This window comes from Neoarius graeffei, chromosome 2 (assembly GCF_027579695.1).
Source record: "Neoarius graeffei isolate fNeoGra1 chromosome 2, fNeoGra1.pri, whole genome shotgun sequence".
NCBI classification, from domain to species: Eukaryota; Metazoa; Chordata; class Actinopteri; order Siluriformes; family Ariidae; genus Neoarius; species Neoarius graeffei.
In genome coordinates, this window is record NC_083570.1 from 2,399,187 (window position 1) to 2,471,275 (window position 72,089).

The window sequence follows — 72,089 nt, forward strand, 5'->3', positions numbered from 1 at the left end:
ACACACCTGCGCTTCAAGACAGATTGGAGAGACGCACTAAACAGAAAAAACAATTACTCCAAAGCTCACGGCCATCACATCATGAACAGTTTTGTACTCAAGTTTCCATCAATGAAGAGTTTATAACATCAACAAAACTGACTTCTTGTTAAAACTGTTAATATTATAGTCATGCTGTCTGTTGTTGCCCAAATGAGCATGGGTTCCCTTTTGAGTCTGGTTCCTCTCAAGGTTTCTTCCCATTGTCATCTGAGGGAGTTTTTCCTTGCCACTGGTGCCACAGGCTTGCTCATTGGGGATAGATTAGGGATAAAATTAGCTTATGTTTTAAGTCGTTCAAATTGTGTAAAGCTGCTTTGCAACAATGTTTATTGTTAAAACCGCTATACAAATAAACTTGACTTGACCCGACTTGAGTGGGGTGGTGGAGTTTTGTGGCAGCGGGGGTGTAGCCGAGTGTCAGTTTGTGAATGGAGGGCAGGGCCAGGGAAGGTGAGTGGCAAAGTCACTTACACCTGTTGTCAATTAACATTGTGTCTGTGTTTTGCAGTAATGACAGATGGTAGAAAAAGCAGGAGAGAGCGAAGAGAGAGGACCCCTCCCGACCAGAACAGTGTTGTGTGTGTGTGTGTGTGTACCGTATGTGAATGTGAAACAAAAGCTGAAAAGCAAAAGTGAAAAACTCAAAATAAAGTTGGTGCTTCACCTAATTTCCCACCTGCCATGCTTCAGTATTCCACCCATATCAGGGTCTTACTACAGGAACTAATTCATATGTCTTTGGACTGTGGGAGGAAATCCACACAGGCACTTTTTGCTGTGAGGCGAAAGTCCAACCTCTGCACCACCTTGCCACCTTTACTGAATGACTGTTCTAATTAGCATTTCATTTAGCCTATTGCTAGCAACTTTTTGAGTATGTTTTAGGTCCATTTCTATGAAAGAACTCAGTTGGCAATGCTGGTCATGAGATGGCTGCTACAGTCATGTTCAGATTCCGCATGTGAGTGCACTGGAGATTCATGCACCTCATTTTGAGAGCGTCCTATCTACAACCTGCAGGGCAGGGCAGGGTGGGGCGGGGCAGGGGATGTGGGCAGAGTGAGATGTTATGCTCTTACCATATGAGGACAATTACAGGATATATCCTAACCCAAACCCTATCCATATCCCTTGTATGGCATAGCCCCCATATATGGTAAATGTGTGAGCTCTTGCTCCACCCACCTCCCCACCTCACATGTACCATCTAAATCCATTTCTTGTCTAAGTTACTCAAGAAATATACACCCAGCTACAATGCATATCACAAGAAACAGCACAACTTGAGATTTCTTTCCCACAATGCTTGTCAACATGACCAACTGTTGGCGCATTTTTAAATAATTTTAAATATACATCAAATTTAATCATAGTTATAATCTGCATGCAGCTTTGTATCCATATCCTCACCCTTTACTCGCATTTGAATTACTCATGAAAGCATCACTATATATTTATGAAACACACATCACAAGGAAGAGTAGAACCGGAGCTTTGTAATGATGCTCATCACATTGTACAACATTTGTACATATCAACATAGTCATGTTATAAATAGAGATCAAATTTCTTCACCCATTTTCAGTCTCCTGCTTCTCAGTTGAATAAGTTATGAAGTCCCTTTCACTTCACAACATGCCACAGATCAGAACTGACTCTTTCCAGGGATACTAGTTGGTTTTCTGTGCAACAAAGCATTGTTGAGTAATCTGCTTTGGAAAGACAGTTATAAAAAAAATGCAGAGAGATTCATTTTGGTTACACATTTTTGTCATATTAAATGGAAAAACAAGAAACAAATAGAAAGCTAGAATCTTCATTTTCAAAATTCCATAACATCCTTATTACTCAATGTAAACCATGCATGAATTAGATGCCAGTTTAAAGCATTTAACTTGCTCTTTCCATCCATCCATCCATTATCTGTATAGCCGCTTATACTGTTCTACAGGTTCACAGGCAAGCTGGAGCTTATCCCAGCTGACTATGGGCGAGAGGCGGGGTACTAAAATCAACAGATGCATTGTACAAAATCTCATCTCATCTCATCTCATTATCTCTAGCCGCTTTATCCTTCTACAGGTTCACAGGCAAGCTGGAGCTTATCCCAGCTGACTATGGGCGAGAGGTGGGGTACTAAAATCAACAGATGCATTGTACAAAATGATTCACAAAAAAAACCCTTGAGATAATGTGCAAAAACAAACAAACCAAAAAACAGTATGGAGCCTTGTTTTTACCTTTTCTCTGCAAAATAACCTACCAGTTATGCTGCGTTCATGTGCTATGGGAATTAAGGTAAATACCAAATGCCGACATGGAAAGCACACATGAACGGCCCCTCTTGTGGTATTTTCCACTGGGCAACTCGTAGAAAATTTTGATACACGAGTTGCCGAGATGAGATGAACTTTAACCTTTTCAACATGGCAGCGAGCGGTACAAGACACTTGAATGGTAAGCATTGTACGCTACTAAAGTTTTTTTTTTACTAGTACTAGTGGGTAGTTTTTGGTGTCTATGCAATGTTGCGTCATTACCAAGTGTAATATAATATGTTAGAAATCCGTTTCCTTTAAAAATGTGTTGTTATGGTTTGTTTTTACTGTACCTATCCAGAGCAGACGCTATTGCTAATGATAGCTAACTAACTATTGCTAACTAGCAGTCCGCGTCCTTGTATGAACTGTTATGGAATTTACTCAAGCGAAAGTTTTTTGTCTGTAGTTTACGCCAGCGATGACATGGTGTTCTGGGACGAGGGGATGACCCAACCAGTTTTGCAAACCCTCTACCAACAGGAAGGGGAACACACATTGTATGTGGATGCTGACTTCACCACTGCTCTGCAGATTGTACCCTGCAGGTCTACAACAGGTGATTGCCCGTTCTCACAACTGTACAAGGATACAAGGAGTTTTATTTGTCACATGCATAGAATTACAAAGTAAAACATGCAGTGAAATTATAACATGCAGAGAAATAAGAGTTGCAGCAGCCACACGACATTAATTAAAGTATCCTCTATCAAGCCATCTCAGTTCCATCACCATCTACGTGTATCTAACAACCAATATTATAATGCAGCCATATATTTCAAAGCCCACATCATGCACTCATAATTCCTTGGAATTACATTTTCTTGTTTGGGTCATTGACGTTTTTGTAGTAGCAGAAGTCAGGATGGTGCAACCACAGCTAATGCCACTAATGTATAGATTACATGATTATTTTGTTTTTACTGCAATGGCTAAGAAGCACATTCATTGCTTGTACATTAATTACCAATTATTAATGAACTTATGGGCATTAGCTGTGGTTGTACTGCCTGACGTCTGCTACTAAAAAATGTCATTGACCTGTTTATGATCTCTGTCTGTCTGTCTATCTGCCTGTCTGTCCTATTCTAGAGAACATTGCTGCAGAGCTGCCCGTGAACCAGGTGTTCTCCAGAGAGCACACCCTGTACCTCATAGATGTAATGAGGGAACATCTCCTAAAGGATGAAGCTGAACTGCCTGGCAATCTAACTGAGCTGAACAAAAGAATCAAGATGGCAAGGGGGAAGAAGCGGTCCTTCTGGCAGGAAATTTCGGAGAAGCTCAAAAACCAGTTCCAAATGCAGTTCGATGTTGACAGGGTAGCTAGGAAGTGGACCACCCTTGAAGATGGCTACAAGAAGGCTGTAGATAACACATCCACAGGGAAAGGCCCAACTAAATTCCAGTTTTACAAAGAAATGGGGGAACTCCTGGGGGGACAACATGACATTGATTTCCCTGTTGTTGGCACACCGAAGGGCGTCACTGTTAGGCGGCCTGAAGCCATCAAGCCAATGAAGCAACCCTTGATGCAGCATGACTCATCTAATGAGGAAGGCGAGTTGTCTTCTCCCACAGCCCAGTCCTCTGATTCTGAGGGGACTTCAACCTCACGCCCACCTTTTGCACGGAAAAGGAAGCGTGGGGAGGAGACTGTCACACGGGTCATCACCTGCTTTAAGGAATGTGAGGAGGCAGCACAGCGTCGTCATGAAGAAATGATGGAGCAAATCAAACCCACCAATGCTTTATTCAAGCAGATGCTGCAGAATGCACGTGAGCAACAATAACTTTTTGGGGGAGTGTGCTTTTTTTGTAATGTTTTTTTAAATGAGTTTACTTCAGAGTTTATTTCAAGTTTTTTTTTACAGAATGTAAAAGTCTTTTACAAATGATTTAATAGATTCATAAGAAGGAAAAATGAGAAAAAAAGAAAGGTGTGGTGTGTGTATATATACAAATATATATATATATATATATTCACAAATAGTATGTGACAAGTGTTGCATTGTTGTGGAAAAGAGTTTTAATAAACAATAAGGAACCACACCACTGTCCAATTTCTTTTCCATCTTTATCATTTAAACGTAATGTCTTTAACTTAAGCCTATTAACTTTGTCACTTTAGGAATTGCTTTAACTTTGATTTAAGTAAACATTGCTTTAAGTAAACATGTCAGGGGATGAAATGGAAGGCCTCTGATTATAAATGAGTATGGCTTGTAAAATATTCACATTCAACTACTGTAGCAGACTTATTCATTGTCATCCCCTTCTCGAGGGCACCCGTGGGGATGCTCATCACATGTAATTTCAGACTCTCCAATGCAGAAATTGTGAAGTGCACAAGCTGCTACAATGATTTTCACGATCACATCCATGCGACAATTTTGTGTGTCATGGAGGCGTCTCCACTTGCACTTCAAGCGGCCAAATGCCTGTTCCACTACTACCCTCCCTCTGCAAATCATTCCATTTCGGCACAGGTCACCCTCTCTCAATGCCCCATTATCTCTTTTTGGAGTGACAATGAAGGGGAAGGCATTGCAAAGGTATGCACCATCCCCCAGTAATTTGTAGTCTCCTAACTTCTGTACATGAGCTGCGAAGATATAGATATTTAAAAACTGATGGCGATTCTAGGGCACCTTGTCTTGCAGTGAATGTTTGTTTTCATGCCGCCGAGCTATTTTTATGTATTTTATTTTTTAAAAGGACTTGTCTGTAGGTGTGTGTGTTTTATGTTTACAACACATAGGTCTACATTAGCGCACGCGCACTTGTGTGGTTATCTCTGGCCATGCCCCTGCGTGAAAGTTATGCAGTATCACTGTCCTGTCCGTGGTAATAATCAGAACTGGCTCTGTAATGATAATGCGCGTGTTCTTCTCTCCCTCTGTGATTGGATGTGTTGATCGATGTGAGCATGGGCCTTGCACAGCTACGCTGAGCCAAACGTAACCTATCGTAGGCTTCTAGGCTAATTACGCGCTTACACTGTAAATGCTTGACACGTATTGCAAATAAAATAAGAGTGTTTTCCTGGCCAACGGTAAGGGTAGGGTTGACAGGTAGCCTATGAGGGGCCTAGCCCCTGGGCCACGGGTGTTGATAAAGCACCCCTGCGGACATGGAGGAGACCGAGGAACCTGTGGTGGACGACCCTGCAGAAAACGCAATTTCTTCCAGTAATGAAGTGCACCCCTGGCCCTACATACGTGATCACTTCAGCTTCATAGAGAAAAGGGGTGACAGTTTCATTATGCAATGCAGATTGTGTGCCCAAGAAGACAACCATTGCGGCATACAAAAATTCGACGTCTAATCTGCGCAAGCATGTTGAGGTAAGTATTGTCATTGGCATCATAATCACAGGCGCAGGTAGAGGGTGGGACAGGTGGGATTCGTCCCACCCAGATTTAAATTCACCTCGTTCGGTCCCCCCCACTTATAGGGAGGAAAAAACGTCTATGCTGTCTTTCTTTGCATAAGGCAAACCTCACGGAAAAATCAAAAGACTAATTACCATTCGGTTTATTGAGGTGCACAGCAGTGTATACATAGTTGCAACAACTCACATAAAACAAAACAAAGACTGATATTCGGTTGGTTGAGCTGCGCAGACTGCACAGGTTTCGAGCTCGAGCTTGGTTGCTATGGTTACCCACAACAAGTTTGACAGGCATATCAGGGTTGGGGTTGGTTTGCTGGCAGCTTTGTCCCCCCCAGTTTTTTGTCCCCCCCAGTTTTTTGTCCCCCCCAGTTCAAAAAACGTATCTGTGCCCCTGATCATAATGTTTCCTTTCCATAGTAAAACAGACAATAGGCTGGTTATATTCCAAAAATAGTGGATGGCATTGCTAATGTTGAAGTAGCAACCTGTTGGTACTGTAACATAATGGTAACTAGTCTGTTATTCGGTTGGCTAATCATGCAAGCAAGTTAGCTCGCCAACCTGACGTGATCAGTCCTCCTACCATTCTACATCCAACAGGCCAGAAAGGAATACTAAGCAAAACAAATAATGTTTGAATTGAATTGTTCAATAACACACAGTGCACACAGGCAAGCTACAAGATTTCGGTGCAACATTTCACTTTCATATTTCGTGTACAATGCTTTGTGTGTGGTCAGGGCGATGTAAACGACATGACTGTGTGTATTGACCTTTTTTGTTTGTCTCAGTTTTAATGCAGCATTATCCTAAGCATTCAATTTGATACACTTCCTTTAAATAAAACATCTGGGTTGAGATGTACATATATCCTTGTTTCCTCTTCTTTTTCATTTTTGCACAACACAATGGAGGCAGAAAACACCCATTGTTAAAAGTAACGTTTTACTTTTACTCAAAGTACATTTTAAATGATCTACTTTTTACTTTAACTTGAGTAGATTTTTTGTCTGGTAACTTTACTTGTACTTAAGTAAAATTTCATCAGAGTAACAGTACTTGTACTTGAGTATAATATTTTAGTACTCTTTCCACCTCTGCAAGGAGAGTACTCCAGGCAGTTCTGGTTTTTAAAACTCCAGGATTGTCTAGGTCTTCCAGGCAGTGAAGGATGGCGAGTCTTTAGATTAGAAAGTAAATTCACATTGAATATCATCTTTCTACCTCTTTGGACTATTTTTTAAAATTATATTCACTTCTAATATTACATTGTACACTTAGATGTGTATGTCATCTGGACGTTTTATCACAACACAGTATGTGATTGTTACAGTATATACAAAGTATCAAATCATGCACTTCCTGATCATGTCATGTCAAGTTTTGTGGGTTTATCAAAACATATGCAGTCTCGCCAATGCCAGAGCCGGAGATATACGATACTCGACAGAAGGCTTTGGCCAATGCTTTGCTAGTCATGGGACATACGGAAGGACTTGGGAACTTTACTGCCATCAAATTTCCAAAGTTGGAGTACAAATGCATGTCAGGTGAGACTACATATTCAGAATGGGTGTAAAAATTAGCATTGACTGACTGATCCGGGTGTTTTTCTCAAAAAAAAAAATCACTTGGAAGCAACTGGACTTCTTGTTGGGGCGTGAAAACACATTTTGTTCCTCAATTTGAACCGGGATGTAACAAAAGACGCTATTATCTCCATTTCTAGTAAAAAAAAAACCCGGTCATTTTGATCTAAATTTAACCCTCACTTAGCTTGACCTAGCTTATGAACCAAGAAAGAAGTGGTTTTCACCTACGGAAAGCTGACTCTCACCTTTTAAATGAGTCATGTTATGTATATTATATTATTATAATATGTATATATTTAGACATATTATAGCCTAATACAAAATATTCTGTGGCTGTCCAAAGAACGCCAACAATGATCTAGATACTGGCTACTCTCATTGTGGCTACAGCCAAATTTCCAAAAACTGCGTGGCATTCAATGTGTGAAGAAAATCTCTACTTGTCATGATCAGGAAATATTCAGCATTATTTACCTTTTGACTTTTGATAACTCGTATTCCTGCTGCAGCTGATGAACAAGGCAATCTATAATAGTTTTAGCCAAATAACAGGCCTTATTCTGAATCTGGTCCACCATCTTTAATTTGTCAACAACAACAAAAGCATGTGAACACAACACACTGGTAAATACCACTTCCCAACTGGAAAATATCATCATCCCATAGCACATGAATTCAGCATTAATTTAGAGTTAGATTTATTTTAAATTTCAGCCAGAATATCATTTCAAACCCTTTTCATTTACTAGGTTTCTGCACTAAACTAGATCTTAACAAAATAAGAGGCTGACAATGGGGGAAGCCATGGCCTAAAGGTTAGCGACACAGGTTTTGGACGGAAAAGTCATTATTTCGATTCCCTGGACCAGCAGGAATTGGCAAGGGTACCCTACTTGCTGTATGTTGCTCTGGATAACAGTGTCTGTTAAATGCCTGTAATGTAACATGATAATAGCAGCACTGCAAGGATTTAAGTCTTGAGTTGGGGAACCTGCTCAAATATTTTTTTTTCTTACAAACCTTCAGATTAGCAGTTAATTAAAGATTATGCTGAAATTCATTTTTTCCTTGATTTTCACCAAACTCCTATTTCCCTGGATATGAAGTTTATGGTGATGTTATTATCTGAATAGCACAACAACAATGACAATAAAAGAACATTAACTGTTGCTGACTTTCCATCACTGTATGCCACAATACCAGTATAGGTCACATGGTTCCCATTTGTATTTGTGTCCATGGCACATTCATACCATTTTTTTTTATTATGGATAGACAAAATAGCACACGACACACATTTACATAAGTTTTTAGCACCCTAATTTCTAAAGGATTTATTCTGACACTGCTATTTCTGCTTTTTTACTTTCCCTTCCTTTACTTGAATACTACTTACAGTTTTTCCTGTAAATGTTTCAAACCTGGCCTGAAAATATACACAAATTGCTGCATATAGCATGCCTCTGAAATTCAAAATGATATGAATGATGATTATAAAGACCAATACAGAAATATGAAATATGATCCATGTTATGGCTATGAACATCAAAATTGCATTTTATGCCAGTAACAATTCTGCCCAGAAGAATCACTGAAGCACTAAGTTGCTTGAGCTTTTCAGGTGAAAAAGGTATCTTACAATGATAATCTTAAATGCCTTCTGAAAACGTGGATAGAAAAATCCATAGATCAGAGGGTTAAACATGGAATTAAAGTAAGCAAACCACATCAGTGCATCAAAAACATCAAGAGGGGTTGAATAGTTGAGAAATGGATCAATAACAAGGGTGAGGAAAAAAGGCAGCCAACACAAAAGGAAAACACCCATAACAATACCCAGAGTTTTAGCTGCTTTTCTCTCCCTCTGGTCCGATAATTGTTTTTTTGTCTCACCAGGTGTGAGCACAGCAGTTCTATTAGAAATTAATCTCACCTGTTTTCTTGCAACATAAAAAATTTTAAGGTACAAACAGGTCATTATAGCTCCTGGAATATAAAAGTTAAGAATTGGAGTGATAACACCCCATTCCTTGTTAAAAATCAGAACACAGTTTCCAACACAGGGGTTTAACATTTGTTCATCCAGACCAACAATGTTAATTTTGGAAAACACAATCCCAAAGCTGAACATGCAAGAAAAAATACAACTGACAGCGATGCACACTGCCACATTTCCATTTGTCACCTTCATCTGATAACCCAGAGGATCGGTAATGGCCATGAACCTGTCAACAGAAACCAAACAGAGGTGCAGGATGGAGGCAATACTTAGTGTCATGTCTAAACTGGAATGGATTTGACACAACAGATCTCCCAAGAACCAGCAGCCTTCCACCAATCGTACCATACTGAAAGGCATGACCAGACATCCCATCATGAAGTCCACAAAGGCCAAAGATAGGATGATGAAGTGAGTTGGCGAATGCAGCTGTTTAAAATGGGAAATAGTGATGATGACCAACAGATTCCCAAAGACAGTCATAAGGATAGCAGTTAGTGTTACAAAGTACATGGCCACTCTCGTGACAAAGAAGCGTGCCGTTTGGAGGCAGGAGTCAGGCTGGTGTGGGAAGCAGAGCAGCAAAATCTCCACATCAGTGTTATTCATCAACAGTGTGTTGAGCCAAACAAATTCACAAGTGTCCTTTACAAGTATAATTCTGCTCAATTATATGAATATCAATCAACAATTAAAGCATAAATGCCAACTTGTGAAACAAAACATATTAAAGTTACTTCAGCAGACAGATCACGTCAACATCTAGCAGATGTCTTTTGCATGGTTTACAAAGTACACAGATGAAACCAAGACACTGCTCTATACTCACTTATATGTTTTAGTGTTTAAAAGGCAACCAGTAGAAATGCTTCATGGTGACATCATCATATTTGCATGAAGGTCCTTGGTGAAGGGTTTGTTTGTAATTAGCTAGAACACCATTGTTGTTGTTACCAGCTTTCTTGTTGATCCTAATATTGCCTGTTCTGTTTTTTCTGGTCAATCTCATTGTTATACAATACACCATTATAACTAAATAAGATTCAATACAGTAATCTCACCAACACAGAGATACAATAAATAATGATTTAAAGTTCACAGTTCAATAAGTCACAGTATTAGCTTGACAAAAAAAGAAGAGTCACTTAATTTTTAATTTCCCTGAGGGAATCCTCCCAAAGGGATCAATAAAGTTTTATCTCTATCTATCTATCTATCTATCTATCTATCTATCTATCTATCTATCTATCTATCTGTCAAGCTTTGTTAAACCATACAGAAACAGTTATGCTTTTTGCACAAGAGTGAAGTTTAGTGTCCAGTCTTGAATTTTCAATGATGATGAGGAATTTGAAAATTGTCCCATGTGCACCATGAGCTTGAGATTAGATTTGTTATGCCCTCTTTTCACTCATAAAATCAACCCCTTCGTTTGAGCTGATTTGTAATTCGGTTATTGTCCTGCGAGATTGTTAGACCTTCACCCTGTAAATTTCTGACAGTAGTGTACAATCATGGGGGAAAATAATAAATTACTTAACAAGCCCAGCTGGTAAGTGAAAGCTGGGGTGTACTTGCTGAGGCTCATGTCTTGGTTGCCCAGAACTTAACTAGTCTAAAAAGGTAGCTAACAAAACAAACAAACATAAAATCCAAAGATTGATTTACTAGTTAGCTAGTTAAGTGTATTCAAACATCTCATCTCATTATCTCTAGCCGCTTTATCCTGTTCTACAGGGTTGCAGGCAAGCTGGAGCCTATCCCAGCTGAGTATGGGTGAAAGGCGGGGTACACCCTGGACAAGTCGCCAGGTCATCACAGGGCTGACACATAGACACAGAAAACCATTCACACTCACATTCACACCTATGGTCAATTTAGAGTCGCCAGTTAACCTAACCTGCATGTCTTTGGGGGAAACCGGAGCACCCGGAGGAAACCCACGCAGACACGGGGAGAACATGCAAACTCTGCACAGAAAGGCCCTCGCTGGCCATGGGGCTCGAACCCAGACCTTCTTGCTGTGAGGCGACAGCGCTAACCACTACACCACCGTGCCACCCTATTCAAACATATTAATCTAAAATAATAGGGTATTTGCATCCTCCAGGATCATGATTTCATCTTCATTCTGGCCTGATTAATACTTTCATGTATCATATTTTGCTTTCCTTGGTTTTTGTGTTCGGTTTGAGACAACTGACAAAAGCATTTTGTATGTTTCCCTGAGCAGGTTATAGGCATTCAGTATGTCAAATTTTGTGAAAACAGTGGCCCTATAGAGGGGCTTGAATGCTGAAAGAATCAAGTACAGATGGTACTTGTTCTTGATGGTGATGTTTAATCCATGGTAATCAAAGCGCAGGCATCGGGAGCCATGTTTTTTCTCCAGTGCTGACAGGGGAAGAAGAGGGTCGTATGATGCCAGCAGCAAGGAAGTCATTAATGCACACCTCCATGGTGTCTCTCTCTCTCTCTCTCTCTCTCTCTCTCTCTCTCTCTCTCGAATGCCAGAATGAGTTCCAGCTGACTAATTTTCTGATAGACCAGTCAATGTGGGGATTATGTTGCTGTAGCTATGGGGGACCAGAGACTATATGGGTATGAGGAGAGAAGGTGAAAGATGAAAAGGACCTTCCATCCAGCACACTGGCAGCGGGGGTGGGGTGGTGGTGGTTCCAGAGGCTCATGGGAAATATCAGCTTGGAGAGCAAAGTTCTCATCTAATGGCCCTTTTCCACTACCCTTTTTTAGCTCACTTCAGCTCGCTTCAGCTCACTTCAGCCCGACACGGCTCGCGTTTCGACTACCAAAAACCAGCACAACTCAGCTCGCTTCAGCCCTGCTTAGCCCCTAAAACTCGCACGGTTTTGGAGTGGGGCTGAAGCAAGCCAAAGCGAGCCGAGTGAGGCTGGGGGCGTGAGCAGACACTCCCCTGTGCACTGATTGGTGAGGAGGAGTGTCCTCACATGCCCACACATGCCCCGCGAGCGCGCTGGGATCTGTAAACACCGCAAACCCGGAAGGAGAAGAATTACGAATTACGAGAATTTCTGAAGCCTTATGCGCCTCGCCTCATCTATACGCTCTTGCCAGTATCTGTCCGCGTTGTCGGTGACAACAAGCCACAGCACCAAGACCAGCAACACTAATGACTCTATGTCCTCCATGTTTATTGTTTACTATTCGGGTCGTGAGACTACCACTTAAAAGCTCACTGATGTCACTGTTTGCACTGCTTAAAGACATCACCTGACGTCCACCCACTTTCGCTAACTCCACCCAATGTGTCCACCCACTTCCAGCCAGCACAGTTCAGCACGGTTGTAGTCGAAATGCAACTCCAACAGCCCCGCTCAGCCCGACTCAGCCGCGTTTGTAGTGGAAAAGCGGCATATGAAATTCTACTCATTAACAGAATCCACTAACACTAACAGCAGCATGGACTGTTAGTTTATGACAAACTGATCAGGCGGGCCGGCTCTGTGACAACCTGATCAGGTGGGCTGGCTCTGTGGTTGGCATGAAACTGGACTCTCTGGTGATGGTGGCAGAGAAGAGGACTATGGACAAACTACTGAACATCACGGACAATGCCAATCACCCTCTGCACACCATCATCAGCAACCAGAAGAGCCTGTTCAGCGACAGAATGCTCCTTCCCAAGTGCAGGACTAACAGACTTAAAAACTCCTTTGTCCCTCATGCCATCAGACTGTACAACTCCTCTCTTGGGGGGAGGAGGGATAACAGGAGGACAGAGGACGGGAAGGAGCAGTAGCCTAGCCTGACAAAAAAGCAATGCTGGACAATGTGCGATATAAATGTGCAATACCTCTCCTGCTGGACTTTTTTCATATCTTTTTAATATATTTGTATTTGTAAATACTTAATTTATTTATCTAGAAGCTTTCTAAAGACTTAATTTATCTAGAAGTTCTCTCTTTTTTCTATTCTATTCTCTGTTTATCCTATAATGATGCTACTGGAATTTTAATTTCCCTGAGGGAACCCTCCCAAAGGGATCAATAAAGTTCTATCTAATCTAATCTAATCTAATCTAATCTAATCTAATCTAATCTAATCTAATCTAATCTAATCTAATCTAATCTAATCTCAGAAAGCTTGAAGCTGCATTCTTGGTGGATGGGCAAAAAGAAGGTGATTGGCTTCCTCAGAGTTGTGCTCTGGCTCAGGCCCATGAGACTCTCTGGGTGTGGGTGCTGGTGAAGTTTGATGGGTTCCTGGTGTAGATTGCCTGGGCTAACAATGCTGGTTAGGCTGGTTTCCAGGTGCAGGCTGAATGAGATCTGTAGAGACATGGTCCACCTGGTTACCAATCTGTATGACATGAGTTGATAGGGATCAGATGTTTTCCATAACTTCTTGGAGGAGTTGGTCATGCTGTCCAAGTAGCAACCCCTAACTGGTAAGGGATTGATGAATGGAGTTCATGTCCACCAGGTATATGATGGCCAGATCATTATGTTTTGCTAACCAGCTAAACCCAAATGCAGGACACTGACACAGGGATAGAGTAAACAGAAGAATGTTTATTGATGGTTTTCAGGGAAGGTAAGGCAGATGAAAGCAATGGAATGAGGGAAGCTAGCCCAGAGATTGAAAATGGGCCACTGAGCTGAGAGTGTGGCATTTTTACCACTGAGCCACCAGAGAGTGAAGGCAGGCCACAGAACTAGGCGGAGCAGGGATTCAGACAAAGGTGTGAGAGTGGCTGGGGGAGTTGTCAGGTAGGGAGATGAGCGAGCTTGCCCTGACTTCTCACTGTGTCCAGTCACAAAATTTTAAGATCATTATCAAAATGAAGACCATGACTTTGTCTGGAAGAACCTGTTGTGTTTTGGTCAGTGTATATATGTTTTGGAAATAGTTGATTCAAAAGAAATAATAGTCGCAATGAGGCTGTAGCTCATTCCGGCCACTGTTGTTATGTCTCATCTCATCTCATTATCTCTAGCCGCTTTATCCTTCTACAGGGTCGCAGGCAAGCTGGAGCCTATCCCAGCTGACTATGGGCAAAAGGCGGGGTACACCCTGGACAAGTCACCAGGTCATCACAGGGCTGACACATAGACACAGACAACCATTCACACTTACATTCACACCTACGGTCAATTTAGAGTCACCACTTAACCTAACCTGCATGTCTTTGGACTGTGGGGGAAACCGGAGCACCCGGAGGAAACCCACGTGGACACGGGGAGAACATGCAAACTCCACACAGGAAGGCCCTCGCCGGCCCCGGGGCTCGAACCCAGGACCTTCTTGCTGTGAGGCGACAGCGCTAACCACTACACCACCGTGCATCCCACTGTTGCTATGTATGAGTTTAAAATCTGATCAATCCTGCAAGAGTAGTAGTAATTTTTGTGAAATTGCATATGACCCCTGTGTAGCTATATCCATGGCAGGTGGCAGCACCTGGTGAACAATTCTTGTTGGAATATGTCTTTAGAATCTTCTGGGTGAGTTTCAGTGAAAATGTCCCAGCACTTTTAAAACAGTAGTGTTTGGTTTAAATTAATAAAGTTTTTTGTTGACATCCATCTGTCTCAGAAGACAGTGGAGTGTGCACCAAGGATTAGTCTGCAGTTGGGTTGTAGCACCTGCTGTGGCTGCACATCCCTATCCTGGAATGGTAGACTCTGTTGCGGTTGCTGCAGATATAGTCTGCACCTGGATCTGTGGGTGCTGATGCTGCCCTCTGCTGTCTGCACTCTCTCCTCTCTTCCCACTGCCCCTCTCTCCTCTGCTTGCTCATCTGAATGCCTGCCTTGATGGCAAGCCTCCAGTGGTTGCAGTCTGCAGCTATAGCTTCCCAACCTGCTGGGTTGAGATTGTCTGCCTTCAAATCACATTTACAAATGTCTTTATAGTGAAGAACAGGCCTTCCTGCAGGTCTAGAGCCAATGGCAAGCTCACCATACAGCATGTCCTTGGGCATTCATTAATCCTGCATGCGACTGACATGGCCAAGCCAGCACAAGAGGGTCTGGGTGAACAAGGCAAACATGCTTGGTATCCCCACCTGTACCAGGACACGCTTGTTTGCAACACAGTCTTGCCAGGTGATATCCAGTATCCTTCTAAGGCAGCACAGATGGAAAGCATTGAGTCTGCACTCTTGACAGGGGTACAGGGTCCATGCTTCACTGCCATAGAGCAGAGTGCTGAGCACGCAGGCTTGGTACACCTTGATCTTGGTGCTGATGGTCAGCATGGAGTTTTCCCAAACCCTTTTTGCAAGGCGAGCCATTGCTGTTGCTGCTTTGCCAATGCTCATGTTCAGTTCAACATTCAGGGAGAGGTTGCTGGAGATGGTAGAGCCAAGTTAGGTGATGCTCTCCACCACCTCATTGGTGTAGTTGCCAATGGAGATGCTTCAAATGTTGCTGACACCTTGGCCTAAGATGTTGGTCTTCTTAACTCTGATGGTGAGGCTGAACTCTCTACATGCATGTGTGAAGCAGCTAATAAGACACTGTAGAGCTTCCTCAGTGTGTGCAGTCAGGGCAGCAGCATCTGCAAACAGCATCTCCCTGAGCAGGACAGTCCGCACCTTGGTCTTTGCATGGAGGTGAGCAAGGTTAAAGCAGTTCCCATCACTTCTGGTGTGGAGATAAATGCCATCCTCTGACTGGCTGAAGGTAAAAGACAGCAGCAGGGAGAAGAATATGCCAAAGAGTGTCAGGGCAAATATGCAGTCCTGTTTCACTCCATTCCTGATTGGAAATGGGTCCAGGGGTGAGCCATTGTACTGGACAATACCTTGCATGCCTTCATGAAAAGACATGATCAACCTCAGGAGCTGGGGGGACATCCAATTCTTTGCAGCAGGGTTAACAGACCTTTCCTGCTGACAAAATCGAAGACTTTTGTCAAATCAGTAAAGGTGATGTACAAAGATTATCTCTGCTCTTGTCACTTCTCTTGCAGCTGTCTCAGCAAGAAAATCATATCGACTGTTGATATTCCTGCTTTGAATCCATATTGTGCCTCAGGGTATACACATTCTGCAAGTGCCTGCAACCTCTTCAGTACTACACGGGAGAAGGCCTTCACAGCAATGCTGAGGAGGAATATTCCACGGTAGTTGTTGCAGTCACTGCAGTCATGTTTGTTCTTATACAGCATGATGATGTTGGTGTCATGCATATCCTGGGGCACTGTACCTTCTTCCTAGCACTGTAGCAGGAGCTCATACAAATGGTGAAGGAGAATGGACTTCTTGCCAGCATTGATGACCTCAGGGGGAATGTTATCCTTTCCTGGAGCTTTGCCACAGGCAAGGGAGTCGATGGCCTTGCTGAGTTCCTTCATGGAAAGTGGAACATTGAGCTCTTCCATGACAGACAGAGGAGCAATATGCTCAAATGCTATGTCAGTGACAACATTCTCCCTGGAGTACAGCTCCTGATAATGCTCTGCCCATCTCTCCATCTGCTTTCTTCAGTCTGTTATGATGTTGCCAGAAGCAGACTTCAGGGGTGCGAGCTTGGTGGCAATTGGACCGAAGGCTTTCTTCATGCCATCATACATGCCATGGATGTTGTTGCAATCTGCAGGATGCTCTGGGAGAGGTTCAGCCAGTACTTGTTGGCATACTGTCTAGCGATCCATTGGGAATCCTTTCTGGCCTTCCTGAGTGCAGTGAGTGTCTTCTCTGAGGGCTCTCTCTTGTAGTTGAGCAGTGCTGCATGCTTGGCTGCAATTTCTGGCTCAAGTTCAGTAAGTCCTGCTTCGAACCAGTCTGGGTTCTGCCTCTCTCTCTTGCTGAAGGTGTCCAAGGGAGAGTTGTAAATGGCATCATGGATATGGTTCCATCTCTCTTCAGCGTTGCCTGTGGGACAGTCCTTCAATGCTTCTTCAATGGAGTCAACAAAGGGTTCACACAGATCTGGGATTATTATCGTGGCTGTGTTGGTACATGGACATCCTTTCTGCTTGTAGTGATGGATTTGTTTGGGCTGAAGACACATCTTGCTGCTGACCAAGGAGCGGTCGGTGTCACAGTCAGCACTGTGGTAGCTGTGAGTAACAAGGACACAGTTCAGCAAGGGTCTTTGAGTGATAATGAGATCCAGCTGGTGCCAGTGACAGGATCTGAGGTGCCACCAGGATACTTTGTGGTTTGGCTTGGTGGAGAAGAATGTGTTGGCTATACATAGGTTGTGGTAAGAGCATAGCACTAGAAGCCTCTGCCCATTCTCACTGAACTTGCCGACACCGAAGTGACTGATGCTGTGGGGCCAGGAGTCATGATCAGCTCCCACTCAGGCACTGAAGTCCCCAAGCAGGTACATGTGTTCTGTAGGAGGAATCCCTCTGATAGTGGAATCAAGATCCTCATAAAATGCATCCTTTACCTCGACTGATGAGCAGAGTGTAGGAGCATAGATGCTCAGGATGTTCACTGTGCCAGAAGAGGTTGAGGGACAGAGCAAGAGGATTCAGTCTGTGCCTTTGGATGGTGGTTCCACTGATGACAAGAGTGAGTTTCTCACAGCGAATCCAACACCTTGCAATCGTGGTTCCTCTGATTCCTGCCCTGCCAAAAGAATGTGTATTTCTGTTCTCTGAGGTGGCCATTTGAATGGAGTCTGGTCTCCTGCAGTGCACCAATGTGAATGTTGAGCCGTTTGAGCTCTCAGTTGATGATAGCTGTTTTCCTGGAGTCATTAAACTGACATAAGTCATCAGAGAGGCCAGGACGCATTGTCCTGACATTCCAGCTTGCTCATCGCGAGTGATGCTTTTCTCTTTCTTCTTCCTTTGCCTGGTGTAAGGTTTACTGTCTGCTTGTTGGTTGTTACCTGTAGTCCAAGCACCCAATGAAGCAGGCAGACTGTGGTGGTTCAGCACCTTACTGGCAGGAGACTGCCCAGCTTAAGGTGGGCAATAGCTGACCAGGACACTACAATGATCCCTCCCACCATCGGAGACAGCCCGTAGCACCCAAACCTACAGAAATTAGTCTGGGCTTATAACTCCTAACTGCTGCCTTCTGTGTTGCTTCTGCTGCTAAGAACAGTGGCACTGGAGTGATCACTTCAGGGCGCATGCCTGAGCAAAGTGTATGGCAATCCTGTGGTGCCCAGTCAACAGAATCCCCCTCTCAACCTCACTGATGTGGTCCAAAGGAGAGCAGAGCAATATGTTTGGCATCAGCTTGGCTGCAGGAGGTGCTGGAAGGAGGCCAGTGTTGATGATCCTACTGTCTTAGGGGCCCCACTCTGGCTTTTTCCTTGAGGTTTACTCCTGAAGCCTTTTCCATGACTGGATATGGCCACAAGGCAGTAGAGGTTTGAAATCAAAGTTTATCTTCTCCTAGATGGACTGCCTTCCCAGGCTGATGAGTTCCATCTACCTGAAGCAACTGGTTTTAAAGCACCAGAGACCCACCCTTGCCCCTTCTCCTGTCAGTAGAAGCAGTTCCACCAGACTTAAAGACTAAGCCGCATAAGCAGGCTAGGAGTTGCACTTGGTTGTCAGAGGCTGTTTGAGGCACATGCCATGTGGGAGCACTTTATAGGCAGTGGGAGCTTATCACCACTGCCACCCCTGGCTATGACAACCTTGGAACCAAATTAATAAAGTAAACATATAAATACAGGTAAGATATTTTAATTATGAACTTTGGCAGTCCAAACATTTAATTGTTTTAAACTTCTTAATTTTTTTATCCCTGATGCATCATCTGTATGAAATTGGTTACCAATCTGTAATATACCGTTATCATGCAGAATGTGAACTCGCTGCTGAATAAAGTTGACAAGCTTTCCTCTCTGAACAACCAGCTGATTTACCAGGAGAGCAGCTTATTTATCTTTACGGAGACATGGCTAACACATCTCATAATGGTTGCTAACGTGGACCTGCGGGGATTCACTGCTGTGAGAGCTGACAGAGACACTAACACATGCAGGAAAAGCAAAGGCGGGGGACTCATCATTTATGTTAACATTCACTGGTGTAACCCAGGACATATCTCTGTAAAGACAGTTTTATGTTGCCCGGACTTGGAGCTGCTAGCCGTTAGCCTGCGGCCATATTATAAAATCTGCTGAGGGAGTTCAGTCACATGATCACCATCTGTGTTTACATCCCTCCGAGGGCAGATGCAGCTGCTGCATGTGAGAGGATTCACTCTGTCACAGCAAGGCTGCAGACACAGCACCCTGAGGCATTTATCATAATTTCTGGAGACTTTAATCACACTACTTTGGACTCTACTTTGGCTGCTTTTTACCAGGCTGTGGATTGTCCAAAAAGGAACAACAGGACAATTGACTTGCTGTATGCTAATGTGAGGGATGCATACAGAGTCACACCCCTCCCCCCACTAGGGAAGTCTGACCACAACCTGGTTCTTCTACAGCTGAAGTACACCCCCCTGGTTCAAAGGCAGCCTGCAACAACTAGCTCCATCAGGAGGTGGTCCCCTGAAATGGAAGATGCCCTCAGAGACTGCTATGACATCATGGACGGGGATGTGCTGCTTAACCCACACTGTGAGGACATAGAGGGGCTGACACACTGTCTGACAAATTCCCTCAACTTCTGTGCAGATGTGGTCTCCCCCGCTAAGACTGTACGGTGTTACCCTAATAACAAGCCATGGGTAACACAGGAAGTCAAAGCTGTCCTCAACAGGAAGAAGGCCGCCTTCAGGAGCAGGGATAGGGAGGCAATGAAAGCAGCACAGCAGGAGGTGAAACACTGCATGAGGGAAGCTAAGGACAGTTACAGGAGAAAGGTGGAGCAGAAGCTGAAGGAGAACAGCATGAGGGAGGTCTGGGAAGGTGTGAAAACCATCACAGGCCACAATACAAAGACTAGAGTCTTTGAAGGGACAGTGGAGAGGGTGAACGAGTTGAATGACTTCTTCAATCGGTTCAATCAGCCCACGTCCCCCCACCCTCTCCCTCACTGCAGCTATCTCTCCTTCTTCCCTCAACACACCTCCCCCCAGTCATCACAGCAGCCCCCTCGTCCCCCTCCTCCCCCACCTCAACACAGACTCCTCTATGCATTACTGCAGACCAAGTCAGAGGTCAACTGAGGAAGCTTCAGCCCAGGAAAGCAGCAGGCCTGGACAAGGTGTGTCCACGACTACTGAAGACCTGCGCTGCTGAACTGGGTGAACCACTCCAATGCATCTTCAACTTCAGCCTGCAGCTGGGGAGAGTGCCCACCTTCTGGAAGACATCATGTATCATTCCAGTTCCCAAAAAGAATAGGCCCAGCAAGCTGAACGACTTCCGACCAGTGGCGCTCACTTCACATCTGATGAAGACATTGGAGCGGCTCTTCCATAGCCTCCTCAGACCCCAGGTACAACATGCCCAGGACTGTCTGCAGTTTGCATACCGGGCAGGTGTTGGTGTGGAAGACACCATCCTCTACCTGCTACACTGAGCCCACTCGCATTTGGATAAGGGAAATGGCACAGTGAGGATCCTCTTCTTGGACTTCTCGAGTGCCTTCAACACCATCCAGCCTCTACTCCTTCAGGACAAACTGAAGAGGATGCGAGTGGACCCCTGCCTGGTCACCTGGATCTCCAGCTACCTCACTGACAGGCCACAGTACGTCAGGCTGAAGGACATCACGTCTGATACTGTAATTAGCAGCACTGGAGCACCCCAGGGCACGGTGCTGGCCCCTCTTTTCTTCACCCTGTACACCGCAGACTTCTGCTACAACTCGGAGCTGTGTCACATTCAGAAGTTTGCCGATGACACAGCCATTGTTGGGTGTATCAGTGACAACAGAGAGGAGGAGTATAGGAGCCTGGTGAGGGACTTTGCTGTGTGGTGCAAGAGGAACCATCTGCAGCTCAACACCTCGAAGACCAAGGAACTGGTCATTGACTTTGGGAGGTCCAGACCAAGGTCACGACCAGTTCTGATCGAGGGAGTCAAGGTGGAGGCTGTGGATTCCTACAAGTACCTTGGGCTGTGGCTGGACAGCAAGCTGGACTGGACTTGCAACACCAATCACTTATACAGGAAGGGACAGAGCAGGCTATACTTCCTTAGGAGGCCATGGTCCTTTAACATCTGCAGGAAACTCCTGTGGATGCTCTATCAGTCTGTGGTCACCAGTGTCCTGTTTTACACTGTGGTGTGCTGGGGGGGCAGCACATCCAAGAAGGACACATCCAGGCTGGACAAACTGATCAGGTGGGCCGGCACTGTGGTCGGCATGAAGCTGGACTCTCTGGTGATGGTGGCAGAGAAGAGGTCTATGGACAAACTATTGAACATCATGGACGATGCCAGTCACCCTCTGCACACCGTCATCAGCAACCAGAGGAGCCTGTTCAGTGACAGAATGCTCCTTCCCAAGTGCAGGACGAACAGACTCAAAAACTCCTTTGTCCCTCACACCATCAGACTACAACTCCTCTCTGGGGGAGGAGGGGTAACAGGAGGACAGAGGACGGGAAGGAGCAGTAGCCTAGCCTAACAATAAGCAATACCGGACAATGTGCAATATAATGTGCAATATCTTTCCTGCTCCCCCCCCCACACACACATTTACCCTAACCCCACTTCTCCCCCCTTTCCCCCCTCCCTCTTCCTCTCTTTCCCATATCTTATTATTTTATATTTGTATATGTAAATACTTAATTTATTTTAATTTATCTAGAAGTTTTTCTCTATTTCTTTTCTCTGTTCATCTGGAATGATGCTGCTGGAATCTTAATTTCCCTGAGGGAACCCTCCCAAAGGGATCAATAAAGTTTTATCTAATCTAATCTATCTAATCTACTGAAACATCTGTGACCAATCCATAAATTACTTGTATCCATGATTCATATGTATTAAAATCTGTAACCACTCCATTTTTTATATCCTTTTTTATTTTATTTCTGTAATCTATTCTCCATGACCTATCTGTATTTTGTCAATCACGGGAGTATGTACATGGGTTGTTTTGAAGTCCAAGCTGTACAGTATGACCTGGAATAATGTGCTACGACTTGGAAAAAACTTCCATGACTATTCCTAAGTTGCATGCATTTATTTACCTGAGTGACAGGACCAACCGATATTATAGTCAGGTGTGTAGATGTGGTGTGACCACTCCAGACTGGAACTAAATTCAGGCACAGGTATAGTCATAGTTGTAGTTATAGGCATAGTTATCGGTGTTGTGGGACCGGGCCCTTACTTTGCCTGGCGTTTTATTTTTATTTTTGCTGGTCTGCATAACCATCCATCCATCCATCCATCTTCTGCTTATCTGGATCCAGGTCATGGGGGTAGCAGTCAAAGCAGAGCAACCCAGACTTCTTTCTCCCCATCCACCTCCACCAGATCTTCCGGGGGAATACAGAGGCATTCCCAAGTCAGCCAAGAGATGTAATCTCTGCAGCACATTCTGGGTCTGCCCTGGGGTCTCCTTCCAGTGGGGCATGCTCAGAAAACCTCCCTTGGAAGGCATCCAGGGACATCCTAACAAGGTGTCCGAACCACCTCCACTGACTCCTTTCAATGTGGAGGAGTAGCGGTTCTACTCTGAGTCTCTCCCGAATGACCAAGCTTCTCACCCTGTCTCTAAGGGAGAGCCCAGCCACCCTGTAGAGAAACCTCATTTCGACCACTTGTATCTGCAATCTCATTCTTTCGGTCATTATCCATAGCTCGTGACCATAGGTGAGAGTGGGAATGTAGATGAACCAATAAATTGAGAGCTTTGCCTTTTAGCTCAGCTCTCTCTTTACCACAACAGACCACTTTAGCATCCGCATCACTGCTGATGCTGCCCTGATCCATCTGTCCAACTCCCACTACCCTTTACCCTCACTCGTGAACAAAACCCCGAGATACTTAAACTTCTCCACTTGAGGTAGCAACTCCCCCCTGACCCAGAGTAGGCACTCCACCCATTTCTGGCTGAGCACCATGGCCACAGACTTGGAGGTGCTGATCCTCATCCCAGCCTCTTCACACTCAGCTGCAAACCATCCCCCGGCATGCTGTAAGTCACAGATTGATGAAGCCAACAGGACCACATCATCTGCAAAAAGCAGAGACGTGATCCTGCTGCCACCAAACTGGACACCCTCTGTCCCTTGGCTGTGCCTAGAAATTCTGTCCATAAAAGTTATGAACAGAACTGGTGACAAAGGACAGCCCTGGTGGAGTCCCAGGAACGAGTCTAACTTACTGCCGGCAACATGAACCAAACTCCTGCTCCAGTCAAAAAGGGTCTGAATGTCCTGCAGTACTGGGCCCTGAACCTCATACTCCCAAAGCACCCCCCACAGGGCACCATGAGGGACACGGTTGTAAGCCTTCTCCAGGTCCACAAAACACATGTAGACCAGTTGGGCAAACTCCCATGCACCCTCCAGTACCCTTGCAAGGGTAAAGAGCTGGTCCAGTGTTCCACAACCAGGATGAAAACCACATTGTTTCTCCTGAATCCGAGTTTCGACTATCGACTGGACTCTCCTCTCCAGCATCCCAGCATAGGCTTTCCAAAGGAATCTGAGAAGTGTGAACCTCCTATAGTTGGAACACATTCTTTGGTCCCCCTTTTTAAAAAGGAGGACCACTACCCCAGTCTGCCAATCCAGAGGCACTGTCCCTGACCTCCACGCAATGTTGAGGAGGCGTGTCAGCCAAGACAGCCCAACAACATCCAGTGCCTTCAGGAACTCAGGACGAATCTCATCCACCCCCAGAGCCCAGCTACTGAGGAGCTTTTTAACCACCTCAGCAACCTCAGCCCCTGTGATGGGCAACTCCTTCCAAGCACCCTCAGACTCTGCATCCTCCTTGGACAACATGAAGGTGGGATTGAGGAGATCCTCAAAGTATTCCTTCCACCGTTGGATGATGTCCTCAGTTGAGGTCAACAGCATGCCATCCTTGCTGTAAACATTCAGGACAGAGCACTGCTTCCCCTTCCTGAGCTGCTGGATGGTTTGCCAGAATCTCTTCGAGGCCAACCAAAAGTCACTTTCCATGGCCTCACTGAACTCCTCCCACACCCAAGTTTTTGCTTCAGTGACCACCAGAACCACATTCCGCTTGGCCCGTCAGTATCTGTCAGCTGCCTCTGGAGACCCACAGGCTAACCAAACCTGATAGGACTCCTTCTTCAGCTTGACGGCTCCCCTCAATGCAGGTGTCCACCACTGGGTTCGGGGATTACCGACACGACAGGCACCAATAACCTTGCAGCTGTAGCTCTGCACGGCTGCCTCAGCAATGGAGGTGCAGAACATGGTCCACTCCATAGACATATAAACATAGACGCCGCATTGAGCTGGGTGGCCCGTTGCTGGGATACGTCAGAGTGTCCGCCATATTGGATGTGGCAAATCTTCCCCATAAACCAATGCAAGTAAATGGACTGAACTTCATAAAGCCCCTTTCTACAATAATATTTAACTCGATGCCTTTTATTCACCCATTATGACACACACGTATATATTTGGGAAACAAACAGGCATCAAAACAACATATATAACTTTTAATGTGATGGTTATAAATAGTGTGCGAAATACCTTGTGCACTGCAAACTAGCGACAGATACGCGATAGATAGCTCAGGAAAGCTAATCAGTCAGCATACCGTAGCAAGCTACCAAAACCTGAGGCCACAATAACCAACCTACAAGACTGAATATGATAAATGATGGAAATAGTGGAAAAACTGGAAATAGTGAATGAAATAGTGAATGACCGCCAAACTGAATTCGGCCAGGTTCTAACGTCATACCAAAACAAAATACATCACTGATTCCTTCACATTCAGAAAGGTTAAAAACATTCATCATACGTTCAAAAATGTTCATCATAGTGTGGCACTGTATTATCTAATTCTCACTGCTTATAACTATACACCTCCCCGGTGGAGATGAGCTGGGAAACTGAAGACTGAAGGAACAGCTCCCTCTCTGATCCTGACTGTCTGACCTGTTCTGTCAAAATCCTCCATTCTGAAGTGTTCACTGCAGAGCATGGATGACGGAGTAGCAGAAAACCCTTCCTGTCGCACAGCTGTCTCCCACTGCTTTTTCTTGTCTTTATTTTTGGGAAACCTACATAGTATGTGAAAAGTTAGCTAAGCAACTAACAACAATCAGCGTAGTTACGAAGGAAATACTTCATTGTTTGGAGACAGGTTTCACCGAGCGGCTATTATGCGCGAGACTTCATATTAGCCACACAGTCAGAAAAATCTGTTTGTAAAATTACGTTATAATGACCAAATACAATGAAAAGTATTTTTCCAGTCTCACCTGTGAAAGGTAATCCCATGTGATCTCGTTTGGATGGTAAACCTGTTGGTACAGTTAAACGCAGCACATGAATGAGGCATCTTTATTCTCGGCTACTGTCTAGACGCTATACCAGAGATGGTTGAAGAATCTCCACTTTGCCACATCCAATATGGCGGCAAGGATGACGTATGATTCTACGCAGAAGGCGGCGTCTATGTTTATATGTCTATGGTCCACTCAGACTCAATGTCCCCATCCTCCCCTGGTATTCAGTTGAAGCTCTGCCAGCTGTGGCAGTTGAAGATCCGATGGACAGGAGCCTCCGCCAGACGTTCCCAGCATACCCTCACTACACGTTTGGGCCTACCAGATCTATCCGGCCTCCTCCCCTGCCATCTGATCCAGCTTGCCACCAGGTAGTGATCAGTTGACAGCTCTGCTCCTCTCTTCACCCAAGTGTCCAAGACATACGGTCATAGATCAGATGAAATGACTACAAAGTCAATCATCGAGCTACAGCCTAGGGTGTCCTCATGCCATGTGCACTTATGGACACCCTTATGCTCAAACATGGTGTTCATTATGGCCAAACCATGCATGGCACAGAAGTCCACCAACTGAAAAACACTCGGGTTCAGATTGGGCAGGCCGTTCCTCCCAATCACACCCCTTCAGGTCTCACTGTCATTGCCCACATGAGTGTTGAAGTCCCCAAGTACAACAATGGAGTCCCCTCGTGGTGCACTGTCTCGCACCCTACTCAAGGACTCCAAGAAGGCCAGGTACTCTGAACTACCATTTGGCCCCTAAGCACAAATGAAAGTCAGAGACCATTCCCCAACCTGAAGGCACAGGGAAACGACCTTCTCATTCACTGGTGAGAACTCCAATGTTAGCACGCCAAACTGGGGTGCTACCAATAGCCCCACCCCTGCCCAGCGCTGCTCACCCTTGGCAACTCCAGGATAGAAAAGAGTCCAACCCCTCTCCAGGAAATTGGTTCTAGAGCCCAAGCTATGCAATTACGTGAGCCCAACTATATCTATTCGGTACCGCTCAACCTCACGCACAAGCTCAGGCTCCTTTCTCACCAGAGAGGTGACATTCCATGTCCCAAAACCAGTTTTGTCAGCCTCGGAACAGTATGCCAGGGCCTCCACATTTGGCTGCCACCCCTTTCTGCATAACCTCTCTTTTATTTTCAGGTCTTGCCCTGAGACAATAATAGACTAAAACAGCAAGTAGTCATGATCACTTATTTGATAACAAGCCTAGTTAGATAGCTATGTCATTAACTAATTCAAAATAAATAAAAAAAAAGTTTATTTTAAAACAAGGCTTTCATCATGTCCTCAAAGAGCACATGCACAGCTGCACTTTGTTGCTCATTAGTGTCAACTCTTTGGGTCAACCAATCAAAAACAATCATGCCCAGCAGTGTTCCTGGGTAGACACTGTTGCTTGATCAGCCAACAATTCATACAACTTTAGTTATTTTAATCAAAAAAAGGGCCAATAAACAAATCTATGGACTTTTGGAGAATACATTAGTGACTGTCTTCAACCCAATACAGGTCTCTAGCCCAGCTCACATCACAGTTGCGAGTTGAGACAGCAGGTTCACTCAACTCACCATCAGTGAGTAAAGGTTGATTACCATTGTGTCCCAACAACCAATCACTGATCACAACTGCTTGTCCCAACCTTCCACATCTTTGGCCACCGCCTGGCATCACTGGATCAAGCCATTGAGCTGGCGGAGGACCATCTGACAGTGGTTCTGGTGGCAGGCAGACCTGCCACTTCTTCTCTTTTTCTCTCTCTCCTGCCTCCTTCCTCCTCTCTGTGGGGGGGCTGCCAATCCATAGCCATAGTAACCATCTTCCCCTTTTCACTGTACAGTTTGAACACACCAATCCCTGTACTCGATGCCATGTTCTATCTCTGCCCAGTCTTCTGACTCCCTGTAAAGGTATGAGATACAGAGACGATACCGGATACCAAATACAGTGACGTCACGACTGCTTTAAACCAGCAGTGGAACCGAAATTCTTTCTCTCTGGCGGTGGATTCCACGCGTGAAAGAGAGAAGCCAATGCATTGGTGCAACAGAAGTACAAAGAACAAGCTATTGATACCGAACCTTTAGCCAAAGTTCAATGTATTTGACCTTCGCAGAGTTGCAATAATAACTGAACCGGTTAGTTACTGCAGCCCACGCAGTATTTCAAAGAGAAAAGGTGACCAGATCCCTTTTCCCTTTCTCAATGTCAATGAACTATAAACAAGATTCCTTCTAGATCATCGGACGACCAACGGGACACCGAAGATTTTCAGCTGACGAGCTGTAAGGAACAAAGCTGTCTTCTCTCTGGATCTGCGCTCCGCGCTATCTTCGGAACAGAAGGCTCACTTTCAATCACTAACAAGAGCGATCTCAAGTAAGGCTGGCATCTGGGCAATTGTTAGTCTTAGTTGTAGCTAGTTAATGTGAAGAGTGTTGTTCATTTGAATTCATTTATGATTTAAATGTATGCATTTTGATTCACATGAAAGTCGGTCTTAGACTGCGTGTTGTTTGATTTACTTTGTTTATTATCTGTATTTAGTAAATAATACTGATCAGATATAGCTATTGTTGCTATATCTGATCAGTATTAGTTTGCTAATTCATGTCAGCTATTTAAATAAATAGTATCTTTGGAATAAACTGTCCCCTGTTTATTGTTACAATATTCACTGAGTGCCAATCTCTACCAAAGAAAGTATTCTAATTGCCTTCACCCATTTGGTTGTTATATGAAATGTTATATAGATCTAGAGTAAATGTATTACATTAGAGCTACAATACTCACTAAACTATAGCAACATCACCACTAAGTTATTCAATTGATTTTATTAGTTTAGCTATAAACTATTAGACACTTGCATTAATGATTAATGAATTTATGAGACTGATCCCTTTTTACATGAGACTGATTTGATAAGCCTATTGCACCTACATCTCTCTCCTCTTCCCATCCCCATCCCATTTTCCCACTGCAGAGGCAGGGGCTGGCTACCCCCCAGCGGGCCTGCCACTTCTGTGGTGTCTTCCTGTCATTCCCTTTTGTGCCTGTGTCTTCTCCTTCCCAGGTGAGTGACTCCCATAACGCCAGTGCAGAGGTGAAGCCTGGGCCGGTATGCTGGCACTGTGGAGAGCCCAGACATCTCCAGGGCCAGTGCTCTGTGATGGAGGAAGGAGCTTTGGTCCAGATCCCCGACACACGAGACACCGCCCTCAATTGTGCCAGAGTGTATCGCATGCTGATGAGTGTTCAAGGGGATACGTATCATGCGTTGGTGGGTTCTGGCTGTAATGAAACATCAATTCACCAAAGTCTGGTGCAAGGTGAGGAATTGGGGTGAGCAGAAGTCATGAAGATTTTGTGTGTGCATGGGAATATTCATGAATATACACTAGTGTCTGTCCACGTTCTATTTTGGGGTGAAAAGCATAGCATAAAGGCGAGGATTAACCCATGCCTTGCCCACCCACTGATGCTGGGAACTGACTAGCCGGAGTTTAGAGGTTTAATGGAGCACATAGTAGTTGGAGGGTCCTGCAGCAACACATCACGGGGGATCCCGGTGTGGCATTGACTGGGGAAGCTATGCCCCCCCATGCTGTTGCCATCTACATCAGCACCATGCCAGGGTGATACGAGGAGTGGGGATCAGGCTGCCTGCCCTCCCTCTCTCAGGGATTTCCTCTAGGATTTCTCATTAGAGCAGATGTGAGACAAGATGCTGCGAGATTCCATGTGGCTCACTTTAATCCAATGGCCAGACATCGAGGTCAGGATAAAACACTTGCCAGAATAATGGCCCAAATCTATTGGCCAGGATTTCATGGGGATGTCTGTCGGTGGTGTGCCATGTGCCACAAATGCCAACTAGCAAATCCAGTGGCCACTCAAAAAGTGCCTTTGTGCCATCTCCCTCTAATCAAGACCCTCTTCAAGAGAATTAGCATGGATCTCACAGGGTCAAACCAAACAAAATATCCAGAAGCAGTGCCTCTCTGCAATATTTCAGCATGCAGTATTGCAGAGGCACACTTCTGTATTATCTCCTGAGTCGAGATTCCCAAAGACATCCTGACTGACCTCGGCACTACATTTATGTCACAAACACTTTGCGAGCTGTATGGGTTATTAGGAATTAACTCAATCCACACCAGCATTTATCACTCACAAACAGATGGCTAAGTGGAATGATTCATTCAAACAATTAAAAATCTCATTCAGAAGTTTGTAAGTGAAGATGCACATAATTGAAATAAATGGCTTGAGCCCCTGTTATTTGCAATAGAAGAGGTCCTACAAGCCTCCATGGGATTTTCTCTGATTGATTTGTTATATGCGCGTAAGCCTCGCAGCATGTTGGAAATGATGCGGGAAAATTGAGAGGAGGGACCTTGAACTAGTAAGAGTGAAATTCAGTACATTCTCAAACCTGCATGCAAAGCTCCACTCCTTCACACACTTAACCCAGGAGAATTTACGGCAGGCATAAGAACGTCAAGCCCGGCTGTACAACAGGGGCATGCACCTTCGAGAGTTCACCTTAGGAGATAAAGTACTCGTATTATTGCCCACTTTGAGCTCCAAATTAGTTATCAAGTGGCAAGGGCCCTTCAAGGTCACACGGCAAATCAGGTATGTTGAATAAGAGGTGAAGTGAACGGATAGGGGAGGGGCACTACAAATATACCACCTCAACCTGCTAAAACATTGGAATCAGGGGGTCCCTGTGAAATTGGCATTGGTAGTTCCAGAGAAGGCAGAGCTGGGGCCAGTGGTTAAAACAACAGTAATGACTCAAACCACTCCATATTCAGAGGTATTCTGGCCTCTTCCCAGCCACATCTACCTCATAGAACCCCATATTGAAAAGCTCCAGGGGTGGTGGTGCATAGCCATCCATACTACTTACCCAAACACAAAAAAAGGTGGTTCAGGACGAACTCAAGGCCATGCTCAAAATGGGCATAATCAAGGAGTCCCACAGTGACTGGAGCATCCTGGTGGTCCTGGTTCCCAAGACTGATGGGTTGGTCCAGTTCTGTGTGGACTACAAAAATTCAATGCGGTGTCTAAAATTGATGTGTACCCAAAGCGTCACGGTGATGAGTTGCTTGATTGATTAGGCATTGTTCACATTTGTTTGACACTGGACTTGATAAAGGGATATTGGCAGATCCCCTTAACTCCTCTATCCTGAGAGAAAATGGCCTTTTCCACACTGTTCAGATTACACCAATTTGTCACGCTTCCTTTTGGGTTATTTGGGGCTCCCACAACATTCCAGAGGCTCCTGGACAAGGTGCTCTGCCTCCACACCGCCTATGTGCTGACCAGTGGCGGCTGGTAGTCTTTCAAACAGGGGAGGCTGGTCGGTTACGATATTAACAGATTTTAAAAGAAAAAAGAAAAAACACATCAATTTTGCCCGTACTCTTGCCTCTGATCTGGCTGATTGTTGGCAGGGTCACAAACTGTGAAATAACAGGTTCTTTTGGCCCATTAACCTACTGTCCAATATACATGATGGTGGTGTTGGGGGGGGGTATATTTTAACATTTTATATTTTAAAATTGTGGCATGTTGTTTAAAAATTGATCATTATTGAAAGCATCTCTTTGTCAGGAACCTCAGCAGTAACAGCAGAGTGTTCTGGAATAGGCACAAGCACTGACCTTGGGGAGCCAAACATAGAGCTGGGTGCCACACATTTCATTCAATGACACTTTCCCTATATTTTACTTATTCTGACTGAGAAATGTTTTATTGACAATTTTGATAACCCTTCACTTTTAATCCAGGTCTGTAGTGTGAAATGTTCTCGGCTGTGTTTTTGTTTAAAAATGTTTTCCAAATTGTAGCTGTCTTTAATTCATATCCAGAGAAATATATATTCCAATATAATATACTCAGCATAAACATTTTAAATAGATTCTATATGTTTGGTCCATCCATGACATATTACTAAAGTAGCCTATTTACTGTTGTTGATGTGGGTCACTTGCTGTTAGCCAATTCACTTTCTCGTACCAGGAGAGCTGAAAGGAATGAGTATTATTCCCTACCTTTTTCACCAAGTCAATTTGAGGTGTTGGTCTACCCTGCTCTTTAATTTTAATTTTTTCCTCGAAAGGAAGACTGGCAAATGGCTTCGCCAAAATTAAATCAGCAATGCTTGGCATCCGTGCACAGCTTTCTTGCTAGCTGACTAGCCCCCTCAAGTTCAAGTTCAGTCACTCAAATAAATGAAATTTCTGGAACTAATATAGCAAACTTGACAACACTATATTTACACTTTATTTACAATGAAAATATATACAAACTAAAAAAGCTGGTAGAAACCGTACATAATGAATGAAATCGAAACGTAAGCTGATCTCTTACAATACACCACAGCACTTGCGAATCCACATGGGACTGAACTGAAATTCACTGCTGCCTGTCTATATTTGAAATGAGCTGTCAATCAAAGAAAATATCTGGCCGCTTTCACCAATCACCAGTCTCCTCGCAGAAACTGCCATGTCCCTCCCACTGTGAGGCTGGGAGTCCGTGGGGCGGGCGTTTTCGTGGTATTTGTCCAATAACCATCTTGCATTTTGAGATTGAAAAGTGCATAGCTCCCAAATGCCATTGAAGTCCACTGAGGCTGGGAGTCCGGTGGGTGGGTGTTTTCACAGTATTTGTCCAATAATCGTCTTGCATTTTGATATTGAAAGCGCATAGCTCCCAAATACCATTGAAGTCCACTGAGGCTGGGCTGCATCGCATTGTCAGGAGGGGGAAAAACTCACGCACACATTAGGCGAACTGGGGAAAGTTATAACGGAATGATTTTGCACTGTAGTGGGTTGAGCACATATATTTATATGATTCTGGATCTGAAATAGCAATGTTATAAGGTCGGCTATAACATAAGCCTAGCGCAATTCATCCTATATGATGTTCGTCATTTTTAGAGGCTGAGCCTCCCTTGTTGTCTTAGAGCAATCGCCCGTGGCGCTGACCTACCTTGATGACATAATTATATATAGCAATGATTGACCGTGGCACCTAGAACACCTTAGGGCCACCCTCAAGTTGTTGAGGCATGTGGGTTTCACAGTTAACTGAAAAAGTTTCAGCTTCAGTATTCCACCCATATCAATGTCTTACTACAGGAACTAATCCACATGTCTTTAGACTGTGGGAGGAAATCCACACAGGCACTTTTTTGCTGTGAGGCAAAAGTCCAACCTCTGCACCACCTTGCCACCTTTATTGAATGAATGTTCTAATTAGCATTTCATTTAGCCTATTGCTAGCAACTTTTTGAGCATGTTTTAAGTCCATTCCTATGAAAGAACTCAGTTGGCAATGCTGGTCATGAGATGGCTGCGACAGTCAAGTTCAGATTCCGCATGTGAGTGCACTGGAGATTCATGCACCCCATTTTGAGAGGGTCTCAGTGGTGTAGTCTACTTTTTTGCAGTGGGTATACTCAGTGCTTGCCATGCAACGCCCCCCCCGGGAAAAAATTTATACTCACACACACACACACACACATACACACGTGTGTGTTGTGGCTATACTGTTATACTTGTACTCATCCATCTTGTAACTGTCCGATAACCTGAAAGCAACACCTCATGAGCACCATCACTGCCTAATGCATAGTAATATGCATCTTGAAACTGGTTTTGTGTACAGATCTACTGTATGCAAAACAAATGTGGTTTAAATGTACAAAATTTATAAAATTTTGATTCACCGTTCAACTTAAGATAAGTGGGCTTTTCCATCATTGTATTTTTTTTTTTATTTTTCATCATTTCTCATTTCTAATCAAAATTATCATTAAAAAAACATATATATATTTTTTTTAAATCTCATTTCACTTACTTTGCGGCGGGAGCACTGCGGGAGCACTGGGCACGTCCTCTGCCACCTTATTTAGGGCAGCGGCAGCCGTCTCACCTTTCTCCTGTTCTGCAGTAGGCCTCGTCGAAGTATGAGGACACTTCTGAAAACACTGAAATAGTGTCGTTTGTTTTCGTTTCATGATTTCGCATCAAGGCATCGGGGCACCGTGGCTCAGTTGACTAAGGCGCCATACCATAAATCCGGGGACCCGGGTTCGATTCCGACCCGAGGTCATTTCCCGATCCCTCCCCATCTCTCTCCTGCTCATTTCCTGTCTCTACACTGTCCTATCCAATAAAGGTGAAAAAAAGCCCAAAAATATTTAAAAAAAAAGGCAACAGGCATCAAGCTTCGTACAACCTGTATGCTTTCCCCTCTATTCTGACCTCATTTGACTGGCTACATACACGACAAGTACAACAGTTGGAAGGGTCAATTCTCTGCTCTTGGATCAACTCGCAACGCCTTGAGTGCTGAGTCGGGCTCTGTCAGCGTCTTCTTAAAGAAGCCCATAGGATTTGAATTGAATAGGCGCTTGTAGCGCTAAAGCGCGTTTGGTGGACACAGGCATCTAGGAATGGAACTGTCATCTGACAATGTTGACGTTGGTTTGGCTAGTTCAAATAACGAATATATTTTTCGGTAGGCGTATGCGCATACGCAAATCACTGAGCTCTTCAGTGAGTATACGGAAATCGCTGAGCTTTTCCAGTGGGCATACGGCGTATACCTGCGTATCACGTCGACTACACCACTGGAGGGTCCTATCTACAACCTGCAGGGTGGGGCGTGGTGGGGGGATGTGGGCAGAGTGAGATGTTATGCTCTTACCATATGAGGACAATTACAGGATATATCCTAACCTAAACCCTAACCATAACCCTTGTATGGCATACCCTTTATATATGGAAAATGTGTGAGCCCTTGCGCCACCCACTTCCCCATCTTGCATGTACCATTTAAACCCATTTCTTGCCTGAATTACTCAAGAAATATACACCCAGCTGCAATGCATATCACAAGAAACAGCACAACTTGAGATTTCTTTCCAACGATGCTTGTCAATGCAACCAAGTGTTGACGCATTTTTGAATAATTTTAAATATATATCAAACTTCATCATTGTTATAATCTATATCCAGCTTTGTGTCCATCTCTGCACCCATTACTCTCATTTGAATTACCCATGAACGCATCACTGCATATTTATGAAACATCGCAAGGAAGAGCAGAACTGGAGCTTTGTAATGATGCTAATCACATTGTACAGCATTTGTACATATCAACATAGTCATGTTATAAATACAAATCAAATTTCTTCACCCATTTTCACTCTCCTGCTTCTCGGTTGAATAAGTTATGAAGTCCCTTTCACTTCACAACATGCCGCAGATCAGAACTGACTCTTTTCAGGGATACTAGTTGTTTTTCTGTGAAACAAAGCATTGTTGAATAATCTGCTTTGGAAAGACAGTTATCATAAAAAAATGCAGAGAGATTAATTTTAGTCACACATTTTTGTCATATTAAATGGAAAAACAAGAAACAAATAGAAGGCTAGAATCTGCATTTTCAAAATTCCATAACATCCTTATTACTCAACGTAAACCATGCATGAATTAGATGTCAGTTTAAAGCATTTGACTTGCTCTTTCCAGCTGTGTGATTTGTTGTTGAATGATGAATTTTGTTAATGAAATTTAACATTTTTGGTCATCGCAGAGCTGACACATAAACACAAACAACCATTCACACACGTATGCACACCTACAGTCAATTTAGAGCCACCAATTAGCCTAACTTGCATGTCTTAGGACTGTGGGGGAAACCAGAGCAAACCTACATAGACAAAGGGAGAACATGCAAACTCCACACAGAAAGGCCCTCGTTGGCCACTGGGCTCAAACCCAGGACATACTTGCTGTGAGGCAACAGTACTAACCACTACACCACCATGCCACCGTGTCAGCTAGTATTTCTGGTTAAAATTATGAACCCAGTGAACACTATTATAAACTCATGCTTTTGGGTGGGAAGGTAAATATCAAGAGTATCAAGTTAGTGCTTCTTTGAGACACATGCAGTAGGCTAAGCTTGCTGTGAAAATTGTGAACTTGCTTTATATTATCCAGTTGTTTTTATTCTTCCATGAAAAAGTAAGAAATGTTGCAGCTTTTACTTATTAGGCCCCGAGCACTGAACGGTGTGAAGACCCTATTGTTTTTCGAAGGATTATTATTATTAGGGCCCAAGCACTGAACGGTGCTCGACCCTAGTGTTTTTTGAAGGATTATTATTAGGGCCCGAGCACCGAAAGGTGTGAAGACCCTATTGTTTTCGAAGGATTATTATTATTATTATTATTATTAGGGACCGAGCACAGAAAGGTGTGAAGACCCTATTGTTTTCGAAGGATTATTATTATTATTAATAGGGCCCGAGCACCGAAAGGTGAGAAGACCCTATAGTTTTCGAAGGAAAAACAATAGGGTCGAGCACCATTCGGTGCAAGACCCATTGTTTTTCTTCTTATTATTCTGCTGTGTTTGGCCTTATTTGAGGCATTTCCCATGTACGAAAACTCATGAAATTTGGTATACAGTACACATCAGTCATTGTCACTGCTACTCAGCCACAGACTTTTGGCCCCAGGCATGGCCCAGAGACTTCATAGCACCCCTTTTCCATTTCCCATTGAAATGAATGGGTAGAACTTTGGAATGATGATGTCATAAGGCCATTTGGAGTGAAATTACACATGGTCATTTTTAATGTACTCCTCCTAGACGGTTCATCAAATTCATGTCAAACTTGGCAGACATGATGCCAAGATATTGCTGAAGTTGAATTGCTGAGGGATTTTTGAGATGTTGTAATATGTTGAAATATTATAACATATAATATGCCAAGATATTGCTGAATGTTGAACTTGATATGTAATATGATTTTGATTCTGATTCTGATACTCTTTAACAGTTATGGGCCTGTCTGGTATAGCACCACCAACTGGCCAAGGAAAGAATAGGGTTTTGAATATGTGTGTTTTGACACATGATGAATTTTAACATGCTCCTCCTAGACGGTTCATGAGATTCATGTGAAATTTGTTATACATGATGCCAAGATGTCGCTGATATTAAATTGCGAAGGGATTTTTGATATCTTGCAATATGTTGAAATGGCCTTATGATTTTAATATCTTGCCACATAAACACACACACACACACACACACACACACACACACACACACACACACACACACACAATAATAGCGGAGCTCCAGCGGAGCACCATGCCTAAGACAAAATGGTAAACCCATTGAGTCGATTTTTTTGTGGTTTGTCCGTGTACCACCGGTCATACACACTGCCTAGTGGTCAGTATTAGTAATTACCTGTCATACACACACCGCCTAGTGGCCAGTGCTAGTAATTACCAGTCATACACACCACCTAGTGGCCAGTGTTAGTAATTACCAGTCATACACACTGCCTAGGGCGGCACGGTGGTGTAGTGGTTAGCGCTGTCGCCTCACAGCAAGAAGGTCCTGGGTTCAAGCCCCGGGGCCGGCGAGGGCCTTTCTGTGTGGAGTTTGCATGTTCTCCCCGTGTCCGCGTGAGTTTCCTCCGGGTGCTCCGGTTTCCCCCACAGTCCAAAGACATGCAGGTTAGGTTAACTGGTGACTCGAAATTGACCGTAGGTGTGAATGTGAGTGTGAATGGTTGTCTGTGTCTATGTGTCAGCCCTGTGATGACCTGGCGACTTGTCCAGGGTGTACCCCGCCTTTCGCCCGTAGTCAGCTGGGATAGGCTCCAGCTTGCCTGCGACCCTGTAGAAGGATAAAGCGGCTAGAGATAATGAGATGAGATGAGACACACTGCCTAGTGGCCAGTGTTAGTCATTACCAGTCTCACAAACACCGCCTAGTGGCCAGTGTTAGTAATTACCAGTCATACACACTGCCTAGTGGCCAGTGTTAGTCATTACCAGTCTCACAAACACCACCTAGTGGTCAGTGTTAGTAATTACCAGTCTCACACACACCGCCTAGTGGCCAGTGTTAGTAATTACCAGTCATACACACCGCCTAGTGGCCAGTGCTAGTAATTACCAGTCATACACACCGCCTAGTGGCCTGTGCTAGCCAGTAAAGAAATAAAACAAAAGAGACTGGCTATGACATAAGAAAATTCTACAACCCAGAAACAGATGGTAGCTCCACTTTTAGGCAGTGCCTAAACCTATATATTATGGCCCTTTTCCACTATCCTTTTTCAGCTCACTTCAGCTCGCTTCAGCTCACTTCAGCCCGATACGGCTCGCGTTTCGACTACCTCAGAACAGCACGACTTAGGTCACTTCAGCCTTACTCAGCTCCCAAAACTCGCACGGTTTTGGAGTGGGGCTGAAGCGAGCCAAACCGAGCCGAGTGGGGCTAGGGGCGTGAGGAGACACTCCCCTGTGCACTGATTGGTGAGGAGGAGTGTCCTCACACGCCCACACACGCCCCGCGAGCACGCTGGGATCTGTAAACACCGTAAACCCGGAGAAGAATAATTACGAATTACAAGAATTTCTGAAGCCTTATGTGCCTCGCCTCATCTATACGCTCTTGCCAGTATCTGTTGGCGTTGTTGGTGACAACAAGCCACAGCACCAAGACCAACAACACTAACGACTCCATGTCCTCCATGTTTATTGTTTACTATCCGGGTCGTGAGACTACCACTTAAAAGGTCACTCATGTCACTGTTTGCGCCACCTAACGACATCACGTGACATCCACCCACTTTCGCTAACTCCACCCAATGTGTCCACCCACTTCCAGCCAGCACGGTTCAGCGCGGTTGTAGTCGAAATGCAACTCCAACAGCCCCACTCAGCTCGACTCAGCCCAACTCAGCACGGCACGGCTCAGCCCAACTCAGCCGCGTTGGTAGTGGAAAAGCGGCAATAGTGACCTGCTATCATTGTGCATTTTGTTGAAGGCATATGAAAACTCTGCAAGTACACACACACACACACACACTGCAGACACAGGAAAGCTAAGATGACTTAAGATTACAGCATAAGATAGAGATAAGGAGGAGACACGTGTATAGTTTTGTACATATATAAATGTACATTTTCACACCACTGAAACACACACACACACACACACACACACACACACACACACACACACACATACAGTCTTTGTCTGTCTATCTCTCATCCGTCAAGCAGTCATGGCATTTGCAACATGCACACCACCTTTGAACATTTGATGAATATATGACATGTGACTGTTTTGTTGGGTGGCGGAATGTCCTGGGTTACGGAACCACATGTGTGAGGGCTCATCAAGGCCACGAGCGGCTTTAATTATTGTCTTGTTACTTCACGGTGACATGAAAAGGATCTTCTCCCAGTGCATTCCAGATTCCAGATTCATTCCACCTCCTAAAAAGATAAAAGTTAGTGTGAATAAGTGTGTGAATGTGTGTGCATAGTTGCCAATAATGGACTGGTGTCCCACCCAGGTTGCATTTCAACCTTGCAGCAGGTGTTCCCTGGATCGACTCTGGAGCCACCATTCATCTGGTGAATGATGGGAAAAAGACACAAAATGAAAAAGAATGTGTGGAGAAAGGTTACTATCATTACTGACACATGTCTACCTCATGCACCCATAAGCAAATATCTCATCATCTCTAGCCGCTTTATCCTGTTCTACAGGGTTGCAGGCAAGCTGGAGCCTATCCCAGCTGACTATGGGCGAAAGGCGGGGTACACCCTGGACAAGTCGCCAGGTCATCACAGGGCTGACACATAGACACAGACAACCATTCACACCTATGGTCAATTTAGAGTCACCAGTTAACCTAACCTCCATGTCTTTGGACTGTGGGGGAAACCAGAGCACCCGGAGGAAACCCACGCAGACAACATGCAAACTCCGCATAGAAAGGCCCTCGCCGGCCACGGGGCTCGAACCCAGATCTTCTTGCTGTGATGCGACAGTGCTAACCACTACACCACTGTGCCGCCCCATAAGCAAATATAAATTTCAAAGGCTTAAGTTCCTAACATGAATATTATTAAACGTTATTCAACCATACACTAAGCCCAAACTCGTAGCAATACATTACATTGTTGTTTAAACAAAAAAGCAAACATTTTAAACATTTTTTTAATTTTGAATACCTCTCAACTCTCAACTAACTGCAGTAGCATAAAATTAAACTAAATAAAAAAAGAGCATTCCACTAAAATAAACAGATGTATTGTGCAAAAAAACAACAATATGGAGATTTGATTTTACCTTTTCTATGTAAAATAACCTACGAGTTATTTTATTTTATAGAGTTAGACTTATTTTATATTTCAGCCAGAATTTATAACCCTTTTCATTGACTAAGTTTCTGCACTAAACTATATCTCAACAACATAAGAGACTGGCAATAGGGGAAGCCATGGCCTAAAGGTTAGCGAGGCAGGTTTTGGACCGAAAGGTCATTATTTCGATTCCCTGGACCAGCAGGAATGGCTGAAGAACCCTTGATCAAGGTGCCGAACACCCAACTGCTTGTTGTATGTTACTCTGGATAACAGTGTCTGTTAAATGCCTGTAATATAACATGATAATAGCAGCACTGCAAGGATTTAAGTCTTGAGTTGGGGAAGCTGCTCAAATATTTTTTTTCTTACAAACCTTCAGATTAGCAGTTAATTAAAGATTATGCTGAAATTCAGTTTTTCTTTGATTTTCACCAAACTCCTATTTCCCTGGATATAAAGTTTATTGTGATGTTATTATCTGAATAGCACAACAACAATGACATTAAAAGAGCATTAACTGTTGCTGACTTTCCATCACTGTGTGCCACAATACCAATAGAGGTCATATGGTTCCCATTTGTATTTGTGTCCATGACACATTCATAGTTTTTTTTTTTTTTAAGATAGACAAAATAGCACACTACACACATTTAAATATGATCCATGTTATGGCTATGAACATCAAAATTGCATTTTATGCCAGTAACAATTCTACCCAGGAGAATCACTGAAGCACTAAGTTGCTTGAGCTTTTCAGGTGAAAAAGGTATCTTACAATGATAATCTTAAATGCCTTCTGAAAACGTGGATAGAAAAATCCATAGATCAGAGGGTTAAACATGGAATTCAAGTAACCAAACCACATCAGTGCATCAAAAACATCAAGAGGGGTTGAATAGTTGAGAAATTGATCAATAACAATAGTGAGAAAAAAAGGCAGCCAACACAAAAGGAAAACACCCATAACAATACCTAGAGTTTTAGCTGCTTTTCTCTCTCTCTGGTCCGATAATTGTTTTTTTGTCTCACCAGGTGTGAGCACAGCAGTTCTATCAGAAATTAATCTTGCCTGTTTTCTTGCAACACAAAAAATTTTAAGGTACAAACAGGTCATTATAGCCCCTGGAATATAAAAGTTAAGAAGTGGAGCGATAATACCCCATTCCTTGTTAAAAATCACAACACAGCTTCCACCACAGGGGTTTAACATTTGTTCATCCAGACCAACAACGTTAATTTTGGAAAACACAATCCCAAAGCTGAACATGCAAGAAAAAATACAACTGACAGCGATGCACACTGCCACATTTCCATTTGTCACCTTCATCTTATAACCCAGAGGATCGGTAATGGCCATGAACCTGTCAACAGAAACCAAACAGAGGTGCAGGATGGAGGCAATACTTAGTGTCATGTCTAAACTGGAATGGATTTGACACAACAGATCTCCCAAGAACCAGCAGCCTTCCACCCATCGTACCGTACTGAAAGGCATGACCAGACATCCCATCATAAAGTCCACAAAGGCCAAGGATAGGATGATGAAGTGAGTCGGTGAATGCAGGTGTTTAAAATGGGAAATAGTGATGATGACCAACAGATTCCCCAAAAAAGTCATAAGGATAGCAGTTAGTGTTACAAAGTACATGGCCACTCTCGTGACAAAGAAGCGTGCCGTTTGGAGGCAGGAGTCAGGCTGGTGTGGGAAGCAGAGCAGCAAAATCTCCACATCAGTGTTATTCATCAACAATGTGTCGAACCAAACAAATTCAAAAGCATCCTTGACAAGTAAAATTCTGCTCAATTATTTGAATATCAATCGATAATTAAAGCACAAATGCCAACATATGAAATAAAACATATTAAAGTTACTTCAGCAGACAGATCACATCAACACCCTAACAGATATCCTTTGCATCCCCGCAAAGTACACAGATGAAACCAAGACACTGCTCTATACTCATATATGTTTTGGTGTTTAAAAAGCAACCAGTAGAAATGCTTCATGGTGACATCATATTTGTATGAAGGTCCTTGGTGAAGGGTTTGTTTGTAATTAGCTAGAACATCATTGTTGTTACCAGCTTTGTTGTTGATCCTAATATTGTCTGTTCTGTTCTTTCTGGTCAATCTTATTGTTATACAACACACCATTATAACATATAGAAGATACAAAATCAAATTCAATACAGTAATCTCACCAACACACAGATACTAAATAATGATTTAAAGTTTACAGTTCAATGAGCAACAGTATTAGCTTGAAAAAAAGTGTATTATGGATGAAAAAATTGTGTGTCAAATATGCATAAATAAAAATGTGAGCTCTGAATTCTTCAGTTTTTGTTATGATTTTGAAATTAGTCTACAGGAGCCTTACTGTGTTGAATATGTAGTTTATATTCTTACAAACACGAAACCCTGGAATTTGAAAGAATGAGTTGCTTAATTAAGCTTTCTTAAACCATACAGAAACTGCTGTGCTTTTTGCACAAGAGTGAAGTTTAGTGTCCAGTATTGAATTTTAAGTGATGATGAGGAATTTGAAAATTGTCCCATGTGCTACATGAGCTAGAACCCATCTGGCAAGTGAAAGCTGGGGTTTATTTGCTGATGCTCATGTTTTGGTTGCCCAGAACTTAACTCATCTAAAAAGGTAGCTAACAAAAGAAAAAAAAATTGATGAACTAGTTAGCTCGTTAAGTGTATTAATACATATGAATATAAAATAATAAGGTACTTGGTGGCATAATGGCTAGCACTGTTGCCTCACAGCAATAAGGTTTTGGGTGTGAGCACAGTGGCTGATGGGGGCATTTCTGTTAGGGTTTTGCTGGGAATCAAACCCAGGTCACTGGTGTAGTGATCCAGCAAACCCCCACTAGGCCACCAGGGGAATGACTCAAGGGCAGAGGCGTGAGGTGAAAGTAGAGTATCAAAAAAAAACCAGTTTATTTACACTATATACACTATATACAATCCAGGGCAAAAAACAAAAACAAAAAGTTTAATCCAACGCTGAGAAGACAAAGGGAAAAAATAAAAAAATCCAACAATTCAAAGTCCAAAAAAAAGAAGGCAAAAATGCAAAACGCTCAGAAGATCCAAAAGTACAAAGTCCAAAGAAAGCAAAAAATATTACAAAACACAAGGGCACAGGAACGGTACATGGGACAGAGGAACTAGCACAAGACAGCATAGCATAAAGACTCCGTGACTAGGGACTGAACCGAGGGAGTATATATACACAAAATAAATTGAACACAGGTGACGATAATGAGGACTAGGCTGGGCACAAGGCACATGAAAACAAAAGGCACATGGCAGTCAAAACAAACACAGAACACAGAAGCAGGGGCGGCCTCTAGAGGCCAAAACGAACATGACAAGAAAAACATAACAGCGGCCTCTAGAGGCCAAGACAGTCCCCAGTCCTAACAGGACCCCCCCCCAGGAGCGTCTCCTGACATTCCCAGGGCGATCTGGATGGGCTGAATGGAAGTCCCGACAAAGTTCTTTATCTAATATGTCCCAAGCTGGGACCCAGCAGCGCTCCTCAGGGCTGTAGCCCTCCCAGTCCACTAAATATTGGAGCCCACCACGGACCCAGCGGGAGTCAAGCAGGCGATGCACAGTGAACACAGTCTGACCCTGGAAGATGCGGGGGATTCCTAGGGGCAGGGGCATACATGGACGACAATATGGGCTGCAACAGGGAAACATGGAATGTGGGGTTGATCCTTAGCGTTCGTGGTAACTGGAGCCAGTAGGAGACAGGGTTCACCCTGCGCACAACTTTGAAGGGACCAATGTAGCGAGGAGCAAGCTTGCAGTTCTCCACCCATAGCGGAAGGTCCTTGGCGGACAGCCAAACCCGCTGCCCAGGGCAGAAAACATGGGCAGGCCTTCTATGGTGGTTGGCCTGAGTCTGGTTGGTTCTGGAGGTCTGGATGAGGGTCCTCCTGACCTTGCTCCAGGTCTTGCGACACCGTCTCACATATTGGTTGCTCGAGGGCACCCCAGCATCCTCCTCCTGGTCCGGGAACAGAGGTGGCTGGAACCTGAATTGGCACTGGAACGGCGACAGCTTGGTGGCCGATGACTGCAGGGTGTTGTGGGCGTACTCTGCCCATGGCAGCCAGGTGCTCCACGATGTTGGGTTATCCATCACCAGGCCTCGCAGGGTGGTTTCCAGGTCCTGGTTGAGCCTCTCCATCTGGCCATTGGACTGGGGGTGGAACCCAGAGGAGAGGCTGGCAGTGGCTCCGATGAGCTTGCAAAACCCGTGCCACACTCAGGAGGAGAACTGGGGCCCCCGGTCTGAGACGATGTCCTGTGGGAGACCAAAGACTCAGAAGACATGATTAAATATTAATTTAGCTGTGTCAAGGGCAGAAGGGAGCTTGCACAGTGGTATGAATCAGCAGGCCTTCGAGAATCTGTTGACTATTACCAAAATGACAGTGTTACCTTGTGAGTCTGGCAGGCCCGTGATGAAGTCGACCACCACATGGGACCAGGGACGCCAGGGAATAGGCAGAGGATGCAGGAGACCCTGGGGACGCTGTTGTGGATTCTTGGTTCTGGTGCAGATATCACAGGACAGGATGAATGACCTCACTTCCTTTTCCATGTTTGGCCACCAGAAGCGTCTTTTCAAGAAGTCCAGGGTCCTCCAAGCTCCTGGGTGGGCGGTGAGAGGGGAAGAGTGACCCCACTGGAGAACCTTGGCCCGGGCTTGATGAGGGATGTACAGGAGGCCCCATGGCCCCATCCCAGGACCAGGGTCCTGGCGTTGAGCTTGTCGGACAGCCTCCTCAACACCCCAGTGGACAGGGGCCACAATCCGGGACACAGGGATAATAGGCCCAACTTCACTCTCCCTGTTGTTGGGCGAGAACAGCCTGGAGAGCACGTCCAGTTTGGTGTTCTTAGAGCCCGGGCGGTATGATAGGGTGAAATTGAATCGGCTGAAAAACAAGGCCCACCTAGCCTGTCGTGGGTTCAGTCTCTTGGCTTGCTGGAGGTACTCCAAATTCTTATGGTCCGTCCAAACCAGGAATGGGTGTTGCGCTCCTTCCAGCCAGTGCCTCCACTCCTCAAGGGCCAGTTTCACTGCAAGCAGTTCCCGATCCCCCACATCATACCGGGACTCCGCAGGGCTCAGGCGGTGGGAGAAGTATGCGCAAGGGTGCAGCTTACCCTCCGAGCATTGGGATAGAACCGCGCCAACACCACTGTCCGAGGTGTCTACCTCGACGATGAATGGTTGAGAATTGTCCGGGAGGACCAGGATGGGTGCCATGTAGAAGCAGTGCTTGAGGTCTTTAAATGCCTTTTCTGCCTGAGGAGACCAGACATAAGATCCACCAGTCCTTTTGGTGAGCTCTGACATGGGTGCTGCTACAGAACTGAAGTTCCTGATGAACTTGCGGTAAAAGTTAGCAAATCCTAAGAACCGCTGCACCTCCTTGACGGACTTGGGAGTGGGCCAGTCCCGGATGGCCAGGGTCTTGGCTGGGTCCATTTGGAGTTGTCCCGTCCGTACAATAAATCCCAGGAAGGAGACCTTGGGAACATGAAACTCGCACTTCTGGGCCTTCGCAAACAGATTGTTCTGTAGCAGCCTCTGGAGAACCTGGTGGACATGGTGGCGGTGCTCCTGCAAGGTCTTAGAGAATATTAAGATGTCATCGAGGTACACGAAAACATGCAGATTGATCATGTCCCTCAAGACATCATTGATAAGGGCCTGAAAAACAGCTGGTGCGTTGGTGAGTCCGAAGGGCATCACCTGGTACTCGTAGTGCCCTGACGGGCTGTTAAAGGCAGTCTTCCACTCGTCTCCCTGTCGGATACGGATGAGGTGGTATGCATTCCGTAAGTTCAACTTGGTGAAGACTGTGGCGCCTTGAAGCAGGTCGAATGCTGTGGACATCAGTGGAAGGGGATAGCAGTTGCACACAGTGATCTTGTTCAGGCCCCTGTAGTCAATACATGGTCGGAGCCCCCCATCCTTCTTGCCGACAAAGAAGAAGCCGGCACCAGCAGGTGAGGTGGAGGGTCGAATGAACCCCGAGACCAGGGCCTCCTTGAGGTATTCCTCCATGGCCTTGCATTCTGGCTGAGAGAGGGAGAACAGTCTGCCCCGAGGAGGGGTAGTCCCAGGGAGCAAGTCGATGGCACAGTCGTAGGCATGGTGGGGAGGAAGAACGGCGGCCCTGCTTTTGCTAAAGACTTCTTTGAGGTCCCAGTACTCTGTGGGAACTTGAGATAACTCAGTGAAATCAGGAGGCTCGGCAGGAGACACAAGAGAGCTAGAGAGCAGACAAGAGGCATGGCATGCAGGACCCCATTCCACAACCTGGCTTGTTACCCAGTCTATATGAGGGTTGTGGCGGGTAAGCCAAGGAAGGCCTAGAATCACTGGGAACTCTGGTGAATGAATCAGGTGTAGGGATATTTCTTCTTTGTGAGCTTGAGACTGGAGAAAGACTGGAGAAGTAACTTGGGTGACTCTTCTGTCACCTAAAGCTTGGCCATCGAGGGCAGACACAGACAGCGGGATTTCAAGAGGAGCAGTAGGGACATTGATACTTTGGGCGAAGTGAACATCCATAAAGTTTCCCGCTGCCCCGGAGTCTAACAAGGCTTGACAAGAGTGCACGGACTCACCCCAGGAGATGGAGACCGGGATGTAGACTCCTTGGCCAGGGAGTTCGGGAGAGAGGGTAGGCCCTGTCACAACCCTCCCTCAGCTGGACGTGGCAGTCCTTTTCCTGAGAGCTTGGGACATGATGCCCGGAAATGGCCAGGCTTGCCACAGTAGATGCAGCACTTGTCCCTCCTTCTGCACTCCCTCTCAGATGCGGAGAGACGAGTACGGCCCACTTGCATGGGCTCTGGACAGTCACTGGAGGGGGTAGACGGGCTCCATGTTGAGGCAGTGAGGCTCAGGACTTGGCGGCGTTCTCTCATCCTGTTGTCAAGGCGAATGGCATGGGAAGTCAGTGTTTCGAGGTCACTTGGGCATCAGATAGAGGCCAGACCATCCTTGGTGGGGTCAGACAGACCATGGTGGAAGGCTGAAACCAGGGCAGTCTCATTCCATCCACTGACTGCTGCAAGCATCCGGAACGAGATGGCGTCGTCTGCAATGCTTCCTCCTTGTCGGATGGACATAAGCTTTCTGGCTGCATCTTTACTGGTGTCTGCCTGATCGAAGATGCGAAGCATCTCCTCCATAAACAGCTGGAAGTCAGAACACTCGGATCCCTGTCTCTGCCAGATAGCTGTTGCCCAAGCTTGTGCCTTACCAGCTAACAAGGTTATCACAAAGGCAATCTTGTGGCGATCCATAGTGTAGGCGGTAGGCTGGAGCTCAAAGGTAAGTTGGCACTGGGTAAGAAACTCCCGGCACTCACTGTGCTTGCCATCATACCTCTGTGGTGCAGGAAGGCTGGGTTCGCGAGGTGAAAGAGGCAGCATGGCAGGAGGCACTGGAGCGGGAGCAGATGGTGGAGCAGGAGCCGGATCAGGAGATGTGGGCAGAGGAGTCAGCTGTGCCAGGGTTTTCCCAATCTGCTGAAGCAGTACCTCGTGGCGAGCAAGGGCCTCACGTTGGCTTGCAAGCGTACGTCCATGAGCTTCCATGGTCACTCCGAAGCGTGTCGGACCTGCCATAATTCCCTGAAGGTTGGCCGGGTAGACAGTTGAAGCAGCCTCTGCTGAGTCGGTCATGACGGAATCTTTCTCTTAGGGTTTTGCTGGGAATCGAACCCGGGTCGCTGGTGTAGTGATCCAGCAAACCCCCACTAGGCCACCAGGGGAATGACTCAAGGGCAGAGGCGTGAGGCAAAAGTAGAGTATCAAAAAAAACATTTTATTTACACTATATACACTATATACAATCCAGGGCAAAAAACCAAAAAAAACCCAAAAAGTATAATCCAATGCTGAGAAGACAAAGGGAAAAAATAAAAAATCCAACAATTCAAAGTCCAAAAAAAAAGAAAAGGCAAAAATGCAAAACGCTCAGAAGATCCAAAAGTACAAAGTCCAAAGAAAGCAAAAAATATCAAAAAACACAAGGGCACAGGCAAGGTACATGGGACAGAGGAACTAGCACGAGACAGCATAGCATAAAGACTCCATGACTAGGGACTGATCTGAGGGAGTATATATACACAAAATAAATTGAACACAGGTGACGATAATGAGGACTAGGCTGGGCACAAGGCACATGAAAACAAACGGCACATGGTCATCAAAACAAACACAGAACACAGAAGTGGGGCGGCCTCTAGAAAACGAACATGACAAGAAAAACATAAGAGCGGCCTCTAGAGGCCAAGACAGTCCCCAGTCCTAACATTTCTGCACGGTGTTTGCATGTTATCCTCGTGTCGGTGTGAGTTTCCTCCAGGTTCCTCCACAGTCCAAAGACATGCAGGTTAGGTTAATTGTTGGCGCTAAATTGACCATAGGTGTGAATGGTTGTTTGTCTCTATATGTCAGCCTTGTGATGATCTGGCAACTTGTCCAGGATGTACCCCGCCTCTCACCCATAGTCAGCTGGGATAGGCTCCAACTTGCCCACAAAGCTGCACAGGATAAGGGGTAACAGATAATGGATGGATGGAATATGGTACTTGAATCCTCTGGGAAGGCTGACTTCATCTTCATTCTGGCCTGATTAAGTCAGGTAATGTAGTATATTTTGCTTTGCCCTTGATTTTTGTCTTAGGTTTGAGATGACTGACAAAATCATTTTGTATGTCTCCCTGACCAGGTGATAGGCATTCAGTATGTCCACTGTTTGTGAAAACAGTGGCCCTGTGGAGAGGCTTGAATGCTGAATGAATCATGTGCAGATGGTACTTGCTTCTGATCATGATGTTTCATTCATGGTAATCAAAGCACAGACATATGGAGGCATCTTTTTTCACCACAATAAAGAAACCAGTGCTGACAGGTGAAGAAGAGGGTCATATGATGCCAGAAGCAAGAACATCATTAATGTACTCCTCCATGGTCTCTCTCTCTCCCCATGGGACAGGTTGTGCAGCTGATTCATGGGTAGTCATGCTCCTGGGAGGATATTGGTGGCACAATCATAAGAGCAATGAGGGGGTAGAGAAAAGGCACAATGTTTACAGAAGACCTCCCACAAATCAAGATATTCTGCAGAAACAGTGAACAGGTGTTGGGACTCAGAGATGGTTGAGGATGCAGTGAGGAAGGGCTGATTTCAGGCATGAGAAATGACAGGATGAGTTCCAGCTGACTACTTTTCTGGTAGACCAGTCAATGTGGAGATTGTGTTGCTGTAGCTATGGGGGACCAGGGACTACATGGGTATGAGGAGAGAAGGTGAAAGATGGTGTTCAGTGGCTCATGGGAAATACCAGCTTGGAGAGCAAAGTTCTCATCTAAGAAATTCTCATGCTAAAAGCAGCAGGGACTGTTGGTTTATGCATAAGTAATCTTGAAGTTGCATTCTAGGTGGATGGGCAAAAAGAAGGTTATTGGTTTACCTGAACCCCCATACAGGCAAGTTTTCACTTTGGCCAAATAGAACAGGTGGCAAGGAAATGGCCAGAGTCCTGAACTCCACTGAATATCCTGTGACACTACAGGGGCCTTGGTGGAGAACGAGAAAGAGTTTGGCAACACCCTTTCCCCCAACTGAATGATCAAAAACCTTTTTCATTGCTGTGATAAAGCTGGCAAAAGAGACAACTCATCGACAAATCATTAGTTGATTCTGCCACATCACAGCAGTGATCCACCGCTAGTGCATTCCCTCTTAGCAACCCCATGATGTAAATTATTTTGGACTTACAGTATCTGTGGAGTAGGTTGACAGCAGTTGTTTGAACACTTGGGAACACGAAAGCAGAAAGCGCCTGCACTTCCCCTGAGTAGTGCTCTGGCTCAGGTCCATGAAACTCTCTGGGTGTGGGTGCTGCTGAAGTTTGATGGGTTCCTGGTGCAGATTGGCCAGTCTAACAATGCAGGTTAAGCTGCTTTGCAGATGCAGGCTGAGTGAGATCTGTGGAGACATGGTCCACCTGGTTACCAATCTGCATGACATGAGTGGATAGGGATCAGAGTTGGTCATGCTGTCCAAGTAGCAACCCTTGACTGGCAAGGGATTGATGAATGGGATTCAGCTGTTCACTAGGTCCATAATGGCCAGATCATTCTGTTATGCTGACCAGCTAAACCTAAATGCAGGACACTGACACAGGGATAGACTATCTTCAACCTCAGCCTGCAGCTGGGGAGAGTGCCCACCATCTGGAAGACATCATGCATCATTCCAGTTCCCAAAATGAATCAGCCCAGCGAGCTGAACGACTTCCAACCAGTGGCACTCACTTCACATCTGATGAAGACGTTGGAGTAGCTCTTCCTCAACCTCCTCAGACCCCAGGTGCAACATGCCCAGGACTGTCTGCAGTTTGCGTACTGGGCAGGTGTTGGTGTGGAAGATGCCATCCTCTACCTGCTACACCGAGCCCACTCGCATCTGGATAAGGGAAATGGCACAGTGAGGATCCTCTTCTTGGACTTCTCGAGTGCCTTCAACATCATTCAGCCCCTTTTGCTTCAGGACAAACTGAACAGGATGCGAGTGGACCCCTGCCTGGTCACCTGGATCTCCAGCTACCTCACCGACAGGCCGCAGTATGTCAGACTGAAAGACATCACGTCTGACACTGTGATTAGCAGCACTGGAGCACCCCAGGGCATGGTGCTGGCCCCTCTTCTCTTCACCCTGTACACCGCGGAATTCTGCTGCAACTCAGAGCTGTGTTACATTCAGAAGTTCACCGATGACACAGCCATCGTTGGATGTATCAGTGATGACAGAGAGGAAGAGTATAGGAGCCTGGTGAGGGACTTTGCTGTTTGGTGCAAAAGGAACCATCTGCAGCTCAACACCTTGAAGACCAAGGAGCTGGTCATTGACTTTGGGGGGTCCAGACCAAGGTCACGACCAGTTCTGATCGAGGGAGTCGAGGTGGAGGTTGTGGATTCCTACCAGTACCTTGGGCTGTGGCTGGACAGCAAGCTAGACTGGACTTGCAACACCAATCACTTATACAGGAAGGGACAGAGCAGGCTATACTTCTTTAGGAGGCTGCGGTCCTTTAACATCTGCAGGAAACTCCTGTGGATGTTCTATCAGTCTGTGGTCACCAGTGTCCTGTTTTACACCATGGTGTGCTGGGGGGGCAGCACATCCAAGAAGGACACATCCAGGCTGGAAAAACTGATCAGGCAGGCCAGCTCTGTGGTCGGTATGAAGCTGGACTCTCTGGTGACGTTGTCAGAGAAGAGGCCTATGGACAAACTATTGAACATCATGGACGATGCCAGTCACCCTCTGCACACCGTCATCAGCAACCAGAGGAGCCTGTTCAGTGACAGAATGCTCCTTCCCAAGTGCAAGACAAACAGACTTAAAAACTCCTTTGTCCCTCATGCCATCAGACTGTACAACTCCTCTCTGGGGGGAGGGAGGTAACAGGAGGACAGAGGACGGGAAGGAGCAGTAGCCTAGCCTAACAATAAGCAATACTGGACAATGTGCAATATAATGTGCAATATAATGTGCAATGGGGCGGCACGGTGGTGTAGTGGTTCGCGCTGTCGCCTCACAGCAAGAAGGTCCGGGTTCGAGCCCCGTGGCCGGCGAGGGCCTTTCTGTGCGGAGTTTGCATGTTGTCCTCATGTCCGCATGGGTTTCCTCCGGGTGCTCCGGTTTCCCCCACAGTCCAAAGACATGCAGGTTAGGTTAACTGGTGACTCTAAATTGACCGTAGGTGTGAATGTGAGTGTGAATGGTTGTCTGTGTCTATGTTTCAGCCCTGTGATGACCTGGCGACTTGTCCAGGGTGTACCCCGCCTTTCGCCAGTAGTCAGCTGGGATAGGCCCCAGCTTGCCTGTGACCCTGTAGAAGGATAAAGCGGCTAGAGATAATGAGATGAGATAATGTGCAATACCTCTCCTGCTGGTCCCTTCCCCATATCTTATTCTTTTTATATTTGTATATGTAAATACTTAATTTAATTTAATTTATCTAGAAGTTTTTGAAAATGGGATCACTGTGGTGAGAGTGTCGCATTTTTACCACTGAGCCACTGGAGCATGAAGGCAGGCCACAGAACTAGGCAGAGCAGGGATACAAATGGAGGTGTGAGAGTGGTTGGAGGAGAATGGCAGGCAAGGAGACGAGTGAGCTTGCCCAAACTGCCATTGTGTCCAATCACAAAATTTTAAGATCATTATCAAAATGAAGACCTTGACTTTGTCTGGAAGAATTTGTTGTGTTTTTCTCAGTGTGTATATATGTTTTGGAAATAGTTAATTCAAAAGAAATACAAGTAACCTCAATGATGCTGCAGCTCATACTGGCCACTGTTATATGCGAGTTTAAAATCTGATGAATCCTGTGGGAGGAAGAGCAATTTTTGTGAAATTGCGTATGACCCCTGTGCGTGCGCATCCATGGGAGGTGGTGCCACCTGGTGAACAATTGTTGTTGGAATATGTCTTTCGCGTCTTCTGGGTGAGTTTCAGTGAAAACATCCTCGCAGTTTATGAAGAGTAGTGTTTGGTGTGATGAGTCACGCAAAATTTTCAAACACCCATAAAACGTTAAATATGCGAGGTGGTTCCACCGCCTTGATGACTTTTATACATACCAAACTGGGGAACATTCCAGATGAGTTTGATCAAAATCTGATCAATCCTGTAGAAGGTCATGTGCAATTTCGTGAAATTGCACATGACCCCTCTGTAGCCTCATCCATGGTAGGTGGTGCCACCTGGTGAGCAATTCTTGTTGGTTTATGTCTTTAGAGTCTTCTACTTAAGTTTCAGTGAAAATGTTCCAGCAGTTTATGAAGAATAGCATTTAATGTAACGAGTCACCCAAAAATTTCAGACGCCCAGAAAATCGTAAATATGACAGATGGCATCACCATCTTGACAACTTTTCTGCACGCCCACCTGGGGAAAATTGTATGTGTGTTTGATTGAAATCCAATCATTCCTGTAGGAGGAATAGCAATTTTTGTAAATTGTGGATGGACAATGACAAACGGACGACGGACGGATGACGCGTGATTGCATAAGCTCACTCATAACTAAATATTATTTCTGAATTTTGTTTGTTTGTTGATTTATTATATTGAATGATTAGTCATGCTTGCTTCTTGTAAATATCGGCCCATAATTTTTAAAAATATGTTATCTTTTATTTTACATTACCATGCAATATTAACTGCAGAGTTTCAACCAGTAACGTTGTTAATTGAAATTGATGGCTAATACAAAGTTGCAATATTATGCAAGATGACTAATACTATCATCATCAATACATTATCATAATGGTTGTCATTTGGTCATTCTGTGGTTTTGCTTTGAGCATGACTGAATTTTGAGTCATGAATTTTTTTTCATATATATGTTTGATTTCAATTACCTTTAGTTGAATAGATTGCATGTTACTCACCCAAATTGAACTATAAATGCAAGTAAAACAGAAATTACTGTATTATTCCTCCTCTTAATAGTGTCTGGCTAAGTCAGAAAGATTTCCGATGCCAGTAAAATTTGAAAAAAGCATCTTCAGTTGCTTTTAAAAATTTTTTTTAGGTGGAAGGCCTTGAATATACCTTATAATAAAACAAACAAACAAACAAACAAATATATATATATAACAGGACATTACTATTTAGTATATATTATATTGGGGCGGCACGGTGGTGTAGTGGTTAGCGCTGTCGCCTCACAGCAAGAAGGTCCTGGGTTCGAGCCCCGGGGCCGGCGAGGGCCTTTCTGTGTGGAGTTTGCATGTTCTCCCCGTGTCCGCGTGGGTTTCCTCCGGGTGCTCCGGTTTCCCCCACAGTCCAAAGACATGCAGGTTAGGTTAACTGGTGACTCTAAATTGACCGTAGGTGTGAATGTGAGTGTGAATGGTTGTCTGTGTCTATGTGTCAGCCCTGTGATGACCTGGCGACTTGTCCAGGGTGTACCCCGCCTTTCGCCCGTAGTCAGCTGGGATAGGCTCCAGCTTGCCTGCGACCCTGTAGAAGGATAAAGCGGCTAGAGATAATGAGATGAGATGAGATATATTATATTGACAATACAGGGAGTGCAGAATTATTAGGCAAGTTGTATTTTTGAGGATTAGTTTTATTATTGAAAAACAACTATGTTCTTGATGAACCCAAAAGACTCATAAATATCAAAGCTGAGTATTTTTGGAAGTTGGAGTAGGGCTTTCTTAGTTTTAGCTATCTTAGGAGGATATCTGTGTGTGCAGGTGACTATAACTGTGCATAATTATTAGGCAACTTAACAAAAAACAAACATATACCCATTTCACTCATTTATTTTCACCAGGGAAACCAATATAACAACTCAACATTCACTAATATACATTGCTGGCATTCAAAAACAAACAAACAAAAAAAAATCAGTGACTAATATAGCCGCCTTTCTTTACAAGGACACTCAAAAGCCTGCCATCCATGGATTCGGTCAGTGTTTTGATCTGTTTGCGGTCAACATTGCGTGCAGCAGCAACCACAGCCTCCCAGACACTGTTCAGAGATCTGTACTGTTTCCCCTCCTTGTAGATCTCACATTTGATGAGGGACCACAGGTTTTCTATGGGGTTCAGATCAGGTGAACAAGGAGGCCACGTCATTAATCTTTCTTCCTTTAGACCCTTTCTGGCCAGCCATGCTGTGGAGTACTTGGATGCGTGTGATGGAGCATTGTCCTGCATGAAAATCATGTTTTTCTTGAAGGATGCTGACTTCTTCCTGTACCACTGCTTGAAGAAGGTGTCTTCCAAAAACTGACAATAGGACTGGGAGTTGAGCTTGACGCCATCCTCAACCCGAAAAGGTCCCACAAGCTCATCTTTGATGATACCAGCCCATACCAGTACCCAACCTCCACCTTGCTGGCGTCTGAGTCGGACTGGAGCTCTCTGCCCTTTGCTGATCCAGCCACGAGCCCATCCATCTGGCCCATCAAGACTCACTCTCATTTCATCTGTCCATAAGACCTTAGAAAAATCAGTCTTGTGATACTTCTTGGCCCAGTCTTGACGTTTCATCTTGTGTGTCTTGTTCAGTGGTGGTCGTTTTTCAGCCTTTGTTACCTTGGCCGTGTCCCTGAGTATTGCACACCTTGTGCTTTTTGACACTCCAGTGATGTTGCAGCTCTGAAATATGGCAAAACTGGTGGCGAGTGGCATCTTGGCAGCTTCACGCTTGACTTTCCTCAGTTCACGGGCAGTTAGTTTGCGCCTTTTTTTTTCAACGCGCTTCTTGCGACCCTGTTGACTATTTTGAATGAAGTGCTTGATTGTTCGATGGTCACGCTTCAAAAGCTGGGCAATTTTAAGAGTGCTCCATCCCTTTGCAATATATGTCACTATTTTTGACTTTTCTGAGTCCGTCAAATCCCTCTTCTGACCCATTTTGCCAAAGGAAAGGAAGTTGCCTAATAATTTTGCACACCTGATAAAGGGTGTTGATGTCATTAGACCACACCCCTTTTCATTACAGAGATGCACATCACCTGGTATGCTTAATTGGTAGGAGGCTTTCAAGCCTATGCAGCTTGGAGTAGGCCAACATGCATAGAGAGGGTAATGTGTTCAACATACTCATTTGCCTAATAATTCTGCACTCCCTGTAAACTATAAATATATTGTAATATACAGATTGTTGCTGCTTGTTGTACAAAACTGTTTGCATACCCTATATATCCATTCAAATATATATTTCAAATTCAATCCTTGAACCAAAGAGTCGGTAAATGTAAATCAACAAATAGTTGAAATTCCTTTATTTTATTGAAATCGACTACACTAGATGTACTATAATCAGAAAAATCTCTCTAAATAGGCAATTTAGGCAAAGCGCATATGTATGTTTTACAGTTAATACTAACACTGTCAATGAGTCTTTTATTTATAGGCTGAATGCCGTTAACCTCCAAGAGCACCTGCCTTTAAGAGACCACTTGTTTAGAGTCACATTAGGATCTGAGAGAAGCAGCTAATGACATTCACACAGTTTCAACTTTCCTGATTTAATTATGATCCTGTATTATTCTGGTTGGCCCATACCAATAGTTAATAGTGAGTAAAATTACATTACAATCCATGCATTTAACAGATGCTCTTATCCAGAGCAACATACAATGAGAACACATACCGTATATACCCAGCACCTGAGGAGCAGTTGGGGGTGAGGTGCCTTGCTCAAGGGCATGTCAACCATGGATTTTTTTTTTCCTGCTCATCCAGGGAATTGAAATGGTGACCCTTCTGGCCCAAGGCTACTTCTCTAACCTTTAGGCCATGGCTGCCCCATTAATTTATCAAAATGTAATAAACCTGTAAGAAACAGGTGTTCCAAAAGTCGATTGACAGTGTATTTATATTCTGTATGCAAAATGCACTGGTATATCATATTCTCTTTATGGTTTGCTGAAAAATACTATTGTTTTTAAGACTTTAATATCTTAATAACTCATCAACATGGATAATTTGTGAATTAAAATGTGCATTATGCATAATGGAGTTTTGAATGCCATCTGTGCCACCCATAATTCAAATATATATATTTTTTAGTTTTCAAGCTGCATACAATTTTATGTCAGAAGAATTTGTGGCAAATATTTTCAGTGTTACCATTAGATACAATGTTTTTCTGAACCATGGATAGAAAAGGCCATATATAATGGGATTTAAAGCTGAATTAATGTAACCTAACCAGCCAAAAACATCATAAAAGATCAGATGGGTAGCATAGTTAATATAAGGATCAACGAGAGAGTTGATGTAAAACGGCATCCAGCATAAATTAAATGCACCTACAACAATACCAAGAGTCTTTGCTGCTTTGTTCTCCTGTTTCAGCTTTTGTGAGAACTTGGTTAGATCATTTTTGCCCTGCTTCACTCCATCCAATTTTCTTGCATGTTTTTTTGAAATGAGAAATATTTTAGCATACAGAAAAATCATTACAGAACAAGGCAACATGAAACAGATACATGTATCCAAAACAGACCACAGTGCATTGAACATAATGGTGCAATATCCCAGGCAATATGTAGATGCAATGTATTCATCTAAATGTTCCACATTTGCTTTGGAAACCAGGAGACCAAATGAATACACTGCAGCTGCAATCCAACTTATAGCTACCATAAGCCATGCAACAGGTATAGTTACTCTTGTAGGATACTGAAGTGGATAGCACACAGCTTCATATCGATCTATAGCAATACAAATCAAGTGAAAGACTGATACAGTTGTGAGGTACATGTCAACATTGGAGTGTACAAAACAGAATTCTTGACCAAAGTACCAACAACCATCCACAGACCTGATCAGGCTGAATGGCATGACAATGACTCCCAGAATCAGATCTGTTAGTGCCAGAGACATCACCAAAATATTTGTAGGTGTGTGAAGTTGTTTGAAATGAGCTATAGAGATGATGACCACAGAATTTCCTAGAATGGTAATAATTATCGCGAACATCAGGAGCAAATATATTATTGTTTGAGCAGCTATGTGGTAAGAAGCCTTCAAACAAGAGTTATTTGAATCAGGAAAACAGTACTCTTTTAAACCTGCTTCTTCTAGTAGAGATGGATTCAGAGCTTCTGGCATCCTTTAACCTGATGATATCAAAGCAGCTGAAAAGAACAGATCTACAGGTCCCAACCGTTCTTGTCAAAATGATTCTTACAATACCTAATGCCACAACTTATATTCACTTTCTAGCTGAACATAGAGATCACCTGGGAAATAACTGTCCAATAGAAAATAAATTCCACTTTCACTATACGCCCCTCTCTATTTGTTTGAATGAACAATGATTAAACGTGGGTGCAATCAGCTTTATGGATAAAAATACTTACAAATTAATATCTTTCAGCCCCAAAATTGCATCAAAACTCAATTTGATGCGGTGGCATCAAAAGGGCGGCACAGTGGTGTAGTGGTTAGCACGGTCACCTCACAGCAAGAAGGTTCCGGGTTCGAACCCAGCAGCCGGCGAGGGCCTTTCTGTGTGGAGTTTGCATGTTCTCCCCGTGTCTGTGTGGGTTTCCTCCGGGTGCTCCAGTTTCCCCCACAATCCAAAGACATGCAGTTAGGTTGACGTGGGGCAGCCTTGGGCTGAGGTGCCCTTGAGCAAGGTACCGAACCCCTGACTGCTTCCCAGGCGCTCTGGTGTGGCTGCCCACTGCTCTGTGTGTGTGTGAGTGTGTGTGTGTGTGTGTGTGTTCACTGCTTCAGATGCGTTAAATGCAGAGGATGAATTTCACTGTGCTTGAAGTGTGCATGTGACAAAGTCTTCTTCTTCTTGAGCTCTAATTAATATGAGGGTTCAAAACCATATCTGATTTAATAAGCAGGAATCTGTTATGAGGGCAGCACAGTGGTGCAGTGGTTATCATTATCACCTCACAAAAAGAAGGTTCTGGGTTCAAACCTCATGGCTGACGAGCGGCCTTTCTGTGTGGCGTTTGCATTTTCTCCCTGTGTCTGTGATGTTTTTTTCTGGGGGCTCTGGTTTCCCCCACAGTTCCAAGACATGCAGTTAGGCTAACTGACTACTCTAAATTGTCCATTGATCAAGCTTGGAGAGGGATGAGCTCCACCAAGTTTAAATGCCCAACACACACCAATGATGGACTGTTAAAATGCCATCAGTGTTGCCCTTACAGCCCTTGCTGGCTATGGGAAAGAAGAAGAAGAAGAAGAATATGAGAATATTCAAGATGGTCAATAGACAGCCAAATGAATACTAGTTGATCTGTTTGAGTGGGTGAGAGCATTTGAGCTTATTGATAAAGTTTTGGAGTTGATTAAAAGTGTGAACTATAGTTGCTGTCAGAAGTTTACATACAGTGGCATGAATGTCATCTTGGATATGAATGTCATGGCAATATTTGAGCTTTCAGTAATTTCTTTGAACTGTTCTTTTTTTGTGGCAGAATGTACAGCATACATCTTTAATAATAATAATAAAAAACACTAGAATTTGGTGCACATTTTAATTTTCTCTGGGTTTTCTGAAATCAACACAGGGTCAAAATTATACATACAGGGTCAAAAATATACATACAGCACACCTAATATTTGGGTAAAATGTCTCTTCGCAAGATTCACCTTGACCAAACATTTTTGTTTACCATGAATGAGTTTCTGGCAGAATTCTGGTTGGATATTTCATGACTGTTCATGGTAGACTTGGTAGAGTTCAATTACCGTAATTTTTTTCTTTTTTCTTGCCATTGACTCGACTTATAAGCACGGTCAATATATTTTCAATAGGGTTGAATCAGGACTTATTTTAAGTTTAATGTTAGCCTGCTTTATCCTCCACAACCAGCTCTGATGCATGTTTGGGTTCATTGTCCTGTTGTAACTCCCAAGTCCCAAGTCGTGTTCAAGTTTCTGATGGTTTATGCTGAAGAATTCTGAGGTAGTCCTCCTTCATTATTCCATCCACTTTGTGCAATGAACCAGTTCCACTGGCAGCAAAACAACTTCAGAGCATGCTGAGCCTACCACCACCACCAGTTTGTACAGTGTCCCTCTGTACATGGTGGTCATTGTGGCCAAACAATTCAATCTTTGCCTCATCTGACCATACAGCTTTCCTCCAGAAGGCTTTTTCTTTGTCCATGTGGTCAGCTTCAAACTTTAGTTAAGCTTGAAGGTGTCAATTTTGGAGCAGGGGGTTATTTCTTGGATAGCAGCCTCTTAGTCCATGGTGATCTGAACTGTAGACAGTGATCCATCAGCTTCCAGTTCATGGCAGGGCTGTGCTATGGTGGTTCCCAGGTTGTTCCTGACCATCCAAACCAATTTCCTTTCAGCTGAGTGTGACAGTTTGGGTTTTCTTGAAACAAAGTGGCTTGGCAAAGTGACTACATCTCATCTCATCTCATTATCTCTAGCCACTTTATCCTGTTCTACAGGGTCGCAGGCAAGCTGGAGCCTATCCCAGCTGACTACAGGCGAAAGGTGGGGTACACCCTGGACAAGTCGCCAGGTCATCACAGGGCCGACACATAAACACAGACAACCATTCACACTCACATTCACACCTACGCTCAATTTAGAGTCACCAGTTAACCTAACCTGCATGTCTTTGGACTGTGGGGGAAACCGGAGCACCCAGAGGAAACCCATGTGGGCACGGGGAGAACATGCAAACTCCGCACAGAAAGGCCCTCGCTGGCCACGGGGCTCGAACCCGGACCTTCTTGCTGTGAGGCGACAGTGCTAACCACTACACCACCATGCCGCCAAGTGACTACATGTCCCAGTAATTTATAAACAATTGTTTTAACTGAGCTTGGGATTTGCAGTTGTTTAGAAATGGCTCCAAGAGACATTCCTGAGTTGTTTACATCTGCGATTCTCTTTCTCAGATCTGCACTGAGCTCCTTGGACTTTCCCATTTTACTGTGTGTTGGTCAATCCAATGAGTGCTATAAACAAACCCTTTTTATGAAGGCACAGAGAAGCTACCAGCTGTAGTCAATCATGATCACTAACAGGAAGTTAAGAGACTTCAGTCTCGTCAAGATAAAAGACATTTTGGAAGTTTGACCACCTCTGAATTAATAATCTAAGTGAGCATATGTAAATTTTTGACCCTGTGTTGATTTCAGAAAACTCAAAGAAAATTAAAACTTGTGCACCAAATTCTAGTGTTTTTTTTTTTTTTTTAATTAAAGATGTTTGCTGTACAATCATTCTGCCACAGGAAAAAAAAAAACAGTTCAAAGAAATGACTGAAAGCTCAAATACTGCCATGACATGTTAAAACTGTTAATGTTATAGTCAGGCTGTCAGTTGTTGCCCAAATGAGGATGGGTTCCCTTTTGAGTCTGGTTCCTCTCGAGGTTTCTTCCTCATGTCGTCTGAGGGAGTTTTTCCTTGCCACCGTCGCCACAGGCTTGTTCATTGGGGATAGATTAGGGATAAAATTAGCTCATGTTTTAAGTCGTTCAAATTCTGTAAAGCTGCTTTGCGGCAATGTTTATTGTTAAAAGCGCTATACAAATAAACTTGACTTGACATTCATATCCAAGATGACATTCATGTCACTGTATGTAAACTTCTGACCACAACTGTAATTTATCTTGTATGTCGTAATGAGAGAGGGTAGAAGACATTGGCAGCTGGTGGTTGTAAAAGTACGGGTGGAAGGAAAATGCACTTGGTGAAGTTTGGTGGTGTTGGTGCGGTGTTGGTGAGGGCATATGCAGTCATGTAAAACCCAGATTAAAGCAGCATTAAGGAGTTTTGCCATGGTGTCAAATGACATAATTTTCAGCTCATGATCAAAATGAAGATCATGACATTTGTTGTGTTTTGGTTAATGTAAATATGTATTGGAAGTAGCTGATTTAAAGGAAGAAAAAATATATATAATTAACTAAACATTATTTTTGAATTTCTTTGGCTAATGTATTCATTCAACCTTTATTTAACCAGGAAAGACTCACTGAAATTAAAAACCTCTTTTACAAGAGCCAATACAAACATCCATACATGCAACAATAAAAAATTAAAGAATAAATTACACAATAAAAGATAATTTAAAAGTAATTTAAAAAGTTAATTAAAATAGTATTGATTAAAATTATTGATACAGAGAATGAATAGGAGTGGTCCCAGGACCGACCCTTCTGGCACACCTTTAGTTACCATGAGAGAATCGGATGTGAAACCTTCTGCCTGTATGCACTGAGTCTGATCAGGGACATAGTTATAATATTGTATTGTTTGCTTAATCATGGTTACTACTTGCAAATACCAGCTCATCATTTAAATATGTTGTCAGTTCTTTTACATGAGCATGCAATATTAACATAAATGTTTTGACCAGGGCGGCACGGTGGTGTAGTGGTTAGCACTGTCGCCTCACAGCAAGAAGGTCTGGGTTCGAGCCCCGTGGCCGGCGAGGGCCTTTCTGTGCGGAGTTTGCATGTTCTCCCCGTGTCCGCGTGGGTTTCCTCCGGGTGCTCCGGTTTCCCCCACAGTCCAAAGACATGCAGGTTAGGTTAACTGGTGACTCTAAATTGACCGTAGGTGTGAATGTGAGTGTGAATGGTTGTCCGTGTCTATGTGTCAGCCCTGTGATGACCTGGCGACTTGTCCAGGGTGAACCCCGCCTTTCGCCCGTAGTCAGCTGGGATAGGATCCAGCTCGCCTGCGACCCTGTAGAACAGGATAAAGCAGCTAGAGATAATGCGATGAGATTAGATGTTTTGACCACTAACATACTAAACTGAAACTGAATACTAACAATACATTTTTATCACAATGAAATGATGACTATCAGCATTTATTGGTGATGATAGTGTTAACTGGTCCTCCTTTTAGTTTTTTGCAAGCATGACTGAAGTTTGAGCCATGAAATCTCAAGGTGTACTGGAGGAACTGGTGCAGCATTAAGGCAGTTATTGTGGAAACTATTCCCATAAAATGTGTAAAAGTATGGCATGACCTCACTTTGATATACAGTATAATATCCTGAAGAAAAAAAAAATGTTTCCATGAACTATTCCTGTAACTATTAGTCCTGGCGACTTGTTTTATCATACATTTTTTTATGTCAATTAGTTTCATACTTGATAATAGATTACATAGGAATAGATTTAATTTTACTAACCCACTTTGCATTCATCTTAAACAAATGCAAGTCATTCAGAAATGACTATTATTCCTCCTCTTAATAGTGTCAGGCTAAGTCAGAAAGATTCCCAATGCCAGGACATTACCATCCAGTACACTGGAATATGTCATACACTACCGTTCAAAAGATTGGGGTCATTTTGAAATGTCCTTATTTTTGAAAGAAAAGCACTGTTCTTTTCACTTTAAACTAATCAGAAATCCACTCTATACATTGCTAATGTGGTAAATGACTATTCTAGCTGCAAATGTCTGGTTTTTGGTGCAATATCTCCATAGGTGTATAGAGGCCCATTTCCAGCAACTATCACTCCAGTGTTCTAATGGTACAATGTGTTTGCTCATTGCCTCAGAAGGCTAATGGATGATTAGAAAACCCTTGTACAATCATGTTAGCACAGCTGAAAACAGTTTAGCTCATTAGAGAAGCTATAAAACTGACCTTCCTTTGAGCAGATTGAGTTTCTGGAGCATCACATTTGTGGGGTCGATTAAATGCTCAAAATGGCCAGAAAAATGTCTTTCTATTCATTTTACAACTTATGGTGGTAAATAAAAGTGTGACTTTTCATGGAAAACACAAAATTGTCTGGGTGACCCCAAACTTTTGAATGGTAGTGTATATTGGCAATAAACTATACACTCACCAGCCACTTTAATAGGAACTTGCTGTGGGTTCTAAGATCCCTGTTCTCGGCTGCAGGAGTGGAACCCAATGTGCTCTTCTGCTGTTGCATGCTGAGATGCTTTTCTGCTCACCACGGTTGTAAAGAGTGATTATATGAGTTACTATATCCTTCCTGGCAAAAAAGCTCAAACCAATCTGTCCATTTTCCTCTGACCCTCTTATCAACAAGGCGTTTGTTTCCACCCACTGAACTGTCGCTCACTCATTCAATGTTTTTTTTTTGGCACCATTCTGTGTAAACTCTAGAGACTGTTGTGTGTGAAAACCCCAGGAGATCAGCAGTTTCTGAAATACTCAAACCAGTCCATCTGGCTCAAACCAACACCCATACCACAGTGACAGAATGTTCGGGGTGTTCCTAATAAAGTGGCTGTGTGAGAGAGAGAGAGTGTAATATATATATATATATATATATATATATATATATATATATATATATATATATATATGATCATTTGACCAATAAGTAGGTTAAGTACATGACTACGTATGAGTAAGCACAATAAATGAAATTAAAAAAAAAAAAAACTTGAAATAAATGTAATTATTGGAATAATATAATCTAAAAAATCTTTATCTATCTAATTAGGAACGTCACATATTCATGTTTTAGAGTTAATAAGAACACTGTCTATGACTCTAATGTATAGGCTTAATGGCTTTAACCTCAAAGAACGCCTGCCTTTAAGAGAGCACTTGTTTAGAATCACATCATTATCTGAGAGCAAGCAGTTAATAAGGTCCAATTTGTGCATTAAAAGGTGCTCAAGTAGTATTTGCATGAACGGGGCTTTGAATGCCAACAGTGGCATTCATAATTCAAATGTCTTTTTGGTTTCAAGCTGCATACACTTTTATGTCAGAAGAATTTGGGGCAAATATTTTCAGTGTCACCATTAGATACAATGTTTTTCTGAACCATGGATAGAAAAGGCCATATATGATGGGATTTAGAGTTGAATTAATATAACCCAACCAGACAAAAATATCAAAAAGTACAAAAGGTGTAGAAAAGTTAATATAAGGATCAAGGAGAGAGTTGATGTAAAACGGCATCCAGCATAAATTAAATGCACCTACAACTATAGCAAGAGTTTTTGCAGCTTTGTTCTCCTGTTTCAGCTTTTGTGAGAACTTGGTTAGATCATTTTTGCCCTGCTTCACTCCATCCAATTTTCTTGCATGTTTTTTTGAAATGAGAAATATTTTAGCATATAGAAAAATCATAACAGAGAAAGGGAACATGAAACATATACACGTATCCAAAACAGACCACAGTGCATTGAACATGATGTTGCAATATCCCAGGCAATATGTAGAGGCAATGTATTCATCTAAATGTTCCACATTTGCTTTTGAAAACAGGAGACCAAATGAATACACTGCAGCTGCAATCCAACTTATAGCTACCATCAGCCATGCAACAGGTATAGTTACTCTTGTAGGATACTGAAGTGGATAGCACACAGCTTGATATCGATCTACAGCGATACAAATCAAGTGGTAGACTGATACAGTTGTGAGGAAAACATCAAAACTAGAATGCCAAAGGCAGAAATCCTCACCAAAGTACCAACAACCATCTACAGATCTGATGATGCTGAATGGCATCACAATGACTCCCAGAATCAGATCTGTTAGTGCCAAAGACATCACCAAAATATTTGTAGGTGTGTGAAGTTGTTTGAAATGAGCTATAGAGATGATGACCACAGAATTTCCGAGAATGGTAACAATCATCGCGACCATCAGGAACAAGTATATCCCTATTTGAGCAGCTATGTGGTAAGAAGCCTTCAGACAAGATACATTTGAATCAGGGAAACAGTAATCTTTCAAATCTGCTTCTTCTAGTAGAGATGAATTGAGTTTTTCTGGCATCCTTTAAACTGATGATATCAAAACAAATAATAAAAAAAAAAAGCAGAAAAGCAGATATGCAGGTCCCAGCAATTCTGGTTAAAATGATTCTGACTATAACTGATGGCATGAGTTATATTCACTTTCTGGCTGAACATAGAGACCACTTGGGAGAAAGTAACCCAATAGAAAAACATTCCATTTTCCATGTACAATAGGGAACTACAATTACGCATTTGTTGCCATGCAAATACACCCCTGTCTTTTTTTAAATAAATTAACATGGATTTAAGTTTGTTTCAATCTACTTTATAGACAAAAATACATTCAAATTCAACAGCAGTGGTAGCTCAGTAGTTAAAAACCACTGAAGGGCTACCAATCAGAAGGTCTGACCCTGCCAAGTTGTATAAATGTAAGTTTCTCTGGGTATATGCCGTAAACTTATCTTTTAGCCCCAAAATTTCATCACTACTCAACCTGAGCTCTGATTAATATGAGGGTTCAAAGCCATATCTGATTTTAAAAGCAGGAATTGCTAATGAATTATGAGAAGGTAAAAGGTGGCAAGTATAACTGATAGAGAGCCAAAGGTATACTTGTTGTTCTGTAAGAGTGGGTGAGAACTCAGTCAACATTTGCTCATATTGATAAAGTTTTGGTGTTGATAAAAGTGTGAAATATTGTTTAGCATTTTTCTTGTTTGCTAATGGATAAAAACAAGCAATATCTCATCTCATCTCATTATCTCTAGCCGCTTTATCCTGTTCTACAGGGTCGCAGGCAAGCTGGAGCCTATCATCATCATCATCATCATCATCAGGGCGGCCTCAGCCGAGCTGCACACCTAGCTGTCCAATTCTCACGATCCAGCATACAGTTGGCTAGCTCGGCAATGTCGGCCGCCCCTGCGTCCCCCTTCAAAGTGTCCAAGAATGTTGTTACTGGGCGTCCAGGCCGGTGAGAGCCATGGGTTGGCTCCCACAAAACTAGATGGCTTGCTGGCAGATCACTGTGGTGGAAACAGTGGCCTGCAAGGCCAAGCCTACGCCAGGCAACCTTGTCTGTGATCTTGGGCAGGTCGCCATATAGGACTTTGTTGGAGATCTGGTCCTGGCAGTTGACGTTCAATACAACTCGCAACATGCGGGTGTATGAGCCATCCAGCGACTTCTGAAGGGATGTATTCAGTGCCCAGCACTTGCTTCCATATAGAAGTATGGGTTCCATGGTGGCGCGGAAGAGTTTGATCTTAATCAAGATCAAGATCAAAGATCAAGATGGAGCCTATCCCAGCTGACTACGGGCGAAAGGTGGGGTACACCCTGGACAAGTCGCCAGGTCATCACAGGGCTGACACATTGACACAGACAACCATTCACATTCACGGTCAATTTAGAGTCACCAGTTAACCTAACCTGCATGTCTTTGGACTGTGGGGGAAACCGGAGCACCCGGAGGAAACCCACGCGGACACGGGGAGAACATGCAAACTCCGCACAGAAAGGCCCTCGCCGGCCCCGGGGCTCGAACCCAGGACCTTCTTGCTGTGAGGTGACAGCACTAACCACTACACCACCGTGCCACCCCACAAGCAGTATTATGGATGTATTTTTGTTGCATGTAGTAATGAGAGAGGGGTCAAAGGTTACAATTCAGAATCTTCACAACTTTAGCAATCAATGTGTAACAACGCTTTAACTTGTGAGGGAACAGAGGAACCAGAGCAGGTTTCAGAACAGGTGAGTTCTTTTATTTCTGACACTTTTCAGTGATGACGAATACATCTGCTTGCATACAAACACACACACTTGGGGTGATACAGTGCGCTCGCTCGCTCACGCTCTCTCTCTCTCATTCCTGGCTGTCTGAAAGACACACAGAGACACAGGTTAATAGACAGCCAGTAACTTGACACAGGTGCACCTCATCACATGTTACCTGGTGGTTCAGCCTGCCTCCTCGCCGTTCACAGCCAATGCTCAACCATGCCTCTGCTGCCACACAATGTTAATAGCAAGGTTGAAATAACACAAGAAAAACAAAATGAAACTTAGTCTAATATATCACGAGGCAGGGTGTGGCAATAAAATCCTCTTTAAAGTGAGACGGCCTTTTGAGTTCATAAAATCTGTGAAATTTAGTTCCCTCTGAAATGTGGTCAATGTGATATATGTTTATTTCTGTAATATCTCACAAAATATCAGGCCATTCTATGGCTGGGAAGTTGTTTAATTTGAGGGGATTCCCTAGCAAATAACGTGCATGAGATGGCTCGCTTTGCGCAGTCAAGCAAACAGAGGAAGTCCTTGTGCACATGCGCAGGTTTACCTTCTTCTTTTGGGTTTTACGGCAGCTGGCATCGACAGCGTTGCATTACTGCCATCTACAGGTTTACCTTTGAGCGTGCACTGACAGTTCCATCATTCTGTCGCTAAACAAACAGCTGATCACACCGAGGTGCTCGCTGACCGCCGATATTTATTAATTTGGTCCTGTGTTTCCTTTACTTCACAACATAACGTCTTTTCTTCTCACTTTCCATTACTGTAGTTGGTCTTTCACGTTTCATTCACACACTCATGTCCTCCATTTTTTTCTCCTGTTTCAAATTTGTATCCCACAATGCCTTGCACGAATGGGGAAAGCCCACCATGTGATGCATGATGTACTATTTTGAATTGGTTCATGGTGAAGCAGGAAAAAATAGCAAAGAATTTAGAGCCATGTGGCACTAAATTCATTAGCTGTTCAATTAAAAAAAAAACTAATAAAATTGGAAGTCTGTGATTCAAATTCAGTACCTTCAGTCCACTAAACAAAATAATTGGGTGTCGGAAAAATTCTTTGAATGACCTACACTTGAAAAAACCTTTAACAGTGATTTATTGTGCACATAATTGTCATTTTATAGAAAGTTACATTCTATCAAGATAATTAACAAAGGTAATATGAACCCGAACACATAACATTTGAAACAAACAACATAATTTCATATTGAATAGTATGTTATTTACTTGGACTTGTCCAGGGTGTACCCCGCCTCTCGCCCATAGTCAGCTGGGATAGGCTCCAGCTTGCCTGCAACCCTGTAGAACAGGATAAGCGGCTACAGATAATGGATGGATGGATAGTTATTTGTTGGTGATATGTTTTGATCTGTCTGTACTGAAGGAGGTTGTATTGACAAAGTATGATCGAGGAGTGTAGACCTCTGCTCATGGATCAATCCAGGAGCAACAGTCACTGATATAGACACAGCTGTTCAAAGATGTTCATGGTTTGTTGGAGGACAAACATGAGTATATATCCACATTCAAGAATGCATTGTCACTATATGTACATGTCCAACTTCACTGGGCTGAGACGCCCAGAGAATTTGAGGCACCTGATTCAAAATGTGGAACAGAGACCTACCTGTATCACATATGTCATCCTTCAGGTCATACTCAGAGAGAACAGCTGAAGCAAAAGATAGGTTATCTGTTGTGCATAGAACAGTACGGCCTTGTTCAAAAGAGATAGGATGATTGAACTTAGTCAAAATAGCACAACCTAATAGATTAAAAGAGTATGATAACAAAACGATGAGCACTTAACATAAGTTTACTGAAGTGATGTGTAATTTATAATGAATATGCTTTTGTGGAGTTCATTATTTTATTCATTTTTTAAATATTTCTGAATATCAGGTTCAATAAGTGCTAATGCAGCATTTTAGAGAGAAATCTAGTAGTCACTAGAATTTTTCATCTTCACTTTAGAAGCTGTTCTAGAGCAAGATTTTATTTTAATTTTAGGAGAAAAACTGCTCAATCTGACAATTTGAGCTCATGACAGCCAGTGATGTACTGTAAGACAAGAATGCATGTATGTGTGCGATTGGGATAACCAAATCTATTACATCCAATCTGCCCTCGGAAACACCATAGGACTATTTATATGATCCACATATGTGTGCGATTGGGATAACCAAGTCTCAGATCTCCAGATGGAGGAACAGAATCCAAGCTACTTTGTGAAAAAAAAAAAATTCTCTGACATGCCATGAGGAGGCCCCAGGGGAAGACCCAGGACACGCTGGAGGGACTATGTCTCTCGGCTGGCCTGGGAACGCCTCGGTGTTCTTCCCGAGGAGCTGGCCGAGGTGTCTGGGGAAAGGGAAGTTTGGGCTTCCATGCTTAGACTGCTGCCTCCGCGACCCGGTCCCGGATAAGCGGAAGAAGACGAGACGAGACGATGCCATGTGGAGATCCCAGATGAGCCCCCAAAACACTGATAGGTTTTTATCTGTCTGTACTGAAGGAGGTTGAATTGACAAAGTATGATCTAGGAATGTAGACCTCTGCTGCCTAAGAGATTCTGCTTTATGGATTGATCTGGGAGCAACAGTCACTGATGCAGAGATAGCTGTTCAGAGATATTCATGGTTTATCAGAATCATGTTTATTGGGACTTCCGGTGGCACTGAAGCAAATGGCAGCCTAAAACCCCTGTCCCCAACCGGTTGGATATTTATCCCCTTTGAAGAATTTTAAGATAAAAAAACTGTATTGAAATTTAGCATGGAGGGGGATAAACAAAAAATGACTAAATGTAAGCGAGGCTCAAGATGTGATAAAGGAGAGACCGTCGAAGAAACATACAGCGAGGAGGAAAGCTATGAGAACAATGGCGAAGCTAATGAGGAGGTAGTCAGTCCTGTCATGCAGGCCATCTACAACGAGATTCGTGCACTCAGGTTGGATCTTAAAAGTGAAATGAGTGAATTCCGACTTTTTTTTTTAGCAAAGACATGAAGAAGGAGTTGAATGAATTTAGAGGAGAAATCAACCGGAAACTCCAGGAAGCTACAGGTGAGCTACAGGCTACTATAGTAAGAGTGGCGGAGGCTGAACAGCACATATCTGACATTGAAGAATGGGACATGGCAGTGAAGGAAGCTCTCACCCAGGCACTAGAGAACCAGGAGGCTTTGCAAGCTAAGCTAACAGAGCTAGAAGCACACTCATGCCGGAACAATCTCCGTATATACGGAGTACCGGAGGAATCAGAGGGGTCCAATCTAACTGAGTTTGTAATGAAGCTAATAAAATCAGAAGTCGGCCCGCCGGTCATGGACATGGACTTCGGAATACAGCGCTGCCACCGGGCACTTGGCCCAAAGCCTCCCAAAGACACACCGCCTAGATCATTGGTGATTTGCTTCCTTGAGTTTTGAGTGAAAGAGCAGGTATTGCATACTGCGTGGAGAAAGAAAGATGTCTGCTACGAGGGAAAAAGGATTTATTTTGATCAAGATTACCCTCCCAAGATACAGAAGAAAAGAAAGGCATATGTGGGGATATTGAGAGAGCTCAAAGCCAAAGGAATCCGCTTCCAAACGCCACATCCAGCTAAGCTGAAGGTGTATCTTGACAGCGGCACTCAGGTCTACGAGAGTGCGGCAGAGGTGGCTAAAGACCTAAAGAAGAGAGGGTTCCCTATGGAAAATGTTAATTTTGCCAGACTCTGCAGCACTGAAGCATTGGAGATTGGCAATGTGGGAAAAGGCAGGTGCAGATCGCCGCAGACAGGTAGTGGACCATGGGCGGATAAGCACTATCATGGGGTGAGTGGCTGGAGCCATGTACATCTATAGAAGGTAAACCCAGTGACTGTTAATTGAAATACCAACATGTGATCTGGGACTAACCCTCCAGCTTGAACCTTCTTCTTTAACACTGGGCTTCAAAAGAAAAGTGTTATTGACCCTCATGTAAAGTGGGTGACCAGATTTGTTTAAGTTGACTCTTATACTTAAGAGTTAAATACTATAGTTTTTCTGTTTCTACCTAAATTTACCTAAGTCAGAATTACATAGACCTACCTAGATAATAATGCTTGGGCTTTTGAGTTTTTGATTTTTGCCAACTTACTATGAAAGTTTAAGTAACTCCTCAAACTTATCTATGCTGAATTTTTATACCTATTTTATTTTCGTTTCCTAAAAGTGCCTATTCCTACCCATATACCTGAGAGGGTAATACTTGTGATTCTCATCTCTCTGCTAATTTACAAAGAGACTTAATATTATTATTTACAGAGCTTGATAAGATGGAACTTTATACCGGTTATGGGGAAACTGGCTTGAAAAGAATGTCACTGATGCAGAGTATCATTTTTGATACTGATGAGAGGCCCTCGATGGATGCAAGGATCTCCTCTCAACTGGAGGTTTTAGTTGAACTTTGGACTTGGAAGTCTTTGGTTTTTGTTCTTAAGTCTTGTTGTTCACTGTTCCTGTTTGGGATATCATGGGTAATGTTACACAGGTGTACAAAGGTTGAAAAGAGTATGCATCATCGGGAGTATAAGATAGTCACACTAAATGTCATCGGGCTGCATAATCCGATTAAAAGGAGTAAAATTATAGCTAAAATGAAATGAGAAAAACTGCAGGTAGTTTTTTGGCAAGAGACTCATTTGTCTTCTTTAGAACATGAAAAATTTAAAAAACTTGGTTTCCGAAATATCTATTACTCATCTCACAAATCAGGCCATAGGAGGGGAGTGGCTATACTGATCCCTAATGCAGTAAATTTTGAATTTATTTCAGAAATGAAAGATAAAGAAGGGAGATTTGTTTTAGTAAAGGGCAAATTAAACAATGAAGAAGTCTCATCTCATTATCTCTAGCCGCTTTATCCTTCTACAGGGTCACAGGCAAGCTGGAACCTATCCCAGCTGACTACGGGCGAAAGGCGGGGTACACCCTGGACAAGTCGCCAGGTCATCACAGGGCTGACACATAGACACAGACAACCATTCACACTCACATTCACACCTACGGTCAATTTAGAGTCACCAGTTAACCTAACCTGCAT

At 43.8% G+C, this 72,089-nt stretch overlaps 4 protein-coding genes across 4 annotated transcripts; all 4 read right to left on the minus strand.

Moving 5' to 3' along the window:
* Positions 1-8,937: 8,937 nt before the first annotated feature.
* On the minus strand, positions 8,938-15,625 carry LOC132875975 (trace amine-associated receptor 4-like). The gene is made up of 3 exons (XM_060913151.1): positions 15,404-15,625; positions 14,976-15,214; positions 8,938-10,009 (listed from the first exon to the last, which is right to left on the minus strand). The coding sequence occupies exons 1-3, from the start codon at positions 15,623-15,625 to the stop codon at positions 8,938-8,940; spliced, it is 1,533 nt and encodes a 510-aa protein (XP_060769134.1).
* Positions 15,626-40,627: 25,002 nt separating this feature from the next.
* Positions 40,628-49,969, minus strand: LOC132875979 (trace amine-associated receptor 4-like). Its single transcript, XM_060913163.1, has 2 exons — positions 49,748-49,969; positions 40,628-41,683 (listed from the first exon to the last, which is right to left on the minus strand). The coding sequence occupies exons 1-2, from the start codon at positions 49,967-49,969 to the stop codon at positions 40,628-40,630; spliced, it is 1,278 nt and encodes a 425-aa protein (XP_060769146.1).
* A 6,610-nt stretch (positions 49,970-56,579) lies between these two features.
* LOC132871475 (trace amine-associated receptor 13c-like) lies at positions 56,580-57,623 on the minus strand. The gene has a single exon (XM_060905652.1). It carries the CDS (start codon positions 57,621-57,623, stop codon positions 56,580-56,582), a length of 1,044 nt encoding a protein of 347 aa, XP_060761635.1.
* A 6,577-nt stretch (positions 57,624-64,200) lies between these two features.
* LOC132871484 (trace amine-associated receptor 13c-like) lies at positions 64,201-65,244 on the minus strand. Its single transcript, XM_060905665.1, has one exon. The coding sequence runs from the start codon at positions 65,242-65,244 to the stop codon at positions 64,201-64,203; it is 1,044 nt and encodes a 347-aa protein (XP_060761648.1).
* Positions 65,245-72,089: the final 6,845 nt, after the last annotated feature.

Bases quoted from the DNA above. Each gene is read 5' to 3' on its own strand.
- LOC132875975 (XM_060913151.1), bottom strand. From the start codon at position 15,625: ATGGCTCGCCTTGCAAAAAGGGTTTGGGAAAACTCCATGCTGACCATC. The intron at 15,215-15,403 runs GTACAGGTGGGG...TGTGATTTGAAG, and splicing joins TTGCAAACAAGCGTGTCCTG to GCAGACAATCTCAACCCAGC. The intron at 10,010-14,975 runs GTGCTACAACCC...ATAATTGAGCAG, and splicing joins GGGATGTGCAGCCACAGCAG to AATTATACTTGTAAAGGACA.
- LOC132875979 (XM_060913163.1), bottom strand. From the start codon at position 49,969: ATGTCTCCACAGATCTCACTCAGCCTGCATCTGCAAAGCAGCTTAACC. The intron at 41,684-49,747 runs GTAAGTCCAAAA...TTACTTGTCAAG, and splicing joins CAACCTACTCCACAGATACT to GATGCTTTTGAATTTGTTTG.
- LOC132871475 (XM_060905652.1), bottom strand. From the start codon at position 57,623: ATGCCAGAAGCTCTGAATCCATCTCTACTAGAAGAAGCAGGTTTAAAA.
- LOC132871484 (XM_060905665.1), bottom strand. From the start codon at position 65,244: ATGCCAGAAAAACTCAATTCATCTCTACTAGAAGAAGCAGATTTGAAA.